Raw genomic sequence first — 72089 nt, forward strand, 5'->3', positions numbered from 1 at the left:
ATTTATATTCTCATTTTACCTGTGAGTAACATAAGATTCACAATAGTTTAATAAGGTTCCCAGCATCATGCATTTTCATAATGCTGTAATGTAAACCCTTGTCTATCTAAAATGAGATCTTATTTTTTTCTGAAAATCGAAAGACCTTCTAAGACATATGTGTTTTACACATATACAATCTGAAAATATTGTCTTCATGGTATGACTTCAGAGGATATGACTATACTTCTAAACACCTAGATTATTTATATTTCCCATTCCTAATAATGATCCATTAAAACCACAGGTAGCAAGTACATCTCATTTTAAGCAGTATTTCTGATTAGAGAGCAATCATTTCCTGAGGCACTGTGTTAATCAAGCTTCTGAGATAGGCATTTACAGCCTCAGAAGGAATGTACTCTGTGATCAGTCAGCAAAGACTGGTGGCATAAGTACCAAATTTCTGCCACCATGGAGCCAGACGCGCATTACTTTGAATTAAGCAAGGTTATTTGTCGGTGTCAGTAGCTCAGTTATCAGTGCAGGCATAATGGTACGGTACGGTGGGTTATGCTATTGGGATACTCACATCCATATCTGAGTGCTTGGGTAGAGTACCACTCCCACTTCTGATCTAGCTCCCAGCTCGTGCACATTCTTGGAGGCATTAAAATGGTGCCTCAAATACTTGGCCCCTGTGACCCATGTGGAAACCTGGATGGAATTCCTGGTTCTTGGCTTTGGCCTGCCTAGTCCTGGCTGTTGTGCACTTGTGGTCATTTGAGGAGTGAACAGGTAGATGAAAGATTTTCTCTCTCTCTTTGCCTTTCAAATTAAAAATAAACAATTAACCTTTTAAAAAAATAATTCATTTTTTGGAGGAATCCCACATTCAGCCCCATCATTTCTTATATCTCATTCCCAAAGGAAGTTAACAGGATATTATCTAAAGGGGAGTATTTGATAGTCAGAAGATAGAGGAGATTATGGGAAAAACCAGACATTTAATCGAGCTATGCTCATTTCATGAATGTGCATAGAGTAGCATTGTTTAAAATCACCAAAGTTTAATCACAAAACTATTTTGGATGGCTTCACTGTCTGTTCATTGCTTTTCTTAGTGTTATATAGCTAACCCAAAGTCTCATAAAAATGAAAATTGGTATATTTATTAGAATTTATTACTGTTTGAGTAATTAATTTGTTTTATAGTATTTGCTGGGTTGAACTGTGGTGGCTTACCATACAAATATTATAAAAGTATGTTTACATTTTCATACTCAGGAAATAAGGCAGAACAGTAAAAAATATTTCTTAAATAGAAAAAAATAGTTAAACCAAAATTAGTTAGTCCTTATCAGTGAGTATCTCGCAAACACAGTCCACATTCAGAAGAGATAAGATGGCTTAGGGTGAAAGCCAAAAATATCCATTAAGGGTAAATAAGTAAGACTCCATCGAAGATCAGGAATTGAACATAGGACATATTCTTTCCTTCACGCTTTCCCCCCCTCCCCGCCTACACACACACACATTGAATCTATACAAAGCAGATTTGCTCAGTTCAATCACCTTTGTACACTTACACGTTGCTTTGGTCAGCCCATTGGTTGTACTGATATTTTCCATAAGGTGATAGTTTTGATTGAATGTAGTATTTGTTTAAATTTAGTATGTTAATAGTATATTCCACTTTGTGTAACTCTCAATGTCCTGCCTGTCTTGATTTTTTCCAAATTATGCTTTCAATATAAGCATTCAAATAATTCATGCAAGCAAAATTAAACATGTTGTTGCCATGGGAAATAAGAATATGAAATGAGCTCCCTTATACTAATTTCATTTTGCCTTTAGCAACTACACAACTGAACTTGTAACATCGCTAATATCTTCACAGAATTTAACTTACCCAATACTAAAAACTTCATGACATTTATAGGATGCCTCATCAGGGCTGTGAGTATCCCTAGAGAAGTCAAGAAGTGAATGTGGACCTTGGAGAACTCCAGAAAAATGAACCAATAAGTTCTGATAAATCAATAATTAAATATAAAATTCAAGGCAAATAAAACCTATGCTTATTACAAAGCTTGAGGAATCAGAATGTTTTTGACAGATACCTTGTGTAGCAGGTTTATAGCTGATCTACTGAGATGGCCTAGGGCAAGAGAAAGTAACTCTTGAGTTCAGATGGCAGCAAACATATGATAATCAATGTCTTCAGATTATAATATGGAATGGTTATGTAGCATATTGCTCTTCCAGAACTCATTACTTCATATGAACAAGCAAGGATTTACCAAAAAATGTTAATTTTAATGAAATTTTAAAAATTTAAGGACAAAATGTTAATAAATTTGCTGAGACAAATACCCTGTTATTGACTTGGTGGATGAAGAAAGTAGTCTAAACTTTCTTGGGACAATTTGGCAGTGTACATCAACATTAAAATGTTCAAAATCTTTGTCCCAGGGATTGGTATTGTGGCACAGTGGATTAAGTTGCTGTTGTGACATTGGCATCCCAGATCAGTGTCAAATCGAGTCTTGTCTGCTCCCTTTCTGATGCGGCTCCCTGCTGATTCATCCTGGGAAAGCAATGAGGGATGACTCAAGTGCTTGGTTTCTTGCTACAAATGTGTCACGAGCGCCTACTGTCATGTGGCTCAACAGTAGCAAGTGCGACGTACGACTTGTTAGTCATGAGGAAGAAAGGAACACATGAACACAAGACTGTCTTTTCCAATTTTATTGTTCACACACCGGCGATACACCAGGGGTTTTATATCACACTACTCATCCACATGCTCATTGGGGTCAATACATTTATCAGTATCAATATACTTATCAATCTACACTATTTAATACACTTATCACTAAACTTAACACTACTATTTAATGTGACTTAACTATTTAACTACTTAACTACTTAACTTAACTACTTAACTTAACCACTTAACTACTTAACTTAACTTAATACATCTACCCAATCTTAAACAATATCACTTATCTGCCAGGCAATCAATATTATTATACCACAAGTCACAACAAACACTATTAAAATAATCTTAAGTACTATCACAATGAACAATACAAGCACAGCAAAAGATTCAATACATAACATTGGTTTGCTATGTTTCTAGGCTCGCATCACTGTCAGGAATGGGTTTCTCCTGTGGGGAGTGTCCAGTGTCTAGAGTTCAATGTCCCAGCAGAGACAAAACTTGGACCAGTTATTTACAAGCAGGAAGTCATGGGAAGGTTATCACTCTGGGCAGTAGGCTCAAGGTTCCCAGCTGGATGGCAGGCAAGAAGTTGGAGAGGTCCCCTGCTGAGAGGCCTGGTCTGGCTCTGCAGTCAACTCTGGCAGCAGGCTGAAAAGGACTCCAGGCAAGGCAGTGAGGTGGCAGCCCCGCTGAGCAGACACAGCAGCAGGGCAGCAACACAGGAGCTCCAGATGGCCTCTTGATCCCGTCATCGCCTTGTGCCGCGTAGCAAAAGCTAGTGGACTGGCTCTTCGACTCCAAATGTGAGGAGATCCAGAGGTTCACTTGCACTGGACGCCCCCCCCCCCCCCACACACACACAGACAGTGGGGTATTACAGCTCAGGGACAGCTCTGCAGGTCTGCTTGTGCCACTACCTGCTCCATACAGAGTAGTGGGCTGCCTCTTCAGCTCCAGATATGTGGAGATCCACAGGTTCCCACACAGCAGGCCCCTTACTCAGCTGCAAGGCCGAAAGTGTTACAGCAACTTTTATTAGACAGGAACAAGACCACAACAGGAGAGCTCATGCAGCTAAAGCCGCTCAGGAACAGCAGCGAAGGCTGCTCAGGAACAGGTGCAGCTCCGAGAGCTGTGGCTGGAACAGGTCAGGAACGGGTCAGGATCTCTTCAGTGACAGCTCAGTGACAGCTCAGTGACAGCTCAGTGACGGCTCAGTGACGGCTCAGTGACAGCTCGGCTCAGCTCCACTCTTCTTTCTTCTGCTCCCAGTGGTTTATACACACCAGGCCATGAACCTCCAAAGGATGGAGAGCAACTCCAGGGCTCCCCTTTTATCCTCATTTTTTGGCAGTCCTCCAATTTGCCATCATCCGACTTGTGCAATTTTATTGGTTCTTAATTATGTTTATTGGTTCTTACTTATGTTTGAATGGTACAGTCAATACTCTTCCTGCCTTCCTTATGTTTGAACAGTCCAGTCAGCTTGGGTAGGAGGGTATTGTCCACAGCACACAGTTATCTGACTGACCAGAGATGTCTGCTTGGTATGATTAGGAGTGTCTCCTTAACAGCCGTTAGGCATTGCCTCAGCTCCTGACTTACAACTCCACTGTACTTTTATTTTTGTGGCTAGTGGTAACTTCTTAACTCAGTGTTTTACTGTGTTTCCACAGTTCACCTCCTTTTCAGGTAAGCGGTGATCTGGGACTCTTTTTAGATTCCTGTGGGATTCTCCACACCATGATAGAAACCTGGAAGGAGTTCTGGGCTCCTGGCATCATTCTGGCCCAGCTCTAGTTGCTGTGGGCATTCATGGAATGAACCACTGGATAGAAAAACCTCTCTCTCTCTCTCTCTCTCTCTCTCTCTCTCTCTCTCCCTCCCTCCCTCCCTCCCTTTCTCTCTCTTTGTTCCTGTTTCTCTTTATCTTTCCCTCTTTCTATCACTATGTCTTTTGAATAAATGTATAAAAAACTTTTTGCCAATAATTCTGCCTCTGGAAATTGAACTAGAGAAATACACTGAAATGTAATGACACTTTCATGCACAAATATTTTCACTGAAAAATCACATATAATAGCAAAAATATGGACAGGATATAAATTACCAAATATTGCTTAAACATATTAATATCATAAATGTGGGGGCCGGCGCCATGGTGCAGTAGGTTGATCCTCCACCTGCAGCCCCGGCATCCCATATGGGCGCCAGTTCTAGTCCCAGCAGCTCCTCTTCTGATCCAGCTCTCTGCTATGGCCTGGGAAAGCAGTACAAGCAGTACAAGCTCCTGGCTCCTGGCTTCAGATCGGCACAGCTCCAGCAGTAGTGGCCATCTGGGGAGTGAACCAGCAGATGGAAGACCTTCCCTCTAACTGTCTGCAACTCTGTCTCTCAAATAAATAAATAAAATCTTAAAAAGAACCCATAAATGTGAATATTACAAAACATTTACAAAATCCTAAGGAAATTTTTATCATAAAACAGTATGTCAAAATGGAGAAATGTAGTTGTATAGTTGTTGTTTGAATGGCTTCAAATATGTAAAAACAATACATTAAACAGGGAAATGCATTAATATTAATAGCAAATAACTCAAAATATGATGCATACAGATGATTTTTAATTTTATGTTCATAGAGTTCCATTTTTACCCATATAAAGTAATAAGTATGTATTATTTCAATAATAACAGTTACAATGTATACTTTGGTGGACAGTATTATGTTTCAGTACAAAAAAAAGATTTAACAATGTTGTAGCTTAAATATTTGCTTCTTCCTCAATATTCATATGTTAAAATCAAATCTCTAGTGTGATTAAATTTGGAGATAGGGAGCTTTGAGAGGTGATTAGGTTTGGAGATGGCAGCCTGAGGAATGGACTTAGTGCCTTTATAAAAGAGAAATACTAAAGAAATCCAAAATTGCAGAAAATGGATGTTTAAATGCAATCATGCTTAGGGCACAGGAAAAAAAGAGAAAAACTGTAGAGAGAGCTTCTATGTTCTTAGAGAATACATAAGTAACCTTATGCAGAATGGTAGTAGAAATATAAAAGGTAAGTATGCTGTAATGAAGTTTCAGATGGAAATGAAGAAAAAATTATTGGAGACTGAGGAAAGGCCATTCTTCTTATGAAATGATGAAGAACGTGGTTGAATCATGCTGATTTTTTACTGTTAGAACATGATTTGCCTGCAAAACTCATGCAGGACTTTAAACCCAAAAGTTATAAGATAATGATTCTACAAGGTTGGAAACAATCCAATTATGGTGCTTGTTGGTGGGAAGTCCTTAGGTCATTTGGAGGCATGCCCTCTGAAAGTAGTTCTCACAAGCGGATTGGCTATAAAAGCCTGAGTCAGGCCTAGCCATCCTCTCTGCTTCTTGGCGCACCATGTAATTCCCCTCCAACACACTCATTGTGATTGTCATCTGCTACCCCGTTTGACACTAAATCAATGGACAGCACAATCTAGGCCTAGTACCTCCAAAACTGTGATTTAAATAACATTTTTCTCTTTATAAAGTTAGCGTCTCTCAGATATTTCATAGTAGTCATGAAAAGCTGACTACAGTGGGCTCGTGTTTCATGGAAGGGAACAATTACCCGTTATGAAATGCTATACTTAGCTGAAGTTATTTCTAGGCAAAATATCAACGATGCCATGTTGTGGTTAGGATATGGATTGAGTGTTTCCCAAAGCTTTATATGTTGATATTTAATCTCTATTATGAGCTATTACAAGAGTAGAAAATTATCATGACTATAATGTTTACAGGAAGAGCCTTTGAAAAATAATTGGGATTATACAAAGTCATTTAGATGGATCCCCATGATTGAATCCTCTGAGATTTTATTTATTTATTTATTTATTTATTTGAATGTTTGGACAGGCAGAGTGGACAGTGAGAGAGAGAGAGACAGAGAGAAAGGTCTTCCTTTGCCGTTGGCTCACCCTCCAATGGCCGCCGCGGTAGGCGCGCTGCGACAGGTCACCGCGCTGATACAATGGCAGGAGCCAGGTGCCTATCCTGGTCTCCCATGGGGTGCAGGGCCCAAGCACTTGAGCCATCCTCCACTGCACTCCCTGGCTACAGCAGAGAGCTGGCCTGGAAGAGGGGCAACCGGGACAGAATCCGGCGCCCCGACCGGGGCTAGAACCCGGTATGCCGGCGCCGCAAGGCGGAGGATTAGCCTAGTGAGCCACGGCGCCGGCCTGAATCCTCTGAGATTTTTAAGAAAGGAGGCACAGGCCATACATACACGGATACACATACACATTCCTTGTCTTTTTATGTGATGCAATTCAGGACTCTTCCAGCAAGGTCATCACTAGATGAAGTTCCTCATCATTGCATTGCCAAAATCATTTCTCTATAAAGCTTACCTGACCAGATATTTCATTACAGTAATACAAAACAGATTAATACTAAACGTTTGACTCCTCTGGATTATGAGTAAAATATAACAGAAGATAAATTGCTAAAAGATAGAATTGTTAAACCAAGGAGGCATGCACTGTGGCACAGCAGTTTGAGTCTCGCCTGCTTCACTTCCAGTCCAGCTCTCTGCTTATGGCCTGGGAAAGCACTGAAAGATGGTGCAAGTCCTTGTGCCATTGCACTTGCGTGGAAGACCTGGATGAAGCTTTAGGCTCCTGACTCCTGGCTTTGGATAAGCCCAGCTCCAGCATTCTGGCCATTTGGGGAGTGGACCAGTGGATGGAACACCTTTGTCTCTCTCTCTCTCTCTGCCTTTCAACTCTGCCTTTCAAATAAATCTTTAAAAAATGAGTTGCTAAGCCAAAAGAAAGCAGAATTAGAGGTTTGAAAAATTCTGACTGTCTATGTTTCAAAAGATTCCAACCTCAAGGGTGTGGAAAAGTGACCCTTTGGTTAAAAAATTAATGTAAATCCACCATTTGAAATAAAGCTACTAGGCATTTTCCAAGATGATGGAAGGGTGGCCCTGAAGGAAATTCAGAGATCATCAGAATTGCCACTCCCATCACAAGCGCAGAAACCAAGTGCCCAGAAACAGGACAACTTCAAATAAGAAGCTACTGGGGTGTCTGGAGGATTCATTGTGTACACCAAGTGCCAGCTCACATCATGGGCTGTGATCCACTACATTCCAGCATTGTTTTTTTGGGTGCCCAAAAATGTAAAATTGTAAAATGGAGGCCAATGGACTCTTTCTTCCACAGAATGCAGGCAGCAAATTGTGGCAACATCCATGTGTCCCAGAGGAAACAGCTATTTCTAACTAGGTTTCAAAATTCCTAGCTCTGGAGAAACATGGAGGCAGGTCATGGTCATAGAGACATTGAGAGCAACCTTGAAGCTTTGGTTGATGTTTTCACCGCAGTGGATCTAAAAAGCAAAGCATGAAGTCAAGGCGAACTAGTATTGTGATTTAAGATCTAATAGTATTTGCTCTATTAGTTTATCTTTTAAAATTTTATTGTTTATTTGTTTGAAAGGCAGAGTTGAGGTGGAGAGAGAGAGAGAAAGAGAGAGAGAGCATGAGAGATCAATCAATCTTCTATCTGCTAATGCAGATCATTGATTATCAAAAGGACACAATGGCCAGGACAGGGTCAGGCTGAAGCCAGGAGCTTCATCTGGGTCTCCAACATGGGTGACAGGGGCCCAAGCACTTGGGCCATCTCCACTGCTTTGCCCAGGCCACTAACAAGGGGCTGGGTTGGAAGTAGAGAAGCCGAGATATGAACTGCACAAATATAAGACGCCAGCATCACAGGTTACCTGCAACACCACAATGCTGGCCACTCTATTAGGTTTTGAAACTGTTATTTCATCTTTCCTTACCTATTTTATGCTTTTAGAATAGGAATGGTTGTTCTACCACTGAATTTTGGAAGCAAATTAATTGTTTGGTTTCTTCCATGTAAGGATACAGCAAGGAAACAACCATATATAAACTGAGAAGCTGGACATCAGCAGACACTTAATCTCCGAGGATTTTGATCTTGGATATTTCATCCTCCAAAACTTTGAGAAATACATTTATAAACCACACAGTCTATGGTACATTTGTTACAGCAGCCCAAACAGATTGAAGCAAAGAGTATTAACATTATTTCCACTTTATAAATAAGAGCATATAGATACAAATAACTAGAGCTATCCAAGGTCACAATGCCTGCAGTTTGTAGAGCTGGAATTAACGTTCCTGGTTTGTGATTCCTAATCCCATATCCCTTCCAATGTTCCACAGTGCTACTTTCAAATAGAGGATACAAGAGTGGCATGAGTAGTAACAGTATCATCTCCAGTTAACCATCAGAGAAATACTTTAAAAAAATGCTAGGGGAAAAAACTCCCAGCCAAAGCTCATCATTCACAACAAAATCTTTGTCTCAATGCTTTGGTTTTCATTTCACCTCCATGTCTAACAGTCTCATACAGTTTAAGCTATGTCTAGCTTATAAATTAAAATAAACAATCTAATTTTCCTGTAGTGTCCTTTTGTTCTCTTTAAATATCACAATTATCTTGATTACTTTCCTATGTTTGGAAAGTTTTTCATTGCATCAAAATACATAGAGATATCTGTTTGTAATTGTTCTATTTCTTCAAATCCTGGATATATACACTCAGTTTCCTTCCCTAATAATAAATGCTTTTTGTCACATTAACTGCCTTGCAGTATATTTTAAACCATTCTCCATAATATAAGGTTATTGAAATCGCTTTAAGAAACCACAATCTTTGAATTATTTTGAGATTCCAAACGAATGGTGTGAATGCTGATTTGTAAGCTATGGAATGGCCTTTACTTGTAAGACTCCTGGATACATGATTAGGGTTACAGAGCATAAACCTCAGAATTTGGCTCTAATTTTGATCTATTCTTTTTTTTCTGAAATTTATCAGTTCAGAGTTAATTTTAGGGTCTGAGTAAACTAAAACCACAAATCCTGCCATTCACACAGATTAGATCATTTGAGGCCATCTGCTGACTTCTAAAGACGCAACTGTGATGAGCACAGTGAACAGAGCTAATTGGTCTAAGCCAGCCTTCTCAGCCTGACCCCCTTGCCCTCTTTAGTCCCCGCCTATTGGCTGGTCCCAATTTATAAGCACCCACAAATGGAAAAGGAACATTTGAACCAAGTAACTACAGAAATTATGACCTAGAGGAGATAGATGATGTATCCCAAGAACTGAATGATTTAATCCTGGCATTGATTTGGAAACTTAAATCAGACTCATGTATCAGGTTCCTTATCAAATTAAGATAAATCTCTACCCGAATCAAGGTAGTGAAGTAATAAATCACACCTTTATTTCCTTGAACAAATAACACTTTGTGGACACAACTGGTGCAAAACTCCAGTTCCTTGGAGAGTTTAATGAGAAATACAGGAGGGAAATGTGCATGAATGTTTAGGTGTGGTAGGTGTGGTTCCAAGACAGTAAAGACCTATGGGTGTTTAAATTCACTCTTTCAATGTTCTTTCTTCCCTTTTCTTCATTTCAATATGTCCACTTACTTGTCATAAAACCTGCTATTATGTGTCCACTTCTGAATTATAACATCAACCAATTAAGATTCAAATGGTTCTAGATTTATAAACAAAAGGAGAAAACAAGTTGTTCTATGAAAAAGCTAGGAAGTAAGCACCTTCTCAATGGATTATCTAACACTTATATTCTAGATTTATGAAGTCAAATTTTCCATCATATGTACAGGAGAAATTTGCATCTATTATTTTATATTTATGGATAAAATAATTTTAGTGACTCTTAAGGGACATTTGAAATAGATTATTGGGATTTCTATAGAGCTGTGTGGTAGAAATTATGAAAGAGGATTCAGTTTGAAATAATAATGAATATGACTCACCTATTAAAACATTTCTTTTTGTTTTGACAGGCAGAGTTAGACACACTGAGAGAGAGAGAGAGACAGAGAGAGAGAGTTAGAGACAGAGAGAGAGAGACAGAGAGAAAGGTCTTCCTTTGCCGTTGGTTCACCCCCCCAGATGGATACTATGGCCAGCACACTGAGCCGATCTGAAGCCAGGAGCCAGGTGGTCTCCCATGCAGGTGCAGGGCCCAAGCACTTGGGCCATCCTCCACTGCCTTCCCGGACCACAGCAGAGAGCTGGACTGGAAGAGGAGCAACTGCGACAGAATCCGGTGCCCCAACTGGGACTAGAACCCAGGGTGCCTGTGCCGCAGGCGGAGGATTATCCAAGTGAGCCGCAGCGCCGGCCCTAAAACATTTCTAAAATCAGTAAAGATAATGCTCAAAGAATACATTTAAAAAATGTAGTAGTCAATTTTAGCCAATATATTTTGAAGTTGCATCTTCTTACATAAAACATAGGAATGTTTGTATACAATGTCCAGTGCATCAAATGGGAGTTCTGTGCATGAATTCTTCATTTCTTTTGGGCTGAGCGATATCCTAATGCTATGAAGGAACTGTTTCGGCAATGAAGCAGTCCGCATTACAATTAAGATGTGATGTGGTACCAAACTTTAAGTTTCTATAATGGAAAATGCTATTAATACAAATGTTTAAGAATTAAAAAATCTAACGATCTTGTGTTACTAGACATGATAGTTATCTTAATGAGAAAGCCCCAGAGGCCTAAAGGGTTAACTACTTGTAAAATCCTACAGGTGCTTTCAAAAATACTGTGAAGTAAGCAAGTGCCTCTTGTTGGTTGAGGAGTTTATAATTTTAAACATGGCGACTTAACGTCTTTTGTCATCCACAGTTATATATGATTTGCTGCTCATAAAACTAAAGCGTTGTTGGTTCTGTGTTTAGCTGTCCTCCTATAGGTTCCTATGGACTTTTCCAGCCACTTCTATTGTATTCAGTAGTTTGGGATGGCTCTGTAAACAGATGAAGCCAATAATGTATTAACAGTACCGACTGAGAGAAAGTATGGTTAACTGAGGTTACTAAAAACAAAAAGCAATTCAAGTCAATTGGCAATCTACAAAAAGAGTTAAAGATTTTAAAAGCTATTATTAAAATTGCTATATTGGTCTATTAGGCTATGTTATATGTGTGTACATATTGTATGTCCACATGGGGAAATTTTATTAAGAGTTTTATTTTAAATGGCTTATAGATAAGACTGTCCATAAATTTAAGCTGCTAAAATCAATCAAAGATACATTTTAATTTGTGTGACCTGAATCTGTGTATCATATGTTTTAAACTTGTTGGTAGAAAGAAACTAAAAACATTTTATATGGTTGTGCTTAAGTTTACTGGTTAAACAAACTACACCATGTTAAATATTTAAGAGGTGTTTCCAAATACATGATTCTTAAAATTTATAGAAGGCATTGGACCTTCTGGTAAATGTTTTCTTAAGTTGTTATCTAATGGTTGAAACGGTTTGCTAAGTATTCATGTGATATTGCTATTGTCAGCAAGCGATCTAGGACTTGCTCCCTCATTTCTCTATTCTAAGCCCAACTTGTTCTTTCATTTCTCTATTCTCTTCAAGGTAGGAAACTAATTCTATTATGAAGGAATCTGTAGGACGCACAATTTAATCTTTAGACCTTATAAAAGAGATGGCTAACATTTTTCTGTAATAGCATAGCCAAAATAAGAACCTAAATAATAATCTCACAATTACCATGTAAGCTTACTTTTAACATTAACCTGGAACCTCTCACTACTTTTTTCCTGCTCTTTCCTTCAGTAAGCATATTAGAAGAGAATTTATTTAGTGTCAATTCTAGACCAGATACTTAAACCTGCAGTGGGCATATAGAGACAGATGTGGTTAGATTGCTGCCATCAGAAATTTGTCAGAGAGGAGAGACAGCTCTTCCCACAAATGAATATGGTAGGTACACAGGATTGCAGAATCTCGTTGAAACTCATTGTTTTTTGAGGAGTCAGGAAAATTCCATCAGGGGTATTTATTTGAGCTGTGTCATAACAGACATATAAGAACTTGCCACATGAGACAAATTAGAAAAAGAAGGGAGGAAGTCAACTTAAAGGGTTCACATTGTAAAAGGATGTCTAACCACAAAAACTAAGGAAGATCCTTAGAAATTCCCTTGAGATACTGATACATCCTTATATTGCAGATGATGTATCTGCAGACTGGAAAGGAGACTTGACCTGCTCTACTTCACAATGTGAAGCAATTAAGTGTTCATATCAGTTCACTCTCTCCATTTGTGCTAATAGAAAATGTCAAGACATTTAGAACCTCTGGAACAGTCACCCCCTTTTTAGTTGCATGGATTCTTGTACTTCTAATCCAAATTGCACGAACAGTCCTATAATCTTATAAACAGTTTGTTTAACAACGCAGAGCATTGGAAACACTCAGAAACACACAGAAGGGGGTTTTCTTCTCCAGTCAGTGGATCCATTGTGTGCACTTCATTCTCATAGTATGCAGGAAAGCTGCCTACTTAAAGCTACTGACCCTTATATCTACTCAATACATAAAATTGCCTTTACAAGTTGTAACATTTAAAAGGTGGCAAGAGAGATGGCAGACAAGACCACGGTCACAGTGATACAACCAGATATGTACAACTATTGCCATTTTATTCCTCTAACAACACTAAGTTCAAGAATGCTGAAAAGTCAGTTAACTGAAAGAAGAATTTGACCTAAAACAGAATATTGGGTGTACATTTTGACCCAACACATATTTCTTGAATACATCAGTTATGATAATAAGTACATGGTTTAAGGTCTAAAAAAATTCCTTATTTTTAGTCCAGTTCTCTCATTTACTAGCAATGAAACTCAAGATAACATTTCAAAATCTCCACTTTCCCTTCAGTAAATAACTATTCAAGGTGGGTAAGAACTCAAATAGATCAAATTAAGTAGAAACATTTTAAAAATGTATGAAATGTTATGCTGATCATTGTATTGTTATTTAGACTCATTTACAAAAATGATTTATTTACAATTTTATGTGCAAATTTCTTTAGATGATCTATATTTCATTTCCACTTAACTATTGCTGTGTTAAATGCTTGTGATTCTTTCAAAATGCTTTGGTTATTATCAATAGATATATTTAAAAATATAATTATATTGGAGCCAACATTATAACCTAAGATAAGCAGCCTCCTGCCATGCAGGCATACCATACTGACGCTAGTTCAAGCCCCTCACCCCATGCTCCACTTCCCATTCAGCTCCTGGATAATGCACCTGGGAAAGCAGTGGAGGATGATCCAGTTCTTTGGGTCCTTACACCCATGTGGGAAACAAAGGAGAAGGTCCTGGCTTCTGGATTTAGCCTGGCCCAGTCCTGGCTATTGTGGCTATTTTGGAATGAACCGATACATGAAAGATCTCTCTCTCTCTCTCTCTCTCTCTCTGTAACTCTGCCTTTCAAATAAGTGAAATGGATCTTTAAAATGTAAATGATTATGTTAAATAGAAATGTGCAGTTTCATGGGAAAATAAATGCAATGTTACAATATTAACTAACAATACACTTTTATTGGTTTAATTTGAATGAATTCATAATGCAGCATGGTTGAATAGTTTTCATGTTGCCTGTTTCTTCTGAAAATAAGTTCAGTTATTAGAGAAAAATTGTGCCTTCATAAAATTGAAAGATATTATTACATACATGTAATTTTACAAATTTCAAAGCCCTTTCATATATATCACAATGATCCTTCAAATAACATTGTTTAGGGTGGGTATCTCAAAAAGACCATGGGAAAATTGACTTCAAATATAAAATTTCTGGGCAAGAAAATTTGAAATCCATACTTTTTTTCATAATACACATTTTAACGAACTCTTTGAAGACTCCTAACATGAATGGATTTCAAAATCGTTCCAGCAAAATAAAGTTATCTTTTGATTTCATTTTCTATAACTTTATGACATACCCTTGTGTTGGTAGAAAATGTACAGCACAAAGTATCTTTACACTATTAACCTATCTAGGTGTTCTGAAAGATGTAGTGCTTTGCTAAGATTATCACACTAATAAGAGGTGAAGTGGGGTGAGGGCCGCAGGCTTTTGGTTTCCTTGTTTGATAGCTCCTCTCCTACACTAAAATAATATGTTAATATTACAACTAGAGTTAATAGCCAGTATCATATCAAAATAAAGACTGTGTTCATTCCTCATTGTCTCGGCTTCCCTACTTCTTGGAATTTAGGTATTCCTCAATACCTTATAAAGATAGCTCAGCACTAGACATATAAAATTCATTTATGTGACTATATGTAAGGCAGGTTTAAAACACAGGATGTTATTTGGTTAATATTTCTCTTATTAGTTGAGACAAATATCTAAAGTGATACTTTAAAGCAACCTATTGTGCTTTTATTCTATTCAATATTAGTCCTTACAAATATGATATCAAGTGCATGGTATTAGTAGTTATTAAAGTATCCTTATAATGAGTCACACAAAGCTGATTAACCATCACCTAGTGACTCAATTGTTTATGTGACCTCTTTCCCCCTTAAGTCAAGTCAGTTTTTAACAACAGTTCCCTTGAGCATGCCTTCTGCTTTTAATGGAAAATAATAAATCTTAATCAATTCTCTCTTACCACAGAAGACCACAGAATCTCATATTACAAATATGTGAAACCTGTAACTCCCCCCAAAGCCTGCTCTTCTGTTATGATGTTTAAGCTTCAACAGTAGACTGCTGTAAAGAGGTTCTAATCTATACGGAATTCCTGCTGTTGGCATAATATCATGGGAAGTCTTACTATAAATGATACAAAATTATACATACAGGAGGGAATTGAGCAAGGTGCAATCTGTAAGAGAGCAGGTTTAGTAGCTTTTGTTAATTCTATAAATTTTACAAGCAAAAATACCTTTATTGATGGCCTAAAATAGTTCAACTCAATTGTATTAAAACTCATTTGAAGCAGCAAATACTGTCTAAATTTATTACTAGCATAACTGTTGCCATTATATAACTTTCAAGATAATATACCAAATGTATATACACACACATACACACACACATGCATTTATTTGCCAGTAAAAGGTTTATCCGTTTTCTAGGAATACTGCAACAAATTATCACAAACTGGGTGGGGTAAAGGCAGAAATTTATTGTCTCACAATTTGTAGTACTAGATGCTTCAAGTCCAAACACTGGGTGTTGATAGGCTCATATTCCATCTCAAGGTTCCAGGAAAACCATCCTTTGCCTTCTCCAAATTCTGGTAGTCCCAGTCTTTCATTGGTTTTGGGAAGCAAAACTCCAATCTCTGCTTCTATGTCTATGGTTACATGACATTCCCCATGTTTGTCTACATGTTTGTATCTTATAAAGGCACCAGTCATATTGGATTATATACCTACTCTGCTTCAGCATGACCTCATCTAAACTAATTATGTCCTCAATACCTCTGGTTACAAATAATTTCACATGCCCAGGTACTGGGGGTGAGAGTATTAACATATTTTTGAAAGGCCAAAATTCAACTCATAACAATGTTTCATTCATATGATTCAAAACTGAACTATTCTGTGAAAATACCTTTTCCACCTCTTTTCCTCATCTGCCAAATTCCCATGCTATCTCTAAATTTAATTACTTTTCTTCTGTAGAGATTAGTAATGTATTCAAATTTCTTAGAAATTATGTCTGAATTTTTTGATCTTTCATATAAATTTGAGTTCATTTATTTGTAAAGGAGATAATTTTTTTTCAAAAATAACAGCTCTTCATTTCATTAATATTTTGTAAATTTTTTATTTCAGATTTGTTTATTTCTTCTCTAATTTTAATTATTTCTTTCCTCCTATTAATTTGGGGTTTGCTTTCTTGTTTTTCTCCATTCTTAAGATGCATTGACAGCTCATTTATTTGGTACCATTCCAATTTCTTCATGTAGGAACCTATTGCTATAAACTTCCCTCTTAACACTGCTTTTGCTGTATCCCACAAGATTTGATGTGATGTATTATCATCTTAATTGGTTTTCAGAATTTTTTTACTTCTCTTTTGATTTCTTATATGACCCACTGTTCATTAAGGAACATATTGTTTAGTATCCATGTGTTTGTATATGATCTGGAGATTCTTGAGTTGTTGATTTCTGGCTTCATTCCATTGTAGTCAGAAAGGATGCATGGTATGATTTCAATATTTTTGAATTTGTTGAGCCTTGCTTTATGGCCTAGGCTGTGGACTATCCTAGAGAACGTTCCATGCACTGTTGAGAAGAATGTGTATTCTGCCACTGTGGGGTGAAAAGTTCTGGAGATATCAGTTAGGTCCATTTGATCCATAGTGTCAATTAACCCTGTTGTTTCTTTGTTGATTTTTCTGCCTTGATCTGACCATTGATGAAAGTAGAGTGTTGAAGTCCCCTGTTACTACTGCATTGGATATCTCCCTTTAGATCAATTAATATTTCTTTTAAATAGCCACATGTCCTGTAACTGGGTATGTGTACATTTATTAAAGTCATATCTTCTTGTTGAATTGATACTTTAATAATTAAATAGTGCCCTTATTCATATCTTTTAACAGTTTCCATGTTAAAGCCTATTTTGTCTGATATTAGGATGGCAACATCAGCTCGTTTTTATTTTCCATTATCATGGAATAACTTTGTCCATCATTTTATTTTCAGTTTACTTACATATTTGTTAGTGACATATGTTTCTTATAGGAAGCAAGTAGATGGAGCTTGATTTTCATCAATTTGGCCAGTCTGTGTCTTTTAACTGGAGAGTTGAGACCATTTACATTCAAAATGACTATTGATAAGTAACGACTTGGCCCTGACATTTTTCCAAAAATATTCCTGCTGTTTACTTTGGATTTCCTATGTGCTTTTAATGGGAGATTTTCTGCTTTCACCTTCTTTCATAGTGATGACTGTTTTTCTGTGTTTTGCATGTCTTTAAGCATCTTTTGTGAGGTTGGACAAGTGGTGATAAATTATTTCAATTTCTGTTTGTTATGGAGGATCTTTATTTGACCTTTATTCATAAATGAGAGCTTTGCAAAGTACAGTTTACTGGGTTGAAAGGTTTTTTTTTTCCCTTAAGACTTGGACTATATCTAGCCTTTTGATTCTAGCCTGTAGAATTTCTGATGAGAAGTCAGCTGTGAGTTTAATTGGAGATCCTCTGAGAGTAATCTGGAGTTTTTCTCATGGACGTTTTAGAAATTTTCTGTATATTTTACTGTGGAAAGTTTGACTACAATATGTCATGGTGAAGATCTTTTATGGTCTTGTCTGTTAGGCGTTCTATGGGCTTCCTGTACTTGGACACCCCTTTCTTTCTCCAAATTGAGAAGTTTCTGTAATTATTTCACTAAATAGGCCCTCTAGACCATTATCATACAACATTTGTCCAGCTAACCAAAACGAGAGAGAGAAGACTCAAATCAATAAAACCAGAGATAAAAAAGGAAATGTAACAAAATTTATAACATAAAAATGATCATCAATTATTACTATAAAGAATTGTATGGCAAAAATTAGGAAACCTAAAAGAAATGGATAGATTCCTAAACACATGCAACCTACCAAAGTTGAGTCATGAATAGAAAGCTTAAACATACCAATAAACAAGGCAGAAATTTAATCAGTAATAAAGAAAAACACAGGACAGGATGGCTTCACTGCTGAATTCTACCAAGCATTTAAAGAAGAATTAATTCCAATTCCTCTTTAGCTATTCGGAACAGCCTGCATCACCTTAATTCCTAAACCAGAAAAAGATACAACTGAGAAAGAGAACTATAGACTAATATCCATGATGAACAGAGATACAAAAGTCCTCAACAAAGTATTAGCTAATCGGATCCAACAACACATCAGAAAGATCATTCACCTGGACCAAATAGGATTTATCCCTGGTATACAGGAATGGTTCAACATTCACAATTCCATCAATGTGATACATCACATTAACAAACTGAGGAGCAAAAACTATATGGTTATCTACATAGATGCAGAGAAAGCATTCATCAACATAATCTTGGCAATTTATGACAGACCATCTGCCAGTATCTTACTGAATGGGGAAAAGCTGGATGCATTCCCCCTAATATCCAGAACAAGACAAGGATGCCCCCTCTCACCAATGTTATTTAATATAGTGCTGGATGTTTTAGAGCCATTAAGCAAGAAAAAAAATCAAAGGGATACAAACTGGAAAGAAAGAAATTTAACTAACTCTATTTGTACATGACATGATTCTATTTTCAAGGGATCCAAAAGACTCCAATGAGAAATTAATAGAATTCAAAAAAATTTGGTAAAATGGGAGGATATAAAATAAATACAGAAAAATTAATAGACTTTATATAAATACACAATGCCATGGCTGAGAAAGAATTTTAAGATCAGTTCCATTTACCATAGCTCCAAAAATAAATAAATATCTTGGAATACATTTAACCATGGACATCAAATATCTCTACCATGAAAATTACAAAATGATAAATATAGGAAAACATTAAAAAATGGAAAAATCTTTCATGTTCATGGATTGGAAGAATCAACATCATCAAAATGTCCATACTACCAAAAGCAATTTACTGATTCGATATGAAACCAATCAAAATACCAATTAAATCATTTATTAATAATTTTCTTTTAAAATAATTCATTTTCATGACAAAAAATAATCACTTCTCTATAGAGTACAAAGTGACATTTTAAACTATGTATAAATTGTTCAAAGATTACAAGTTAACATATCCAACATTTACCAATGTATGTGTATTGACCTAAAACCATTAAAAATATATAGCGACTTTGAAATATGTAATGTTATTATTAACTCTGATCATCATGCAGTGCAATAAGCAGACAAAATATATTCTAGCACTTTTACTAAATCTCATTTCTCTTAAAGTTTCCTGATTTTGAGTCACAGATTTAAAGACCTCCTCAAATCCAGATTTATGTAAAGTATCTATTGTTTACTTCAAGCTAGTGAATTCATTTTCACATTTAAATTGCTGCTGCTAATTTCCCTGATAAAGATAAATGCAAAAACCCTCAACAAAATACTAACCAATCAAACCCAATAACACATCAGAAAGATAATCTACCCAGACCAAGTGAGATTTATCCCTCATGTACAGGGAGGGTTCAACATTCATAAATCAATACATGTGATTCATCATAGTAACAAATTGGAGAACAAAAGCCATATGATTATCTCCATAGAATCAGAGAAGACATTTGATAAAATCCAACATCTTTTCATGACGAAGATAAATGCAAATACCCTCAACAAAATACTAACCAATCAAACCCAACAACACATCAGAAAGATAATCTACCCAGACCAAGTGAGATTTATCCCTCATGTACAGGGAGGGTTCAACATTCATAAATCAATACGTGTGATTCATCATAGTAACAAATTGGAGAACAAAAGCCATATGATTATCTCGATAGAATCAGAGAAGACATTTGATAAAATCCAACATCTTTTCATGATGAAGATAAATGCAAATACCCTCAACAAAATACTAACCAATCAAACCCAACAATGCATCAGAAAGATAATCTACCCAGACCAAGTGAGATTTATCCCTCATGTACAGGGAAGGTTCAACATTCATAAATCAATACGTGTGATTCACCATAGCAACAAATTGGAGAACAAAAGCCATGTGATTATCTCAATAGAATCAGAGAAGACATTTGATAAAATCCAACATCTTTTCATGATGAAAACATTGAGTGATTTGGGTACCGAAGGAGCATTCTCTAACATTATCAAGGCAATCTACCACAAAACCGAGTCAGCAATTTATTGAATGGGAAAAAATTGGAGGCATCCCCACTAAGATCCATAACCAGACAAGGATGTTTACTATCACCATTGTTATTCAATATTGTCCTGGAAGTTCTAACCAGAGCTATTAAACAAGAAAAAGAAATCAAAGGGATACAAATTGGGAACTAGGAAGTCAAACTATCCCTATTTGGAGATGACATGATTCTATATATAGGGGATACAAAAGACCCTACTAAGAGACTATTGGGGTGCTGGTGGCATAGCAGGTAAAGCTGCTACATGCAGTGCTGGAATCCCATATGGACACCCAGCTGCTCTACTTCTGATCCATCTCTCTGCTATGCCCTGAGGAATCAGTGAAAGATGGTCCAAATCCTTAGACCCCTGCTCTCATATGGGAGAAACCCTGAACCCATGTGGGAAACAAGGAAGTTCCTGGCTCCTGGCTTTGGATTAGTCCAGCTCTGGCCATTGTATCCATTTGGGGAATGAACTAGTATTTGGAAAACTCTCTCTCTCTCTCTCTCTCTCCTCCTGCCTCTGCTTCTCTATAACTTTGCCTTTCAAATAAATAAATAAATCTTACAAAAGAGATTATTAGAACTCACAAAAGAGTTTAGTAAAGCAGCAGGATATAAAATCAACACACAAAAATCATTAGCCTTTGTATATGTTATAGCTGAGAAATCACTTCTAAGACCAATCACATTCACAATAGCTACAAAAAAAGAATTAAATTCCTTAGAATAAATTTAAGCAAGGACCCAAATATCTCTACCATGAGAATGACAAAACTTTAAAGAAAGAAACAGAAGAAGACATAAAAATTGGAAAAATTTTCCATGTTCATGGATTTGAAAAAATCAATATCATCAAAATATCCATATACTGGAAGCAGTTTACAGATGCAAAGTAATCTCTACAAAAATACCTACAACATTCTTCTCAGATCTAGAAAAAATGATGCTAAAATTTATATGGAAACACCAGACCCTCCCAATAGTTAAGGCAATCTTTAAAAAAAAAGATGGAGGCATCACAATGTAAGATTTCAAGACATCCTGCAAGGCAGTTATAATCAAAACAACCTGGCACTTGCAAAAAAAAATGTGTAGACCAGTAGAACAGAAAAGAAAACTTGAGAAATCAATCTATGCATCTACAACCAACATATCTTTGATGAAAGAGCTTAAATCAATAATTGAAACAAAGACAGTCTCTTCAACAAATGATGCTAGGAAAACTGGATCTCCACATGCAGAAATATGAAACAAGATCCCTATTTCATACCTTACACAAAAATTCACTCCAAATGGTTCAAAGACCTAAATCTAGGACCTGACACTATCAAATTACTAGAGAGCATTGGGAAAAACCTACAGGAGATCGGCATAGGGAAAAACTTATTGGAAAAGACCTCAGAAGCACAGGCAAACAAAGCCAAAATTGACAAATGGGGTTACATCAAATGGAGAAGCTTCTGCACTTCAAAAAACACACTCAGCAAACTATAGAGGCAACCAACAAGATGGGATGAAATATTTGCAAACTATGAAACTGATAAAGGATTAATATCAGGAAGCTAAAAGAGCTAAAGAAACTCAACAACAACAAAACAAACAACCAAGTTAAGAAATGGGCAAAGGACATGAACAGGCATTTTTCAAGAGAGGAAATTCATATGGCCAACAGACATATGAAAAATTGCCCAGGATTTGTAGCCATCAAGGAAATGCAAATAAGAACCACATGAGGTTTCAACACACCCAAGATAGAATGACTTTCATGCAGAAATCAACAAAGAACAAATGCTGGCAGGGATGTGGGGAAAAGGGTACCCTAATCCACTGTTGGTGCTACTAGAAGATAGTACGGAGATACCTCTGACTTCTAAATATAGACCTGCCATATGACCCAACCATTCCACTCCTGGGAATTTACCCAAAGGAAATTAAATTAGCATATGAAAGAGCTATCTGTACTCCAATGTTTATCCCAGCTCAATTCACAATAGCTAAGCTATAGAATCAACACAGATTTCCATCTATGGAAAACTGGATAAAGAAATTATGGTATATATGCACTACAGAATACTATGCAGCAGTAAAAAAATGAAATCCTGTGATTTGCAACAAAATGGATGCAATTGGAAACCATTATGCTTAGTGAGATAAGCCAGTTCCAAAAAGAAAAATACCATATGTTCTCTCTGATCTGTGGTAACTAATACAGAACATAAAAAGTAATCTGCATAAGTGAAATTGACACTTTGTGATGTAATGCTATTGAACAGCCCTTGACTTGACTGTTGAGGAACAGTGTTTATGTTTGTTTGTTTGGCAGGGGTATTGTTTGTTTTTTCTTCATACATATTGTTGAACTCTGTACTCAGTGTAGGGTTAATCTTATGACTATAAAGTTAACTGAAACTATATCTTTGAAAAAATAAGAATGGAAATGGGAGAGTGATGAGGAAGAAGGGTGGGGGTATAGCAGGAGGGAGGTAGGGTGAAAAGAATCATTATGTTTCTAAGTTTGCTTGAATTTCATGGCATTATGTGAAAATAAATATACATTCATATTAAATAATAAAAAATTGCTGCAGCTTCATTTGAGATGCATGCTGATGTATTATTTAAGATATGGATCCAACTTCAGGGTTTTTTTTAAGCAAATAGTTATTTGAGTTTTTATAATACCATTTATAAAACAAATCTGTTTTCTTATACTGATGTGAAATGATGCCACCTTTATTGTACATAAAATAAAGTGTTATATGTATTTGGGTCTATTCCTCAATGTCAGATTTATTCATCTTTTAGATATCCATGTACTAGCAGCAAACATTTTATTTGCTAGTCCATTTTAATTAGAATATATTAATTGTATATATCATATATTTATGGAACACAATGTGATTTTTTTAAAAATGTTCACATTGTAGAATGATGAAATTGAGCTTTTTAACAAGTTCATCACCATATATACTTATCATTTTTGTAGTGAAAATATTAAAATCTACTCAGCAATTTTGAAATATACATCATTTTTATTATATTTACCATTCTGTGAAATAAATCACTAAAACCTATTTCTCTTACAAATAACTCTGTGCTCTTTGATTAACTCTTTTCCTTAACCCAAATATGTCAGCCTTCAACTCCCACTTACGCATCATCCTACTCTGCTTATATAAGTTCAACATTTTATATATTTCAAATATAAATATAATCACATAGTACTTATATTTCTGTTCCTGGCTTATTTGCTTATGTCTCTGAGAATAACAATTTCTACCACTTTCATTCAGGTTGTCACAAATGATTGAAGGTCATTTCTTTTAAAAGGTTTATTTTTTAATTTGAAAGTGAGAATTACACAGAGAAGGAGAGGCAGAGAGAGAGGTCTTCCACCCACTGGTTCACTCCTCAACTGGCCGCAATGGCCAAAGCTGTGCCAATCAGAAGCCAGGAGCCTCCTCTGAGTCTCCCATTCGAATAAGAGGCCCAAGGACTTGAGCCATCCCCCACTGCTTTCCCAGGTCACAGCAGAGAACTAGATCAGAAGTGGAGCAGCCAGGACTTGAACCGGTGCAGACACAGGATGCCAGCACCGCAGGCTGGGGGTTCAACCCGCTGTGCAACAGTATCGACCCAGAAGGTCATTTTTTAAGGATGAGCATTATTGTCCATATAAATACCCCATCAGTTTTATTCATCCATTGACAAACATTTTGGTTGTATCCATATACTAAAAATTTGTGAATAAAAGCTATAATAAATGTGGTAGTACAGAGATCTCTTACCATATTGATTTTAATTCCTTTGTACACATACCCAGAAATAAGATCATTGGATCATATTGTGATCTTATTTTTAGTTTTTTAAGGAACGACCATTCTGTTTTATTAACAGTCCTTAATTATTATAGTTTATATTGTATTTCCATATCCTAACCTAATTAATGTCCTTTCTGTACTCTTCCAGAATGTTCTGTTTATTTTTCATCTTCCTCCATGAACATTATAATACGCATTTCTAGTTTCATATGAAAAAAGTTGTTGTTTTTAAAGAGCATGTATAAAATGTATAGATCAATTGAGAGTTCTATATATTGACTATCTACTGTTGTTTTCATCAAAATTTCTTTATACAGAACTTATATATTAGCTTAATCATTTATTTTATATGTATACATGTTATATATTTTATATATGCAAAATCTTTTTTGCTAATATTGTGTGTGATTTCTTCCATTGTGTTATTTATTCCATTATAACAACTTCACTAGGGGTTGTTTGTAAGTGTGGAACTTATTCGTTTCTATGTATCTTTTTTCATTGCCACCAACTTACATATTTTTGGTACTTATTCCTGTGCTTTTCACGTCTCTTCTATAAATAAAATAATACTTGCAAATAATGATATCTTACTTTTTCTCCCTTTCCTATTTATATTTAATTTATTTTACTTGTTTAATTGCATAAGATAGTATTCCAATAAAACATTAAATAATATCAGTAAAGCTGAATATTCTTTTCTTTTTTTAAAAACTTTTATTTAAAGAATATAAATTTCCAAAGTACAGCTTATGGATTACAATGGCTTCCCCCCCCACCCCCATAACTTTCCCCCCACACGCAACCCTCCCCTTTCCCGCTCTCTCTCCCTTTCCATTCACATCAAGATTCATTTTTTTTTTTTTGACAGGCAGAGTGGATAGTGAGAGAGAGAGAGAGACAGAAAGGTCTTCCTTTTGCCGTTGGTTCACCCTCCAATGGCTGCCGCGGCCGGCACACCGCGCTGATCCGAAGCCAGGAGCCAGGTGCTTCTCTTGGTCTCCCATGAGGGTGCAGGGCCCAAGGACTTGGGCCATCCTCCACTGCCTTCCCGGGCCATAGCAGAGAGCTGGCCTGGAAGAGGGGCAACCGGGATAGAATCAGGCACCATGACCGGGACTAGAACCCGGTGTACCGGCGCCGCAAGGTGGAGGATTAGCCTGTTAAGCCACGGCGCCGGCCAAGATTCATTTTCAATTCTCTTTATACACAGAAGATCAGTTTAGTATATATTAAGTAAAGATTTCAACAGTTTTCCCCCACATAGTAACAAAAAGTGAAAAATACTGTTGGAGTACTAGTTATATCATTAAATCACAATGTGCAGCACATTAAGGACAGAAATCCTGCATGATATTTTTAAAAATTGATTAATTTTTCTATGCAATGTCCAATTTAACACCAAGTTATTTTTTTCATTTTCAATTATCTTTATATACAGAAAATCAATTCAGTATATACTAAGTAAAGATTTCATCAGTTTGCACCAACACAGAAACACAAAGTGTAAAAATACTGTTTCATTTCCAATTCTCTTTATGTACAGAAGATCAATTCGATATATAATTAGTAAAGACCTCATCAGTTTGTGCCCACACAGAAACACATAGTATAAAAATACTGTTTCAGTACTAGTTATAGCATCACTTCGCTTTAGACGACACATTAGGGACAGATCCCACATGGGGTGTAAGTACACAGTGACTCCTGTTGCTGATTTAACAATTTGACACTCCTGTTCATGGCGTCAGTAATCTCCCTAGGCTCTAGTCATGAGTTGCCAGGGCTATGGAAGCCTTTAGGGTTCGCTGACTTTGATCTTATTCCGATAGGGTCATAGTCAAAGTGGAGGTTCTCTCCTCCCTTCGGAGAAGGGTACCTCCTTCTTTGATGGCCCCGTTCTTTCCACTGGGATCTCACTCACAGAGATCTTTCATTTAGGTCTTTTTTTTTTTCCTTGATATCTTGGCTTTCCATGCCTGCTATACTCTCATGGGTTCTTCCGCCAGATCCGAATGCCTTGAGGGCTGATTCTGAGGCCAGAATGAAAAAAAAAAAAAAAACAACCTGGTGTTAAAATGGAAATGGCATAGAAAATTAATTAATTTGAAAAAAAAATTATGTAGGATCTCTGTCTTTAATGTGCTGTACATTGCTATTTAATGCTATAATTAGTAATCCAATGGTAGTTTATTCACTTTACATTGCTATGGGGACAAAATGTTGAAATCTTTACCTAATATATACTAAACTGATCTTCTGTATATAAAGAGAATTGAAAATGAATCTTTACATGAATGGAAGGGGAGAGGGAGCGGGAAAGGGGAGGGTTGCGGGCGGGAGGGAAGTTATGGGAGGGGGGAAGCCATTGTAACCCACAAGCTATACTTTGGAAATTTATATTCATTAAATAAAAGTTTAATAAAAAAATACTGTTTCAGTACTAGTTATAGCATCACCTCACATTGGACAACGCATTAAGGACAGATCCCACATGAGATGTAAGTACACAGTGACTCCTGTTGCTGACTTAACAATTTAACACTCTTGTTTATGGTGTCAGTAATCTCCCTAGGCTCTAGTCATGAGTTGCCAAGGCTATGGAAGCCTTTAGGGTTTGCCGAATTCGATCTTATTCTGACAGGATCATAGTCAAAGTGGGAGTTCTTTGCTCCCTTCAGAGAAAGGTACTTCCTTCTTTGATGGCCCCGTTCTTTCCACTGGGATCTCACTCGCAGAGATCTTTCATTTAGGTTTTGTTTTTGTTTTTTGTTTTTTTGTTTGTTTGTTTGTTTATTTGTTTGTTTGTTTTTGCCAGAGTGTCTTGGCTTTCCATTCCTAAAATACTCTCATGGGCTCTTCAGCCAGATCTGAATGCCTTAAGGGCTGATTCTGAGGCCAGAGTGCTGTTTAGGACATCTGCCATTCTATGAGTCTGCTTTGTATCCTGCTTCCCATGTTGGATCGTTCTCTCCCTTTTTGATTCTATCAGTTAGTATTCGCAGACACTAGTCTTGTTTGTGAGATCCCTTTGACTCTTAGACCTATCAGTGTGATCAATTGTGAACTGCAGTTGATCACTTGGACTAGTGAGTTGGCATTGCTACATGCCACCTTGATGGGATTGTATTGGAATCCCCTAGCACGTTTCTAACCCCACCATTTGGGGCAAGTCAGCTTGAGCATGTCCCAAATTGCACATCTCCTCCCTCTCTTTTTCCTACTCTTATTTTTAACAGGGATCACTTTTCAGTTAAAATTTAAACACCTAAGAATAACTGTGTGTTAATTACAAAGTTCAAACAATAGTATTAGAACAAAAAAATATTATAAAGGATAAGGTATTGCATTGTACATCAACAGTCAGGACAAGAGCTGATCAAGTCACTGTTTCTCATAGTGTCCAATTCACTTCAACAGGTTTCCCCTTTGGTGCTCAGTTAGTTGTCGCAGATCAGAGAGAAAAGACCCAAATCAATAAAATCAGAGATGAAAAAGGAAACGTAGCAACAGACACCACAGAAATAAAAAGAATCATCAGAAATTACTACAAGGACTTGTATGCCAGCAAACAGGGAATTCTATCAGAAATGGACAGATTCTTGGACACATACAACCTCCCTAAATTGAGCCAGGAAGACATAGAAAACCTAAACAGACCCATAACTGACACAGAAATTAAAACAATACTAAAGGCCCTCCCAACAAAGAAAAGCCCAGGACCAGATGGATTCACTGCTGAGTTCTACCAGACATTTAAAGAAGAACTAACTCCAATTCTTCTCAAACTATTCAAAACAATCGAAAAAGAGGGAATCCTCCTAAATTCTTTCTATCAAGCCAAAATCCCCTTAATTCCTAAGCCGGAAAAAAAAAGATGCACCATTGAAAGAGAATTACAGATCAATATCCCTGATGAACATAGATGCAACAACACATCAGAAAGATCATCCACCCAGACCAAGTGGGATTTATCCCTGGTAAGCAGGGATGGTTCAACGTTCGCAAAACAATCAACATAATACACTACATTAACAGACTGCAGAAGGAAAACCATATGATTCTCTCAATAGACGCAGAGAAAGCATTTGATAAAGTACAACACCCTTTCATGATGAAAACTCTAAGCAAGCTGGGTATGGAAGGAACATTCCTCAATACAATCAAAGCAATATATGAAAAACCCACGGCCAACATCCTATTGAATGGGGAAAAGTTGGAAGCAGTTAGGCTGAGATCTGGTACCAGACAGGGATGCCCACTCTCACCACTGCTATTCATTATAATTCTGGAAGTTTTAGCCAGAGCTATTAGGCAAGAAAAAGAAATTAAAGGGATACAAATTGGGAAGGAAGAACTCAAACTATCCCTCTTTGCAGATGATATGATTCTTTATTTAGGGGACCCAAAGAACTCGACTAAGAGACTACTGGAACTCATCGAAGAGTTTGGCAAAGTAGCAGGATATAAAATCAATGCACAAAAGTCAACAGCCTTTGTATACACAGGCAAAGCCAAGGCTGAGGAAGAACTTCTAAGATCAATCCCATTCACAATAGCTACAAAAACAATGAAATACCTTGGAATAAACTTAACCAAGGATGTTAAAGATCTCTACGATGAAAACTACAAAACCTTAAAGAAAGAAATAGAAGAGGATACCAAAAAATGGAAATATCTTCCATGCTCATGGATTGGAAGAATCAACATCATCAAAATGTCTGTTCTCCCAACAGCAATTTATACATTCAATGCAATACCCATCAAGATACCGAAGACCTTCTTCTCAGATCTGGAAAAAATGATGCTGAAATTCAAATGGAGACACAGGAGACCTCGAATAGTTAAGCAATCTTGTACAACAAAAACAAAGCCAGAGGCATCACAATACCAGATTACAGGACACACTGCAGGGCAGTTGTTATCAAAACAGCATGGTACTGGTACAGAAACAGATGGATAGACCAATGGAACAGAATAGAAACACCAGAAATCAATCCAAACATCTACAGCCAACTTATATTTGATCAAAGATCCAAAACCAATCCCTGGTGTAAGGACAGTCTATTCAATAAGTGGTGCTGGGAAAATTGGATTTCCACGTGCAGAATCATGAAGCAAGACCCCTACCTTTCACCTTACACAAAAATTCACTCAACATGGATTAAAGACTTAAATCTACGACCCAACACCATCAAATTATTAGAGAGCATTGGAGAAACCCTGCAAGATACAGGAACAGGCAAGACTGCTTGGAAAATACCCCAGAAGCACAGGCAGTCAAAGCAAAAATTAACAATTGGGATTGCATCAAATTGAGAAGTTTCTGCAACCGACAGAATGGTAAAAAAATGTTTGCAAACTATGCAACAGATAAAGGATTGATAACCAGAATCTACAAAGACATCAAGAAACTCCACAACATCAAAACAAACAACCCACTTAAGAGATGGGCCAAGGACCTCAATAGACATTTTTCAAAATCGGAAATCCAAATGGCCAACAGGCACATGAAAAAATGTTCCAGATAATTAGCCATCAGGGAAATGCAAATCAAAACCACAATGAGGTTTCACCTCACCCAGGTTAGAATGGCTCACATTCAGAAATCTACCAACAATAGATCCTGGAGAGCATGTGGGGAAAAAGGGACACTAACCCACTGTTGGTGGGAATGCAAACTGGTGAAGCCACTAAGGAAGCCAGTCTGGAGATTCCTCAGAAACCTGAATATAACCCTACCATACAACCCAGCCATCCCACTCCTTGGAATTTACCCAAAGGAAATTAAATTAGCAAACACAATAGCTGTCTGCACATTAATATTTATTGCAGCTCAATTCACAACAGCTAAGACCTGGAACCAACCCAAATGCCCATCAACAGTAGACTGGATAAGGAAATTATGGGGCATGTACTCTATAGAATACTATACAGCAGTAAGAAACAACGAAACCCGGTCATTTGCAACAAGATGGAGGAATCTGGAAAACATTATGCTGAGTGAAATAAGCCAGTCCTAAGGTGAATATTCTTTTCAAGTCCCTTGTCTTAGTGGGAATGCATCAACTTGAATCAAATGTACTCAATTTTTCTAAAATCAAGAGATGGTTATATTTTGTGACATGCTTTTCAGAATTTATGAAGTCAACAAGAGTTTTCTTCTATAATGTACAATGATGATGAATTAAGCAGATGTCCTATTATTGTATCATTCTTGCATTCATAAAATGAAGCTCAGTCATTCCCTTTGGATTTGCTCCTTTAATGTCCTGTTGCATCTGTGATATGCATATTGACTTTTTGCATCAATTTCTTAAATGATAATGGTTTATAGTTTTCTGTTTTTTTTCCATTGTTTGGTGTTTTGTTAAAATAGCTTCATGGAAAACAAGCAACATTTGTCTCTCCTCATTTTACACCCTTTGAAATGATTTGTTTAAATTGGTAATTATTTTCCTTTTATAAAATTTTATTTAAGACATAGAAGTTTCATGTATTTCATATATACAGAATTAGGAATATAGTGCTACTTCCCACCACTCCCTCTTACTCTCCCTCCCATGCTCCCAAACATCTTCTTCCTCCTTCTCCTATTCTTTCTTTTTACAAAGATGTATTTTCAATATACTTTATATGTATAATGTTTACCCTACACTAAGTCAAGAGTTCAACAAATAGTATGAAGAAAAAAAAAAAAACACTGTTCCTTAACAGTAGAGAAAAGGGCTGTAAACAATCATGTAATCTCAAAATGTCCATTTCACTCCACAGATTGGTCATTAAAAAGTTAGTTTTTGTCTTCCAGTGAAATCAGCTGCCTTGGATTGTTTTTCTTTTTGTAGGATGAGACAATCTCTTTGATAATTTTCTCAAATTCTTCTGTTAAAATAGCTATTGAAATACACTATCTATTTTATGGTCTTTTTGGTAAAGTACTTTTTCATAGAAAATTAGTTATTTCATCCGTATTTCCACATGTATTACCATGGAGTTGAACAAAATCAGTTTCTTACTATAGTTTTACTTTCACCTGCTCCAATGATAATTTCGCTATTATCTCTTTGCTTCACACTGATTATACTGTGAAAGATTTGATTATTTTATTTTTTAAATCTATTAATCTTAATTTAAACTGATCTATTGGCTCCATTTTCATTTTTTCTAATTCAATCATTGTTTCAGATATCTCTATTAATCTGACAGTCTTTTTTTAAAGTTTGTGGGAAATGAAATAAAAAAATGTTCATTTTGGTTCAAAAAATCTTTTTAAATCTCTGCATAATCTATTTTTTTAATATTTGTTTATTTATTTGAAAGACAAATTTAAAGAGAAGAAGAGAGAGAGAGGTCTTCCATCTGCTCCTTCACTCCCCAGATGGCCACAATAGCTGGAGCTGGGTCAAGCCAACGCCAAGAGCCAGGAGTTTCTTTCGGGTCTCCCGCATGGGTGCAGGGGCCCAGGGACTTGAGCCATCTTCTACTGCTTTCCCAGGCCATAGCAGAGAGCTGGATTGGAAATGGAGTAACCAGGACTCAATCAGTGCCCATTTGGGATGCCGGCACTGCAAGCAGTGGCTTTACCCACTACACCACAGTGTTGGCTGCTGCATAATCTTTTCATATCTAACAATTTCACAAACTTTTCATGACTCCTACAATATACAGATTTCAAAATTTATTGAACCAAAATAATCTTATTTTTTAATTCCACTTACCACCAACCTTTGGAAGTAAATTTGTAAATTTTCCTTTCCTTTTGTTTATTTAATTTATTGTTCTCTATCTCATAAGATAGTTATTTCTCCTTTACTGTCATTTCTATTTTATTGATTCCCATATTTAAAATTATTGATTTTTCTCTGAACATTGCTGAAGTTTTAATTTACTGGTTCTGATTTTTACTGATTTTACGACTATTGATATTTATAAATTATAAAATTTCTCTGTTTAGTGACTGCTTTCTCTAACAGTAGCATAATTTGTTATTGGTTTTCCAAATTGGGATATAAGATTTATTTTGTAGTTTCAATGAGAGAGTTTTATCTATATTTTTTATATTTTTTAAATTAGAAGGAGTTAATTTCCATGGATACTCTTAAGGGATACATAACTAGATAAACATGCAGAGAGCCTGTGTTTGGAATTATGCCTTGGGCCTGAAAATGGGGAGGCGGGGATGCTGTCTCTATTTTCACTAACATTTATACCTATTTTGTAGACTTTCCTTAACTTTATAATCACATTGTCTAATGAAATATTAGTTCCATTTGGCAAATATCATGTTTGTCTTATTTAAAACTGTTTTCTTGGTGTATAGTAGGACTATGATACATATCTGTTAAATTAATGCATATTCCTAGAAGTGGAATTTCTGAGTCACAGGCAATTCATTCTGGAATCTTGGAGGACCACAACGGCCAGAGAAGGGAAACTTCATTAAGTAGTCCACAAATAAATTTAAGACTATGCTATTAACTTTTGAACGTATATTCACAGTGAGTTCTATGTAACAATTAATGTTTTTAATTTTCCTAGTATCAGTGAGTTTATTTAAGCACAAGATTAAATTCCTCATCCTCATTCTTTTTTAAAAAGACAATATATTTTTCATCTACTTGAAAGGGGAAACAAGGGGGAGAGAGGAGAGAGAAGACAGAATAGAGAAAGAGAGAGAGTGAGAGAGAGAAAGAGAGAATCTTTCTACAAATGTCCACCACATTCAGGAGACTGGATCATGCTGTGCCACAATGCCTGCCCTCCTCACTCTCTCTCTTGTTTACATGTAGCCAGGTAACTAAATTATCACCCAAGAATGATAAGTGAAAGCAATTAGTGTAACTTCTTACTCACTTATTTGAAAGGAATTTGGTTGCCCTGGGATTTGTCTTTCCATAAACTGGATTAAAATTATGACTATGAACAACCAGTGATCTAGCAGAATTGTCTTCTTTTTTCTCATACACCTTGTAAAAGTGTTTGCATATTTCCATAACTGACACCTAAGATCTTTTGTGTTTTTAAATAATTAAAAGATATTTAAGTTCTGACACATTTTATATATTGACTTTTTTTTTAAAAAAAAAAAGCTACTTAATCAGTCTTGAAATCCTGTCCATTGGAATCTAAAGATCTTAAGCCAATTATGTTTTACTGACCCTGAAAAATTCAGAGAATCTGGAGTCACCTTTCCCTATTGTTGAAGCAGCCAGAGCCAGTGTTCACTAACACTGCACTCCTAGTACTTTGGGACATGAGTGGCTAAAAAGACACCTGGAATTTCACTGTCAAGTGGAAATCTGAAGACCACATTGTCTATGCTTCCTGAGAAGAAAGTCAGGGAATTAATTTTCAACAACATATACTCTACAAGGAGAAAGATGAAGAGGAAAAATGAAGCAAATAGAAATGTCCAGCATCCAGCACAGTCTACCCAACTCCTGTCCCAGCTCCCCTGCCAGGGGATACTATCGTGTCTGGAAGAGGTAAGCATAAAGTGCCATGACACACACCACTGCTGCAGACATCTCTGACTACAGGAGAAATTCCAAAGTCCTAGCTCACACTAAATAAATCTAGAAAGCTGACTGTAATCCAAATAATTATTTTGCTTCACAAAAGGAACCTAGGCTACTTCTCTCTGTCCCCAAAGTGCCAGAGCTGAACCATTTCCCAGAAGCTGCTAAACTCCACCTGTTTTGGGGGGAGCAATCAGCCTCTTTGACACCAGAAGACCAAATAGATATCACTGTGATTGACAGCTAACATTCTGGGAACAAAGACACACATTTTGGACACTCACAACCACTTTAAGTCATACTACTATCTTAACAAACCACTGCAGACTAGATGACCATGGCTTTTGTAGACACCAATAACACTGAATACCACTGAAGAAATCATTCAGATACTACATTTCCACACCCACCTATAACAAAAGCCAAAGCAATAGGCCAAGTGTTAATTCTACATTCTTTCTAAATAAATCTTTTCCAATGAAACTTATTCCATAAAAATAGAAACTATTATACCAGATGCACAGACATTGTTGTAGAGGCATAGGAAACATGAAGAAGAAATGAAATATGACAGTTCCAAAAAAAGACAATAATTCTCCAGGAATAGATCTTGATCTATAGTATATCTATGAAATGTAAGAAAAATACTGATCCTTTAAGGAAACTCAGTGAGATGAAAGAGAATATAGCTAGACAGCTTAAAGAAATAAAGAAAATAACAGATGACATGAATCGGAAATCTTATAAATATGAATCATTAAAAGAACAGAAATTTTGGTGCTGAAAACTTCATTCAATGAAAAAAAGTACAATTGAGAGATTCAACAACAGAATAGAACAAGTTGGAGAAAGTATTTTTGATCTGAAAGAGAAGACTTTTGCAATAATACAATCAAAAATAAAGATAAAAGAATTGAAAGGAATGAAGAAAGCCTACACAATATTTGGAATACAATTAAATTAACAGATATTTATATTATAAGATTATTATATTTATGTTATAATATTTATATTATATGAAGGGTAAGAGGAGGAAAAAGGCATTAAGAACCTGCTAAATGAAATAATAGTTGAAAACTTCCCAGTGTGGAAAGAGACATTGGCATCAGATACAGGAGGATCAAAGGATCCCAATCAAAATCAACCAAAAAAGATTTTATCCAAGGCATATTATAGGCAAGCTATCAAAAGTTAAGGACAAGGAGAGAATCCTAAAGACAGTAAGAGAAAAACGTGAAGTTACATATAAAAGAAAACCTGTGAGACTAACAGACTTCTCAGCAGGACCCCTAAAGACCAGAGAGAGTAGGATGATATATTCAAAGTCTTGAAAAAAAATAAATAAAAACTTTGAACCAAGAATAGCAAATCCAAGAAAGTTATCACTTAGAAGTGAAAGAGAAATAAAATATTTCCTAGAGAAGCAGAAATTGAAAGAATTAGTCAGCAACTAACCAGCCTTAGAAGAAATCCTGAAGGAAGTCCTGCAGTAAATTAAGCATGAAAGTCACTATCAGAGCAGACAGAATCAGTAACCAGTCAGCAAAATGATTTTCTATCAGTATTAACCTTAAATATAAGTGGATTACACTTCCCAACCAAAAGACAAAAGTTGGCTGAATGTATTCAATCAAAGCAAAAAACAACAGCAACAAAAAATAAGACACAACTGTATGTTGCCTCCAAGAAACACACTTCATAGGCAAAGGTACAAATGAACCGAAAATGAAGGGCTGGAAAAAAATATACAGTGTAAATGGAAAACAAAACAAAACAAAAGGAATAGAGGTAGAAATACTTATCGGATAAAGCAGAATTCAAATTAAGAGTCGTAAAAAAAGAGACAAGGAAGGATATCATATAGTGATTATTAAAGTATTGATTCAGCAAGAAGATATGACAATCACAAATACACATGCACCCAACACAAGACCACTCAGATATATACAACAAAGATTATTATACCAAAAGAGAGAGAGACTCCAATGCAAATAATAGTGGGTGACTTCAACACCCCACTGTCATCAATAGATAGACCATCCAAACAGAAAATCAACAATGATGTATCAGATTTGAACTGTACCACTGAACAAATTAATTGAGAATGTAGGCCACATACATACAAACAACTCCTTTTCGACAAAAGTGCCAAGAAGATACATTGGAGAAAGGATGGTATTTTCAATAAATGGTGCTGCCAAAACTGGGCATATATATGTTGAAGACGCACTAGTCCAAGTGATCAATTTCAGCTCACAATTGATAGCTCTGATAGGTCTAAGAGTCAAAGAGATCACACAAACAAGACAAGTATCTGCTAATACTAACTGATAGAATCAAAAAGGGAGAGAAAGATCCAACATGGGAAGTGGGATACACAGCAGACTCATAGGATGGCAGATGTCCTAAACAACACTCTGGCCTCAGAATCAGCCCTCAAGGCATTCAGATCTGGCTGAAGAGCCCATGAGAGTATAGCAGGCATGGAAAGCCAAGATATCATGGAAAAAAAAAAAAGACCTAAATGAATGATCTCTGTGAGTGAGATCCCAGTGGAAAGAACGGGGCCATCAAAGAAGGAGGTACCCTTCTCCGAAGGGAGGAGAGAACTTCCACTTTGACTATGACCCTATCGGAATAAGATCAAAGTCAGCGAACTCTAAAGGCTTCCATAGCCCTGGCAACTCATGACTAGAGCCTAGGGAGATTACTGACGCCATGAACAGGAGTGTCAAATTGTTAAGTCAGCAACAGGAGTCACTGTGTACTTATATCCCATGTGGGATCTGTCCCTAATGTGTCGTCTAAAGCGAAGTGATGCTATAACTAGTACTGAAACAGTATTTTTATACTTTGCGTTTCTGTGTGGGCACAAACTGATGAGGTCTTTACTAATTATATACTGAAGTGATCTTCTGTATATAAAGAGAATTGGAAATGAAAAAAAAAAAAAACCTGGTGTTAAAATGGAAAAGGCATAGAAAATTAATTAATTTGTAGGATCTCTGTCTTTAATGTGCTGTACATTGCTATTTAATGCTATAATTAGTAATCCAATGGTAGTTTTTTCACTTTATGTTGCTATATGGGCAAAATGTTGAAATCTTTACCTAATATATACTAAACTGATCTTCTGTATACAAAGAGAATTGAAAATGAATCTTTACATGAATGGAAGGGGAAAGGGAGCGGGAAAGGGGAGGGTTGCGGGCGGGAGGGAAGTTATGGGAGGGGGGAAGCCATTGTAACCCATAAGCTATACTTTGGAAATTTATATTCATTAAATAAAAGTTTAATAAAAAAATATTAATGGGCATGGTAGATAGTACCTCTGTTACGTAATATCCGGTGTCTCTCTCTACTAGAGAGCTAGACCTCCCGCCTTTTCTGATTAGGGTTACGTGAACTGCTTTGGCAAAAGAGATAGGAGCAGAAGTAACAGGTGCCTTGCAGAGGAAAGCTTTAAGGATCAGCTGATATTTTGCCCCGCTTTCTGTTTCCTTTGACATGACTACCAATAACATTCTAGGCAGTTTCTTAACTGACAGAGTGGCCAAAAGGGGAATGTGATGACATTGGGCAAAATATCCAGGTTATCCACATGGATACAAATGAATGACAGAGAAGATAAAACAAACTTTACAGCGAAAGTCACTAGGATTTGAGGATAGGCTGGAATGTCGCAGTATAACTTAGTCCAGTGAGGTCATGGTTATTCTCTTACTAATCTGAAGATATTACTTCTCCTTTTGTTCTCATTCTCTCCACAAATGTCAAAGGCATTTGGTGTGGGATAATGCAAATGCCTGAATGCAGAAGCTGATGTTAGGATCCAGCAGTGACATGGAGTGAATGTTTGTGTCCCCACCCTAATTCCCAAGTGATGGTGTCTTGAGGTGGGGCTACAGGGAGGTCATGAAAATAAAGTCCCCACGATGAGATCGGTGTCCCCAAAGAGAGATGGAGAGATGAATCTGTGCTGTCTCCTCCCCGAGAGGACATAGTAGGAAGGCAGTGATTTCTAGACAAGGAAGACAGCCCTCACCGAGGACCTAACCAAGCCGGCACCCTGGTCTCCAGCTTCCATCCTCCACAGCCGTGATAATAAATGTTGTTCAGGCCACCAAATCCAGAGTGGTTTATTGTAGCAGCCAGAACAAAGACAAGTGCAAATATGTGTGACAATGTCACTCTCCTCACTGAATGCTATTTTTGTTCCGGAAAATTTAGCTATAAATTTACATTAAAATGTGTTGTTTGTGTTAACATAAAAAAAAAGAAGAAATTAGCTCCTTAACTTTCACCACATGGAAAAATCAACTTGGGGCTGATGCTATAGTGCAGTAGTTAAGCCACTGTCTGTAGTGTCAGCATCCCGTATGGGTGCTGGTTCATGTCCTGACTGCTCCATTTCCCATCTAGCTCCCTGCTAAGGTACCTGAGAAAGCAGAAGAGAATTGGAGACAAGAATGAAGCTCCTGGCTCCTGGCTTTGGCCTAGTCTAGCCCTGCCATTTTGGTCATTTGGAGAGTGAAGCAGAATATGATCTCTCTCTCTCTCTCTCTCTCTCTCCTCTGTAACTCTGCCTTTCAAATAAATAAATAAATCATTAAAAAAAGTCAACTCAAGATGGACTAAAGATCTAAATATAAGACCCAAAACTATGAATTTACTGGAAGAAAACATAGGAGAAACTCTTCAATGGCTTTAATATAGGTGATGACTTCTCAGATAAGATCCCCAAAGCACAGATAACAAAAGCAAAACTAAACAAGTGGGATTATATCAAACTCAGAAACATGTGCACAGCAAAGGAACGATAACACAGTGAAGAAACATCCAGCGGCATGAGAGAAAATATTTTCAAGTTCCTTAACTGAAAAAGGATTGATATATAGAATATATTAGCAACCCCAATAATTTGACAACAAAAATTAACCAATCCAGTTAAGAAATGGGCAAACGACCTGAATAAACACTTCACAAAAGAAGACAAGCAAATGGCCAAAAACTATATGACAACTATGTGATAACATCACTTTCCAATCGAGTGAAAATGTTGTTGGGGAAACATTCATATCGTAGAAGATAAGAGGACCTCCAAAGCAGTAGAGTTTGACGTTTCTAAAACATGCAGCAATGATCTGTTCTCAGACTGTTAACTACCTTGATGACAGGAGGCACAACTGCTTTCAACCATCATTAACAAAGTTCCACTATTCCTTCAAATGCAGTCAAAAAATTGTGGACTCCACATTGATTTGATGCCAAGTATCAGCCATTTAAACATAAATGAATAAAGTTTGGTTTACAAACAAGATGTGTATATCTTTACTTTTCTTCTATGAATGTGTATTACCATTCAGCTTCTGTCACAGGGTTTTATTCCAATCACCTCTATTTTACATTTAAAAGTAACATTCTTCAAACCCATTTTTAGTATGCTGTAACTCTGAACTGTTAGGTTGAAAAATTACACATGCGGGGCTGGTGCTGTGGCGTAGCAGGTAAAGCCACCACCTGCAGTGCCGGCATCTCATATGGGCACTGGTTCGAGTCCCAGCTGCTCCAATTCTGATCCAGCTCTCTGTTATTGCCTAGGAAAGCAGTGGAAGATGGTCCAAGTCCTTGAGCCCCTGCACTCACATGCGAGACCCGGAGGAGGCTCCTGCCTCCTGGCTTTGGATCAGCACAGCTCTGGCCATTGTGGCCATTCAGAGAATGAACCAGTGGATGGAAGACCTCTCTGTCTCTCTGCTTTTGCCTCTCTGTAACTCTGCCTTTCAAGTAAATAAATAAATCTTAAAAAAAATACAAACCTGTTAAAGTATAATCCAACATGAAAAGGAAAATCTTATTGAAAATGCATGTTAACAAGATGAATAGAGCCTTTTTTAAGTGATTCATTTATTTGTGAGATAAAGAAGCATATTGATTGACTTTGGGCCTTTTTTAGAGCCATAATGGAATGGGGGTTCAGAATCCATTCATTTGGTACTTATCTGTTATTTTTTATGGGTACATGTCCCTAGAAAACTTATTTACCCAGTTATTGGAACTTTTTGAGTAATATAAAAATAATTTGTCAGCTGAAAACTGTTTCTTCTCATTTCAAGGGAAATGAAAAGAAGTGAAAACCACCTACATTATCTAGTCTTCATTTAATTTTCAACACTGACACCAATATTTCAAATGGACTCTTAATTTGCTACTCTGGTGGATTTTACCACCTCTTGAATAATGCTATATAGTAAAAAGTGTCAATGGTAGTATCCAAGTTCACTACTGGTTAATTCATTTGGGTAAGTCATTTTAGAAGTTAAAGAATGGAAGTCACCAGAACACAAAGTTTCATTGATGAAATTAAATACATCAAATCACGTGAATTATCACATCAAGTTAAAATACACAGGAGGATAAAAAGTACAAAGATAAAAGATTATCACACAGGAGAAAATGCCATAGGATGCAAATACCATGATACTTTACACTGGAGTTCACATAATTCCCTCTCTGTCTTCACTCTTTCCTCCCTCCCTGCCTCAATTTTTGTACATCACCTTTGCCACTGTCCCTGCTGATGGTATGAATAAGAATATCATAGATTTAGTGTTATTACAGAAGACCAGTTGGCAAAAGTTAACATGTTACCATCACAAATGTATTCTACACAGTGGGGTAGTAGTGTGTATGCCTGAATGCTGCTGTAAGTTCCCATGTAGCATGCTGATCAGCTGTGTATTTCATATAAAAGTCATATATGGAACTGTGATGTAATCAAAATGAGTGACATCATGGGAGGTCTTTTTAAAGAGGATATAGGTGTTGTCTCCAAAGTGGCATAATTATAAAATATGACTTAATCTTTCAATCCTTTTCTATTCATAAGTAGCTTTCTTCTTTGTTCCATATACCCCATTCACTTGATCTTTAACACATACTATATGTAACTTATTTACAAATATTCTTTGCAAACATGAATTCTGAGTATCTCACAAACTTTTTGCTTATTCACTGCTCATCTAGTATTACCAATACTAATTTATGCATATGAGTTTTTCCTGGAAATAAACCACTGTCTTAAAATAAATCCTTAACACTTTTCATAAATTTTACTCATTATATTGTTAAACTCTTATTTACCCCTTTGGGGAAGAAGGAACTCTTACCTAAGGTTTATGAGGATGACTAAACACACAGTATTTGACAATAAGCAAATAATGCCAGTGGCAGTGTATTAGTCACAAATACCCAGAAGAGGACACTGTATGACACATAGTGATACAAGTGGGCTGCTCTTGAGAACAGAGTAAACAACCAGGGACTGTGGGAAGGAGACTATGTTGGACTGAGACAGTAGGGTGCTCTTTGGTTTCAGCAGGAGACTATGATTGGCTTTTTTGAATAATTCCAAGAGAACGTAAGCAACTCAAGGATAAGCTGGAATTGTACCTGATTACTTTGAGAGGAAAGTTGTTTGGCTAACGGACCTCATCTGAAACAAACTGGTTAGTTTCAGTTGAAAATATGTAAATTAAATCCATAGTGACCGAAACATGGCTTCAATGTCCGGAAATTTATGGATCACCAATATCAAGAGTTACAGAATTAAAAGCACAATAGCAATAGTTATAGATAGACATTTTTAGCATATCATCGCTCTAGATTTGTCTAAACTTACTTAGGAAGTTTATAGCCATGTAAAATAAAGCATGACCTTTAACCACAACAAAATGTATTTCGAGCCCTTCTTCTAAGAATTTGATATTTTGTTCAAAAATTTATGGGTAATGAATGATAATAAATAGAAGAACCACCACATATCTGTATATAGAAATGTCATTAAGCAAATCTAATTCTCATTTATTTCAATGTGGCAAATTTACTGTCAGTATGAACTTACAAATTTTTCATTCTCATTTTCTTTCTTCCAGGAGTTAAAAGTTTAGAAGAATGTGATTTTTTGACAGAAGTGGGATGGATTTATTTATCTGTTTCAAACAGAGAATAAAATGTCAAAAGCAAGGCTTTCCAAGAATTGTCATCTAGCAATTGATATTATACAAGCATTCAAAAATGAAGATAAATGCTAATAATGTTTTCTTAACACTTTCAATGCTGACCTGCATTACTTGAAGGGACTAGAAACAAAAGTGATTTCTTACATAATTGTGGTTTTTTATTTTATTAAAACTGTAAGTTCAGGGGTAAGCATTTGACTTTGTGCTTAAGACACCTCTTGAGGGCACACATGTCTGGCATAAGAGTGCCTGATTCATGGCCCAAATCTTGATTGGAGTATTTTGCTAACTCACAGCCTGTGAGGCAGCAAGTGATGGTTCAAATAGTTGGCTCACTGTAACTCACGTGGGACACCTGGATTGAGTTTCCAGCTTCTGGTTTCAGCAAGGTTCAGTTCCGTGGTTGTGGACATTTAATGAGTGAAAAAGTAGATAGAAGATCTCTCTCCATGTCTGTCTGACTCTCTCCTTCTCTCTGCCTCTAAATTAGCATAGCAAATCAGAAGCTTAAACATTTATGACAAGATGAAGTAAGTCTCAAGGTGGAAATCCTTCTGAGATATTATGTATGGATATATTGTAGGTTTCTATTTTTGATTGATAACCCTCTCAACAGCTGGAAAAATAAACTGTTACGCATAGGATGAATGGTTCTAAAATGTCCTTTCTTTGGAATTTAGTATCTCTCAGATCCTTTATACAGTTATTTTTTTTAAATATATATGTATAACATCAAGGGCTGTAACAGGAGGTATTTCTGCCAAAGGGTCTGCAATATTTCAAACTTCAACTAGATATGGAGGTTCAAAATTTATGGGAAAATGAATGAAAAGACAAATTTATATTGCTGCAAAATTTTTGAAATGCATCTATAGTCTCTTCATAATATGCATTTTCCATGAACTTTGTGAGCTGTTAAATTTCCTAGATCAGTGTTGACAAAAGCCTATTTCCTCCATCCTTCATCAACACCCTATTTATTCTTTACAACTGTTTTTGTCTATTTTCCCACTGAAAAAGCACAGCTTATATTTTTAAATGTCATCCTTTTATTACTATTGAATGATGGTACATTTAATGCATATTCTTGTTGTTTCCTCTCTATTCCTAGATGAATACAGCTGTATTCTAATATTGAAATTTCCTTATTTCAATATCTTGAATGGCAAGTTATATTTTGTTGATTCTTGACTATGGATAAGAATTATTTAATCATTTTTCCAGATAATCTTAGAACAGTTTTGTTATTTCTGAAATGGTTTTAAGGTTTTTATTGTGATTTCTTTACTTATAGATTATTTGGAGAAGAATTGAAAGCTTTAAAGTCTTCTGTTTCTCCATGCCAGGAACTCACCTTAAGTCAATATTCAAATAAAGTTATGCATAAAGATTATTCACTCTTTAAAAAGATTACTTATTATTTGAAAGGCCATATGACAGGGAGAGAGGAAGAGAAAGAGAGAAAGAGGTCTTCCATTCACTGGTTCACTCCCCAAATGGCTGCAACAGCTAAAGATGGGCCAGGCCAAACCCGGGAGCCCAGAACTTCATTCTGGTCTCCTATGTGAGTGGCAGGTGTCCACTGACTCCAGGGAATTTTCCAAATGGTTTCCTATGTGCACCAGCAGGAACCTGGATCACCAACTAATTAGCCAACTCCAGGATGCAGGCATTGCAAGTTGATGCTGAACCTGCTGTGGCACAACATGCCAGCTCCATGATTCATTTTTTAAACATATTACTAAACATTTTACATTTTGTTACTACTTCTACACTGATTTAAATGAATTTTATGTATACAATCAGAATATACATTTTAGTAGTAGTTCTAAGATTTTTTTCTTAATTTCATTTTTTTAAAGATTCTATTCATTTATTTGAGAGAGAGAGTTACAGAGAGTGAGAGCAGGAGACCGAGAGAAAGGTCTTCCATCTGCTGGTTCACTCCCCAGATGGCTGCAATGGCCTGATCTGAAGTCACGGGCCAGGAACTTCTTCCAGGTCTCCCATGCGGCCCAAGCATCCAGGGGCCCAAGCATCTAGGCCCACGGACTTGAACCATCTTCTACTGCTTTCTCAGACCGTAGCAGAGAGCTGGATTGGAAGAAGAGCAGCCAGGACTAGAACTGGTGCCAATAGGGGATACTGGTGTAGCAGGTGGAGGCTTAACCTACTAAGCTACAGCGTTGGCCCCTCTTAATTTCTTGAAACATCTAGGTAGAAAATATTATATAATGTATGCAGGTAAATATAATGCCTTTTTCTTTCAAATAGTTTATTTCTTCATAATTGGATTACATTGATCAGAACTTCCCTGACAGTGTAATTTATATAGATGATTAGCCGAATCTTCATCTTGTCTTTGATATGCAACAGAAAATTTCTATAGTTCCTTTGATACAAATGCTATTCATCATAGTTTTAAGAAATCCTTGATTGTGTTTAAACAAAACCATCAGTTAGTTTATGAGAACATTTTTTTCAAGAAGTGGCATAGGTTTTTATTAAATATCTTTCCATCTACTGATTTATTCACAATAACTTAAACTTTTAACCCACTGATATGGCTTTTGGTACTGAAATAACTCAATAAAGTATAATTTTTAGAACAAACTATTTGGACATAGTGAATTACTTTTATTTTGTTTCTTTATTCTTCTTATGTTTTTGGGAATTTTGCTTCTATACATCTGAATGACATTACCCATATTCTTATTTGTTCCTCTTAGGTGGGAGACTTGAGTTGAGTACCTGGTTTTTGTCTTTGGCCTAACTCAGTTCTACTTGTTGTGGGCATTTTGGAGTGAAACAGAAGGTATAAGATCTTTGTCTCTACTTCTCTCTGTCTCTCTTTGAAATAAATAAAAATAAATAAGTAGAACCCAAAGTATCCTCTAAGTATATCAAAATAAGATGTGAGTGAATATCAAGAAATGGTTGATCTTGAAAGAAATCTTTTTCATTCTGTTAGATACTTCTTTCACTCATCAGAGACTTTAGGTTGATGCAGTTCCACTTGTTTATTTTTGTTTTTTTTTTCCTGCATTGTTGGTGTCATATCCAAAAAAGAATAAGATGAATCCTCACGAAATCAATGCCTAGAAGCATTTATCTCGTGCTTTTCTTCTATTGGTTTTGTAGCATTAGGTGTAAAATTAAATCTTTACTTCATTGTTTAAAAATATCTAAGTTGTATGATTTGTTGGCAAACAGTGTTTATAGCATTGTATTCTTTCTTTCTTTTTCTATAAGGCTTTTAGTAATAGTTTCTCCTTTACTTCTCATTTTAGTAATTTGGTTCTCCTCTATTTTTTTCTTGATCATGCTAGATATTTTTTTCACTTTTATTGTTCTTTTTAAGGAAAATACTTTTAGTTTTATTGATATTCTCATAGTTTCCTATTCTCTACTTAATTATGTTCCAATCTAATCTTTATTTCCTTACTTATTTTTGCATTAAAATTAATATTCTCTTCCTTTTACAATGTCTTAAGGTGAGAGATTAGTTTTTTTCTTAATATTTATTTATTTGTTTGAAAGGCTGAGTTACAGAGAAAGAAAGAAAGATTTCCTAGTCACTGGTTCAATCTCCAAATGGCCACAGCAGTCAAGGCTGGGCCAAGCCAAAGCCAGAATTTGGGAGCTTTTTCTGTGTCTGCCATGTGGGTACAGAGGTTCAAGCACTTGGATCATTTTCTGCTGCTTTCCCAGTCACATTAGTAGGGGGCTGGATTGGAAGTGGAGCAGCCTGGACTTGATCCAACACCAGGATAGAGTGCAGGCACTGCAGGCAGCATCTTACTGCACTGTGTCACAGTGCTGGTTCCAAGATTAGATTTTTTATTTAAAATACTTATTCTAATTAATAGTTTTTTTTTTACAGGCAATCCTACCTGGATTTGTGCTTTTCTAACATGGAACTTGAGGGAATAAGAAATGTTAACATTTTCTCACAGCAGAGACTTATCTCACACCTAGATGGAGAGTGGACTGGGGAGAAGCAACCCTTTATTCTTGCCTGCACCTGGCAACAGTAAAGATTTTGTTACATGAGCTAACAGTGTGTATGTATCTGAAATACTACAGTATCTCCTGCTTTTATTTCCCAAGACTGAGTAGATTTTCTCAAGTAAATATTTCTCAATTTATTATATACTCTTAGAAAAATTTCTAGAACCTTTCAGTAACACTATTTTTTTTCTTCAATTTATTCTTCTTTTATTGGGGAGAGGATCTGTGGAAATTCTCATGCTACCACTCTGGAAGTGCTTCTGATTTTGAGGAAATAATTCCCAGATTACAATAAACTTCCATCAAACCTCAAAGCACTTTGATTTTAAAGGACTCTAGTTGTCTAAAACTTTGTAGAAATCTGGTTGAGGAAATAATTCTGTGGCTTCACAAACAAGACCTTGTAGAATAAAGTGACACCTATCCAGTTTTCAGAATAGAATACTTTATGAATGACAGATAGTGTGGAATAATAACAAACTTTTCAGCCATTTTAAAATCAGGCTATATTTCATACAGAAAAGTACAGGTAGATGATAATGTGAATTCAAAATAATTTTTTCAATAGATCCCTATCAGCTTTATACTAACTGGAAACTGCTCTCATATTTGTCACATTTCTTGTCAGCAAAAATTACTTTTCAATGAAATTGTCAGTTTTCACTGTTTTAATTTTTATTGATTTATTTTGTGTCAAGAACTGTTAATCCCATGTCATTTCTAAATGTGAATGTCAATCATCTATTGTTAAATATAAAGGAAACATTTAAACTAGGTCAAAAGGCACCAAGGAATCCGTAAATGAATCCCTGGACATGCTTCATGTTACTAAAATGATGCTTATGCATTCACTCAGTAATTTTTATTAAAAATATCAATACTTCATGCAACTGTGTTTAGGAATGAGAGAAAAAAATTAACCAGTAGGTCATGACCATTAATATGACTCTCATAAAAATACTTAAGCTGTGACTTCTAAGCCACCATATTATTATTTTATCATTAATAATATTTTGAAATTTCCTTCAGTGTTTCATACTCACTGATTTTTCTTTCATCATGCACTTTACTGAGTCTGCTGGTTTTTCTTTAATTCTGCATCCATACATAAAATAACTAGGAATTGTAATATTTTTGTTATCAAGAATTGTGATTTGGGATGTATTTCTTAAAAAGTAGACTTAATCTCTGCAAAATTCAAGAGTAGCAAGCAGAGAAAAATGAGAAAATTGTGCATTTACTAAAAATCTATCCTTTGAATTCAGAGGTATAATTCACAAGCAGAAGGGAGGATAGAGTTAGCAAGAAGACATTCACAAGTGCAATTGTTTGTTTTTGTTGAGGATATTAGGTCAAAAAGCAAGTTACTGTTTTTACAGAGATCAATGTTAAACATAGAAGCTATAACCAGGAGTGATTTCTGGTAGCATCTAGCAGTACTATTGAACTGTTGATGGTGTTGGTTCATCCACAGTTTTAGGGGGAAACCAAGGTGTTTTATTCCTGCTGCCTATAGAATGCTTTTTTTTTTTTTTGACAGGCAGAGTGGATAGTGAGAGAGAGACATAGAGAAAGGTCTTCCTTTTCTGTTGGTTCACCCTCCAATGGCCTCTGTGGCCGGTGCGCTGTGGCTGGCGCACTGCGCTGATCCGAAGCCAGGAGCCAGGTGCTTCTCCTGGTCTCCCATGCGGGTGCAGGGCCCAAGGACTTGGGCCATCCTCCACTGCCTTCCGGGCCATAGCAGAGAGCTGGCCTGGAAGAGGGGCAACCGGGATAGAATCCAGCACCCCGCCCGGGACTAGAACCCGGTGTGCTGGCGCCGCAAGGCGGAGGATTAGCCTGTTAAGCCACGGCGCTGGCCCCTATAGCATGCTTTCATCTCAAGATGTAAGCCACATGAGATAAGAGAGGTCAATTTCATTTCTAGGTATGCTAACTTTTATTGGTTGCAGATCAAACCAACCCCTTATCTTCATTTAAATAAATAACAACAACACTAAAAAACAGTGGAAATTAACATTTACTCTTCACTAATCTAGCAATAATTCAGATTTTCTTTCACTCATCTATGCCTTTAATATTTGTATTAGTTACTATAGCTACTTTCATATTGCCACAAAATGGAAGGCAAACACAACACATATTTATTGTTGTACACTTGTGAACATCAAGTGTGAAACTGAAGTAGGCAGGCATACAGGTTAAAATCAACTAGGTTTGTGAGCTGGAAGACCACTCCTTCGCCAAGTCCCTGGGTGACCTCATGCCCCTACCTGGCCACACCTGGGTGCCCACCAGCCAATCAGATTAATTAACCACTCCCCTTTGGAAGTGGGTTAAAAGCCTAAGACATGGTGTGTCCCACTTTCTCTTCTTTGCCCTGGCCTCTTGCCAGGAGGGGGCTTGCTGTAGCTCTGCACCTCCAGGGTGCATGGCCTTCGGGCCACCTGCCCTAGGCTTCCTGGTCTAGATGCTCCTCCACGTGGCTGGTTCCTGGTGCTCGGTATAACCCAGATTTACCTCTCTCTCTTAAATAAAGTTCTCACTCTCCTATGATTTCTCTCACTGAATAAAAGCCTAAAATGTACCATGCTGCCTCGTTTATCCATGCTGGTATTTAGAATTCTCTTGGGCTTATTAACATTGGGGATTTATTAATAAGCATATGGTGAAATAATATGGCACCCCAAAATCTGGTAACATATGTGGCATCCCAGATGGTACTTCTGGGGAACTTTAAGGGGCCACAGTTTTGTATAGATTTTAGGGGGTCATCCCCGATATCAGTCCCAGCTCTTCCCCCAAGGAAAGCTCCCAGGAGGATTCTCTCCTCAGGATCAAATGGGTTACCTGAGCTAATAACATGGGAAAATAAAACCTTCACAGATGTTCAAGGGAAGCACCACTGCTCTGTCCAACTGCCCTGAACCAGCAAATCTGGGAGGAATTTGCTAATTTTCACCCAACAAACCCTTCCAGTCAGGACTCTCCATCCTTTGTCCTGGAGGAGAGGAGGAGGTGGGTAAACAGACTCCCTTAAAAACCCAAGGAATCCAAACGGTCTGCAGGCTCAGCTCTGCCTTTTTGTTGAGCCACCTGCCTGGATTACCCAGGTGTATTGTCTCTACTCAACCACGTAACCTTGCTCACCCCCAATCCGAGCAACTGGGCACTCTTTCTCTGTCCCTTCCAGGCTGATGGATCCCCTATCCCCAGTAAAGCCTTATCACTTCGCTCTGTGCCAAGCCTGAATGCTTTGTTATGTGAAGACAAGAACTTCATGGCTTCCACAGCCTTTCCTCCAGTGACAGATGAGAAGCAAGAATTGCATTCTAAAAGTGCAGGGAGAGGAGAGCAAGTGGGGAGGTATCATGGAGACCTGGAACCCCTCCTCCCCAAGACTATGAAAGTGATGACTACTCTTAGGAAGTGCTGGATTTAACTAGGTATGCAAGAAGACACCAGTGGCAGAATGGAGTGTTTGGCCACAACTCAGGACCTATAGCAGAAAGATAATCAGAAGCTACCCAGATTGTGATGGGTAGAGTAACTAACTGGTGTACAGGAGCTTTGCTCCAGAAAGTTGGAAAATTTGCAAGAACTGCAGTAGATGGTAGTTTTCATATCCTTCAGATTGCCACTCACAGTGGCTGTGTGAAGGTTGACTGGAAGAAAGTTGAAAAGAATGCAAAAAAATTAAAAGGCAGATTAAGAAATGAGCAAATAAAGTAGCACCTGAAATCAACATTATAAATCAAAGAAGTAACAAAATTTATCACACAGCACATTGTGATATCCAGTACTTTTGTGGGTTGTTTTTTGCTAGTCCTTGCATCTTAAGGACGTAAAGATTCTACCACAGTGGATTCAAATTTGAGCAAGGAAGGACAGGTGATGGGGTGCTCTCTAAACAGTAGGTGCTGTCAGAGTCTCCAGGGCAAGGAGAAACAGCTAGCTGGACAAAACTGAACTTAGTATTTTGCAATCTAAAGTTAGTTGCAAACTAATATCTACTGTCAAACAACCTATGTAGTATATGAATAACAGCATTCCTGAGCAAAATGTGGCTTCCATCATTTTTTATAAATGTGTCTGTTTAGAAATTAACCTATAAAATATCACTATTAGATGCAGATTGGAAGAGAAAAAAAATCCGTTGCACTTCTTGCCCAATGAAATGTTAGCCTCTGTTTCAATAAGATGTTATTTTTTGTGCTTTACAGTGTAGTAGTGAACATTAAAAATTTGTATTTGCTGATACTTGCTTTATGGCCTGTGGTGGAATGAGAAAGTTAAAAGGTCAAGCCAAGATGGCCGCTGAGGTGAAAAGGTCATGCCAAGATGGCCACTGACAACAGAAACTGCCTGGCAACAGGCTGTGATTGGATGGCTTTGGAAACTTCCTGTGATTGGTTAGGGCATAGACTGCCCCTTGACCAGATTGACTGGCCTTGGCTATATAAGCAGCTGTAGCAAATGAAATAAACGAGTCTGCAGGCTGCTTGCCTCAGGACCGATTTCACCCAACTCCCAGGGTCTGTGTGGTGACTCCGCGCCTCTTGCCCCCACCACGCTCCTCCTCTTAGAATGAATCCTCTCAGAAAAAATCAACAGCAACAATGGTTTAGTATGTGGTCAATCCTAGAGAAGGTTCCATGTACTGCTAAGAGGAATGTAAATTCTTTAAGTGTAGGATGAAAAGTTGTGTAGATATCTGTTAGATCCATTTGGGCTATAGTGTCGTTTAAATCTACTGTTTCCTTGTTGATCTTCTGTCCGGTTGATCTGTCTATTTCTGAGAGTGGAGTATTGAAGTCCCCCAGTACTATTGTATTGGAGTCTAAGTCTCCCTTTAAGTCCCTTAACATATCTTCTAAATAAACCAGTGCGCCGTAATTAGGTGCATATACATTGATAATCATTATATCTTCCTGTTGAATTGATCCCTTAATCATTATATAGTGCCCCTCTTTGTCTCTCTTTGTGTCCTGTGTGGGTGCAAACTGTTGAAATCTTTACTTAATATATACTAAATCGATCTTCTGTATATAAAGATAATTGAAAATGAATCTTGATGTGAATGGAAGGGGAGAGGGAGTGGGAGTTGGGAGGGTTGCGGGTGGGAGGGAAGTTATGGGGGGAAGCCATTGTAATCCATAAGCTGTACTTTAGAGATTTCAATTTACTAAATAAAAGTTAAATAAAATTTGTATTATAGCTTCTATATTATGACTGACTTGTTTTGTTTTAATATTCATTTATTTGTTTGAGACGCAGAGATATAGACAGAGAGAGAGAGGTCTTCATCTACTGGTTCACTCCTCAGATGTCTGCAATGGCCAGAATTAGGCCCATCTGAAGCCAGGAGCCAGGAGATTCTTCTGGGTCTCCGAGAAGGATACAGGGACCCACGCACTTGGGTCATCTTGCACTGCTTTCCCAGATGATTAGCAGGAGCTGGATCAGAAGTGGAGAAGCCAATATTTGATGCCTGCAATGTCGGTGAATGATTAACATACTATGCCACAGCAGCAGCCCCCAGATTTTTTGCTTTTAAAGATATATTTGCAACAACCTGAAGAACCACAATGCCCTTGTGTGAAAGGCTTTAGAAATTACAAAATTATTAAAGATATTAAATGGATTCTGATGGAATAGAAAACCCATTTTTATACTGTTTTTCCTGTAATTCTTACTTTACTTACATAATGATTGTACATTTCAAAGAAAGCTTTTCTAAGGAAAGGAAAAACATAGTGGAAAGCTCTTTTTCCTTTTTGATGTGTGTAGTTATGAAAAAATCTTCTTGTGTATAAGCTTCTAATTTGTTTGTTTCATTTGTCTGCAGACTGAGATGAACTCATTATTTTGAGGATATGTATAGTTGGGTCTTTATATTATTAACTTTGAATACACCTCCATTTTTATTCTAAAAATTCTAATTATTAGTTTGGCCCCTTCTTCACCAAGAGGCAAAATTCATTTGAAAAGATTTAGTAGTGTAGTATGAATTTACTTTCTTTAGAACATTGATTTTCTGTGTAACCATGATGTTGTAACTTAAAGGGAATTGTCTCCATCTAGTCCGAGATGTAACTACCAAGACTTTCAGACTTTTGCTAACATTATGTTGCTTGAAAGCTAGACCAGTTTATTTGTTTTTCAGGGCTGATGTCACACTCACTCAGAGGCTCCTTTGCTCAAAAAAGCTTTCTGGATTTTGGTTTTTTTTCCACAGAATTCTAGGTTGGAATTAAGGAAAAATTGGAGTCTTTGGACTGAAAATAGTGGGAAGATACTCAGACTGTGTACTTTTCATAGGAATTTCCTGTACTTTATTTTGTGTATTATAAACATATAGCACTTAATTGTATGTAAATGTAAACATAGGGGCCGGCACTGTGACATAGTAGATTAAGCCTCCACCTGCAGCACCAGCATCCCATATGGACACCAATTCAAGTCCCAGGTGCTCCTTTTCTGATCCAGCTCTCTGCTATGGCCTGGGAAAGCAGTAGAAGATGGCCCAGGTTCTTGGGCCCCTGTACCTGCATCGGATACCCGGAAGAAGCTCCTGGCTCTCGGCTCCTGGCTCCCGGTTTCAGATCAGCCTAGCTCTAGCTATTTTGTCCATTTTGGGAGTGAAAGAGAGGATGCAAGAAACTCTCTGTGTCTCTCTCTCACTTCTGTCTGTAACTCTACCTCAAATAAATAGTAAAATCTTGATAAAAAGATTTGTTACAGGGTATGTGTTTTCATTATCATGAGACTCCTCAAAAATTAAATGTGAACTTGAATTTATTCCTTTATTCTCATTTGTTCCTCAGATGCAATGCTGAATAAATCTCAGACTTTCTTAATTTAAAAGAAAGAACTTGATTCTAATACTAAAATTGACTACTTTCTTAAAAGTTCACATAAAGTTATTGTCTATTATGATTTTTATTTTGCAAATATTTATTTAAACTTACTATATATTGGGAACCATTCTGAGATCTTTTAAGTGTTAATTCATTTGGCTATCACAATGATCTCATTTTCATAAGGGAAAAATTCAATAAAGGCTGTACAATTTGCAATTGTAGGAGACAGGATTTGAACTCAATTATTCTAGTTCCACATACATTTTTTTTTTTATATTTCTTTGGGCTTTTGGAAGGCAGAGGGTTTTGTATGCTATGTAGTGATCTTAACTATAAGTACTTTTAAATCTTATTTTAAAATTTCTTTGGCCTTGGACTAACAAAGCAATATAATGTAAGAGAATGGAAAAGAAAAACATATATAAGTATATTTGTTTTGGAAAAATAATGTCATCGGTGAAGCATTGGGGGAATAGCATTTCTCTCAGTTTTGATCTCTTTATATATAAAACAGAACAACTGAATCTAGCCTACCTGGTTTCCTGAAAGACTGAAACAAAATAATATCCATCGCTTACCAAGGACAGTGCTTGGAATATAGAAGGTGCTATTTAAGATTTATTTCATTTCATTCTTATGACCATGTTGTTTATTTACACCTATGTGGGTGTATTATAAATAAATAAATTGAATTTACATACGTTTTAGAATTGTCTTCTATCATTCTGTAAATATTTTAACATTGTACAATTTTCCAGGCCCAGATTCTTATTCACTTTGGTTATCAGCCTATGGCTATTTACCAAGTCAAGCTTCCAAGCTTAGAAACTCCACGGAAGGTACTCTTGGTCCTCTTCCCTATGCTTAAGTACTAAAGCTTTCCTCCAATCTATGATGCTTCCAATTCACCAGTGAGTGGTTCATTTTACTAATGCTTCACCTAAATGAATTCATGATAAACAGTGTTGAGGAAAGATAGGAGAATTAGACAAAAACTCATATATAGCCACCAAACTGCAAGGGCTCTTATCAATAGCAATATTCTTTTTAATTTATGCATTTTTGCAACTAGGTGATGCTATAAATATGGAAAAGCACTCACACTCTTTCCAGACAGTTCATGTTAAATGATTTTGTTTTGCCAATACTTATAGTTAAATAATATTTCAGGTCGAGAACACTTTACAAGTCTGGGCTACTAACATCTTTCTCAGGGAGTTCATACAAACTACAGTTCACGTTTTAGAGTATATATACAGTGGCAGTGGCCAGAACGGTCAGTCCTCCCTCCAAAATGTATCAGATCTACCTGCTCTTACATAAATAAGGTTCTTTTAAGTTGTTTTGTTTTTATGATAACATATTTTGAGAAACAATTTTTTTTTCTTCTTTTGTTCTTTATTGTTTTAGTGCTGTATCCAAAAATTTCAGTCTTGAAGAGTTATAGCTCTCATTAGCCTAGGAAAGTTTGAACCCCATCTTGCTTGATTTCAGAAAATCCATTGAATTTATCTTTTTGTCACCCAATACTTTAGGGATAGAATATAAATGGCATCTATGTCCTGTACATCACCTCAATCAACAGCCTTGCTAAGACCTTTGGCAACATACCCTGCATTGTGCCTCCTATCACCCATTGATTGCCTTCCCCAAGTCCTTCTTCAGAGATGGTCATGGACCTTTCTTTCATTTTTCCTAAGCACAGCTATTACTAGAGTGTAAAAATTTGCAAAGCTTTGCTGTACATTAAGCAAAAGCAGAAGGGAATTCCAATGTGAATTAAACAAGCTTTAACACTAACTGCTGGATACTACTACCCCTATGCTCAATGGCTCATGGAACACCACAAGGAACATCTCAAAGTGCTCTAGTCAACTAACATGAAACAAAGGCCAGCTCACCTCCTACTAATTAATATAAATACCTTTGACCATATTTCCCCTGGCTGACCATAGCACTCCCCCAACTTCTTTATAGTTCAATGATTAGCAAAACAAATTCTCCTTTTTTGCCATTATTAGTATTGTTTTCCTTATAAAAAAAGCTTCTGATATTCAATTTCATCCAATATTGGAAGATTGCTGGATATGTAAAAATGATAGAAAATATACCTTATATTCATCTTTCATTTTTTCTTAATGAGCAACTATTGAACATTGCTCCATGGTGTAATTTTTCATACTTTCTCTCTTTCCATTGTATTGATGTTAATAATTCATATAATAAATCGTTATTAATAGATATTTATCTCATTTCAAATTCTCTACTAATATAAAAATACTGCTGTGCACGCATCTTTGATCTTCATTTAATTTCCTGTGAATGATTATCCTGAAGTATTCTTACTGTTTCGGAGGCATATACACATGATAATAGAAAATCCACATTGCCTTCAAGATAGGGTGCACAAATGCGTATTTACACATACCCATATAAAACTAAATATTTTCATCGTCTTAAATCTGGGCAAACTTCAGATTACCCATGCTGATCAATCATCAGGAGGAATATACTTTGAGCTTCACTGATAGGAGGGGATTATTTGGTGACAGGTAAAGTGTAATAAGGATAGGAAGGATGATATTGAAGAAGAAATATTGTGAGGGCAAATATGATAGACAATGAAGGACTTTTGGCAAAGATAAGGAACTATAGAAAAAACACAAAGTAGGATGAGAAGTCATTTGTATCAATTAGCCATTGCTGCAGCAAAAAAACATTCCAATGACATATTGTTTCTCTTGATTCTGTGATTTAGCTGGTCATTTCCCCTGCTGTTTTTTTCAGAGCAAATTCAAAGTGGAAGTATTCATCTGTAGGAGCTTATGGGCTGAGACGTCCAGTATGGCTTTGTATACAAGTCTAGCAGTGTCTCATGGTTATTGGCTGTGAAGGTTCTGCCACACTCAACTTGGCCTCTCATCCTGCAAAGGACCAGACTACCTTCCTTACATGACAAACTCAAGGCAGCATTCCAAGAGGCTGAAAAGGGAAGTTGCAAAGTAACTTTAAAGGAAAAACCCCTGAAGTTTTATAATGGCATTTTCCTTTATAGTCTTTAGCACAAAGCAAGACAAAAAGCTATCTCAGATTCAAGGGGAAAAGAAACAGATTTTACCTTTTAATGGAAGGAATGTCAAAGTCATGCAGAGGCTTATGCATACTGGGATGGTAGAAATTGGTGGGCATCAACTTACCACACACAGTATATGTGAAATACATGAAATTTGTCTACCTAATATAAATAAAAAATATAAATAAAGATTACTTCAGGCTATTTTGAGGTAAGTAGGTTGTATGGGGACATAAGAAACAGAAACATCAAGTATAAAGTGAATTCCAACGGAAACATCACTGTCTTTAAGATGTTTTGTACATATTGCTAGACATATATGAGTCAACAATGTCATAGATTTTGTTACAACTTTAAATGTGATGCCTTGGTGTAGTTTAGGCTGATTATCTTTCTGAATTGAATTCACCACAGCTAAAGAAGAATGAATGAAGATAAATCTCTTTTGGAAAAAGACTTTAGAAAAAATGTTCAGATAGCTTCAAAAATGTAATAATGAAGATCACACAATGAATATATGACATATGTATAGTGAGAAAAATCAAATGTGTTTTATTCTTTGCTCAGAAAGTAGCCTAACTAAAACAGTGTTTTAAAATACAACTTATCATTCATCTTTCCTCTTCTTATTTTGAAAAAGTTCGATAACTATTTTGCAAAGAAACTTTGAGTGTATATGCCTTGATGGTCAAAAGATATTCCTGTTATCTAATTACAATTTAAAATTTAGGAACTGTATGAATCAATTTACAGTCATAGAGAACCGATAATGACAATGCTGATTCTAAAAATGATTGCATTAGAAAGAAAACAGTGGTTGATACTTTATGTAATGATATGAATTGGTATTCTGCTCTGCTGAAAGAAAAACTGGTGAAAGGATTAGCCAAGAAAATGAAAGTATCCATTAATCATAAATTAAAAAGCATAGAGTTGATCTAAATAAAGATTTTTGAAAAGCAACTAAAAAGTGCCAGATATATCAATCATGTGGTTATCAAAGAGCACATGCTTTTAATCCCAGTTCTCAATACGGGTAATGGGATAGGATGGGAAACACTCTCTTGCTCAGAAACAGAAGCAAATTGTTGCAGTCTTTTTTAAATATTTGGAAACATGAATCTAAAAGTATTAAAAGATATTTTGATGCAATAATTCTAATTATGTAAATAGGATTAAGAAGGGTATAGTTTCATATACAAACATTCATGGCAATTCATGAATATAAGAAATTTAAACTGAATTATCAGTAGAACATGCTTGAATTAATGATGTCTTAACACAAAAAACCTTCATGTGCTTATGAAAAATCATTTTTCAATACCTTTATAATTATAAGAAAAATCCTAAGTTCACTAGAAAAATCTGGATATACAATCATATTGGTAATATGACCTCAATTATTTAGGAAATACATACACTCATGAGCATAGTGTGGCAATGGGGTAATGAATGGGTTAAAAACATCCTATCCACCCCCCAAAATTAATTAACTGGACAAGTGTTTGATATCAACTATTTAAAGTTTATGGAAATTGAACGAAGACAAATCACAAATTTAATACACAGAATCCTCCCAAAAATCAAGTAACAATATTGGAGTTTATGGTATTGTGACCCTAGGCTGTCCTTATCCCTTGTGAGTTCAGTCAGAACAGTAATGATATTAGGACAAGTTGATGGTGAGAAATAGCAGCATTTTTGCTAATGGACACAGACTTGATTTGGTGCAGAAGGTATAAAGTCTATACCCAGTGTCAAATAAGGAGTCTTCAGCTTTGCTGCCAGAGATTGTGATCCCATTTGGTCTGGACAGCAGATTGTAGAACCAGACATAAAATTACAAGGTGGTCCTGGGAATGAGCAAAGCATAGAAAGGATTAATAAGCCCTGCAAATATGCCTGGGCAATTCATTCAAATACACAAGAAAGACAAAAAAAAAAAAAAAAAACTACAAGAATTTCTTTGAGTTTAAAGGAAGGGAACCCAAATGGAAATTCAAATCCACATCCCAAAAACAAAGAGCATTATTGAAAGTAATTATGTGGCTGGCACAGCGGCTCAATAGGCTAATCCTATGCCTGTAGCGCTGGCACCCTGGGGTTCTAGTCCCAGTCGGGGTGCCAGATTCTGTCCCGGTTGCTCCTCTTCCAGTCCAGCTCTTTGCTGTGGCCTGGGAAGGCAGTGGAGTATGGCCCAGGTCCTTGGGCCCTGCACCCACATGGGAGACCAGGAGAAGCACTTGGCTCCTGGCTTCGGATCAGCGCGGTGTGCTGGCTGCAGCAGCCATTGCGGGGTGAACCAACGGAAAAAGGAAGACCTTTCTCTCTGTCTCTCTCACTGTCCACTCTGCCTGTCAAAAAAACAAAAAATCAATAAAAATAAATAAATGTAATTATATAACTAATTACAAAACATATATATATGCATATTTTTTTATCTTAAGTGTTTTAAAAATAAATGGAATAACTCATTATAAATGTAATAGTATTGATAAGTTTATAGCACAGAACAAATGTGGTATATTTGGCAATAATGGAATAAAGGCAATGCGTGAGAATAAATCTGCTTTATAATAGGCAAATGATAACTGATCATAACTTTAATCCACCATTGGAAATGAACAGAACCAGAAACATAAATAAGAAGGGTAATATAACAAAAATCTTTTCTTTCTTTTCAATTTAATTTGTGTTTATTTTATTTTTTTGAAGGAGAGAAGCAGAGACAGAGTATAGAGAGAGAAAACTCCCAGGTACTGGTTCATCCTCCATTGCCCCAAATACACCCCATATGTGGGCTTGGGCCAGGCTGAACACGGGTCTTGGCCAAGAGATGGGAACATGATCTAGATCCCTCCTGAGGGCGGCAGGACCTAAGTTCTTGAGCCATCCCTGCTGCCTCCCTTGGTTTGTATTAGCAAGAAGACCAAACAAGGAGCAGAGCTGGAACTCAAACCTAGGCACTCTGATGTGAGATACAGCTACCCCACGTGGCAGTTTTTTTTTGTTTGTTTTTTAAGATTTATTTGAAAAGAATGTTACAGAGAGAGAGAGAGAGAGAGAGAGAGAGAGAGAGAGAGAGATCTTCCATCTGTTGGTTCACTATCCAAATGACCACAATAGCTGGAGCTGGGCTGGTCTGAAGCCAGGAGACAGTAGCTTCTTCTTGGTCTCCCACATGGGTGCAGGAGCCCCAGCACTTGGGCCATCCTCTGCTACTTTCGAAAGCACATTAGCAGTGAACTGGATCAGAAGTGGAGCATCTGAAACTCGAACAGGCACTCATATTGCAGGTGGTGACTTTACCTGCTGCGCCACAATGCTGGGAGTTGCATCTTAATCACTAGACCAAATGTTTGATCTACAAATGCTTTCTTCTCTGTTACTTTTAAAGACAAAATCATGTAACATAACAATTATAAGAATTTATTATAGGGGCCTGCACTGTGGCATAGCGAGTAAAGCACCGCATGCAGTGCTGGCATCCCATATGGGCGCCAGTTCGAGTCCCGGCCGCTCCACTTCTGATTCAGCTCTGCTATGGCCTGGGAAAGCAGTAGAAGATGGCCCAAGTGCTTGGGCCCCTGCACCTGCATGGGAGACCTGGGAGAAGCTCCTGGCTCCTGGCTTGGGATTGGTGGAGCTCCAGCTGTTGAGGCCATCTGGGGAGTGAACCAGTAGATAGAAGAACTAACTCTCTCTCTCTGCCTCTCTTTCTCTCTCTGTGTAACTCTGACTTTCAAGTAAATAAATAAATCTTTTAAAAAAGAATTTATTATGGTGTTTTAACATATGCATACATACATGCATTTTCAATGTAACAGTAATGAATCAGAGCAAGAATGAAACAGAATGAAAGAAGAATGAAACAGAATTCAACTACTCTAAGTATGAGATAGATTCTGATATAACTGGTACTTCCTAAAAAAAAAAAAAGTTTGCTAAGGAAAACTCAAAACGATATTGTGAAAAACCATTAAGTTAAAATGTTATCCTAGTTTATTACTCAGTGTTCTCCAGAGAGACAGAGCCAATAGGTTTTATACACACACATACACACACACATATGAGAGGGGGTTTACTAGGGAATTGGCTCAGAAAACTATGAAGACTTAGAAGTCTCACCTCAGGTTGTCGACAGGCTATAGACCATGGGAAACCAGTAGCATGATTCAGTTGGTGTCTGAAGGCTTTGGAACCAGGGAGTTGATGACGTAACTTTCAGCTGGCGGCTGAAACCCTGAGATCTGGGGAAGAAGGCCACTGTTTTAAATTTTAAAGTCCAAAGGCTGGGTAGCTTTTTTTTTTTTTTTTAAGAAAAAGAGTCTTTATTTATTTATTTGAAAGACAGAGAGAAGGATAAAAACAGAGTACACCCATCCATTAACTGATTCATTTCCCAAACATCCACTACAGCTAATTTGAAGATTGGGGTTAGGAACTCTTTCTGGATCTTCATGACTGGCAGGGACCTAACCACTCGATCTATAAACTTCTGTCTCCCTGAATACATTAGCAGGAAGCTGGAATCAGCGGCAGATTTGGGACTCAAACTCAGGCATTCCAGATGTCCCAAATAGTATCCTAACCACCATGCCAATGCCTGCCTCAGTCCTGGAGTTCTGGTATTCCAGGCAGGAGACAAGCATGTCCCAACTCCCAGGCAAAGAAGTCAACTTGTCTTCTGTATTTGTTCTCTCTGGAACACTAGTTGATCAAGTGTTGCCCACACACTGAGGCGGAATCTTTCCCACCTAGTCACTGTGACTTAATGCTAACTTCCTCTGCAGACACCTTCACAAACACTCCCAAAATATAGTTTTTCCATGATTCTGAGTATTACTTAACACAGTTAACACTTAAATAAACCATCACTCCTAAGAATATTCATATAATGCAAATAAAAAATATACTAGCCATATAGAAAACAAAAATCAACATGCCTAGTGTTAAATTAAAAGGTATAAATTTTAAAAGTGAATTGGTTAACCATCAAAATCAAAATTCAAAGAGTGTAGGAATGGGTTAAAACCAGGATGCAGCTATTTTCTGAATATTTGAGATGCATTTTAGAAACAGATAGAAATATTTTAACAAAAACTTGGAGAAAATATATAACTAACAATGTTAAGACAGTAGGGGTGGTTATGCTAATGACATTTTTTTAAAAAATTATTAAATGTAAACATATTCAGAAAAACATAAATATATGCATACTCAAATCAACTATTGTAAAAACTGACAGAAGAGATGAGATAGACGAATCAACAGTTATAAAAGTTTCAAATCTCCACTCAACAAGAGATCAATAAAGCTGAATACACATTCTTCTGAAGCACAAATGAAGTACTATCCAAGACAGAGCATACGTTTCAATAAATTTAAAACATTTGAAGTCATACAAAATATTTTCTCTAATCAATGGAGTGAAATTGGTAAAAAAAGAAACTTGTTCGATTATTCTGTATGTCCATTAAATGGTGTGCTCTTAAACAACAGTCAAGCAAAAATCAAAAAAGGAAATTAGATGAAAATAAATGAAGGCACAGCATAAAGAACTTGTTGGATAGTCATCTATCAATAAAAAAATCACAAAGTGGTTTATAAAAAAATCTGGTTGGAAGAGTGCTTTGAGGGACATGTATAGCTATAAACATCTACATTAAAAAAGGAAACAGATCTTAAACAAAAATAATCTCAGAGTTCTATCTTAAGAGATAGAGCAGGAACTTGCATTGTGGCATAGCAGGTAAAGACACAACCTGCGATGTCAGTATCCCATATGGGCTCCAGTCCAAATCCCAGCAGCTCCAACTCTGATCCAGCTCTCTACTAATGGCCTGGGAAAGCAGAAAAGAATGTCCCAAGTACTGGGCTCCTGCCCCTACGTGGGAGACCCAGAAGAATCTCCTGGCTCCTGGCTTCAGCCTGGCCCAGCTCAAACCATTGAGGTCATTTGGGAAGTGAACCAGCAGATGGAAGTCATTCTCTCTCTGTCTCTGTCTCTGTCTCTCTCTCTCTCTCTCTCTCTCTCTCTCTCTCTCATTTTCCTTTCTTTCTCTTTGCACTGTGCCTTGCAAATAAAAATAAATCTTTAAAAAGAGAAATGTGACAAAGAAGATGAGAAATTAATTGGATAGAAAGTAAAAAAAAAAGAAAATAAGGAAAAATCATCAAAACCAACAACTGTTTCTTTGAGGAAATCAACAATACTCATAAATCTTTAGCTGTACTGACAATAATATGAGAAAGGAAACATATCCAGCTGTGAAATTTTTATATTAATCATGTGATTTCAATTTTTATATTCTCTAACATTTCTAAATTTCTTACACTGATTATATAAATATACAACAATAAGATCATTTTTATAACCAAATAAAAACACTATTGCAAAAACATCAGAGAGAGATTATCCATGAATAAAACAGCCACAGTTGTCAAAATAAATATTTATTTCATACATATATAAAACAGCTATTTTGGAAGAAGCTCTACCATCACTATGGAAAAACAAAAAGAATAGAAATCACAACAGCAACATTACTCTTGCCCTTGAGCAAACAATATGGCTTTTCCTTCTGTGCTATTGGGAATGTGAGGGTACCATCTAAATTCACAAGTACTGTCTCAAGTAGTACTGTAATAAGTACCGTAGTAGGTCATTCTCCGTTCCAAAAACACACCTTACCTGAAGCTTATAATTTGAAAACCAAAGGGTAGGAGACTGGATGGAATGGGAATGTTCTGAAAGCAATCACAGGGGAAGTCTTACTGGAGCTTGGTCTTCTATAATGAGCAGAAGCTCACTATTCACAGAAGGAATAGAATAAGAAGACACGCAGAAGCATAACAGGACACAGATAATTGCTCCTTTGTGTAGTTGAAAGGTGGCATGAGGAAATAAATGGAGGTACCAAGAGAAGCTGTAGGGTAGGATCGGGCTAGTATAAGGAGGGCTCTGTTGCCATGCTATGCATTGCAGCCTTTATTCAGAAACATATTGATAGGCATTTGTTTTAGAAAGAGCTGTGACACATTGTGATTTGCATTTTGGAAAGACTTTTTTGGGGAGCTACCTACTCCTGGAAAGAATCAGCATTGTTATTCTTTTTTTTTCTGCTTACTTATGATTTTTTAAAGCCCAATAAAAACAACACTGTGATAATGAACTCCATGTGTTGTATTTCTTGAAGAAACTTCTTGTAAATGAGTACGTTAAATCCCCAAGAATATGACTAAAGTGACATTACAAATTAGGATTACCATATGCCACAAAGGAAAGAAATAACTTACAAATCGTTTAAGAGTCTTCAGGGAGAGAGGAAACAGTTTGAGACAGCACAGAGGCTTCAAACAATTATGCTAGAGAATCAGTGCTTTAACCACTACTGTGCTGTCTTGTATATTTGCAAAGCGTGCAGAAGCTGAATGATTTATCTGAATACTGGTGATAATGTGAATTATAGTTTTATTTAGCAGTGATAACAGCTCAAAGTTCTTAAAAGATAACAAGCAAAGAATCAAGCATTACTTGGGATAATATCAATAATAATAATAAAGATAATAATTAATGAAGTCATGTAGGATCAGATCAAGATGGTTGAACAGAGAGGAACTGCACCCCTTCCAGCAACAGCAAAATGCCAGAAAAACAAAGGAAGGAGAGAATTTCCAAGATAGTGACTGGGGGAAAATTTCAATAAAGAATTGAGAAGAGCTGAAAACAGAACTGAAAATCTGCAGAGGAGCCAGCATTGTGGTCCAGCAGTTAAGCCACTACTTGTGATGCAAGCATCTGCTATTAGAGTGACTGGGTTGAGTCCCAGCTGCTCTGCTTGAAATCCAGCATCCTATTAAAGTGCCAGGAAAGGCACCAGAAGATGGTTCAAATGTTTGGGCCCCTGTCACCCATGTGAGAGTATAGTACGTAGTTCCTGACCCAGAGCTGACTGTTGTGGCCCTCTGGGGAGTAAACCCGTGGATGGAAGATCTCTTTCTCTTTCTTTCCCCCTCTCCCCTTCCCTCTCTCACTCTACCTTTCAAATAAATACACACATTTTCTTTAAAAAAGAAAGCCATCAGAGAGAGAAGATCAAAGTATGCCACTATAGTTCCTATGCAGGTGCCCTTGTAGGGTTGGGGGAAGGGATGCTGTCTTGGCAGGGAAAGGTAAGCAGAAAGTGCCATGACCCCACCATTGCATGACAGCCCTAAGTAGAGGAAAATTTCACTGTCCTCACTGACTTTTCATTCACTCTAGAAAGCTGAAGGAGGTCCAAGTGACTGCTTTGCTGCAAAAAAGGAACCCACATTGCCTCCTTTCACCCGCAAAGTGCCAGACTGGATCTGGACAGGATAACCACTTTTAAACTCTATTCTGATGTAGAAGAAGACAAGCAGCTCCCTCACCCTCCAAAGGCCCCAGAACTGGTGACATGTCCCTTTGCAGGGCAGACAGTAAGTCCTTGCATTTTGTAGCTGTGGTATCTCTGTACTAAGCCCCAGAGCCCGTCTCAGTTGCTCTGCATGATCTAGGGAAGCAGCCCTTAGGATCTTAGAGCTCACCACTAGCAACAGCCCATACAAACTCCGAGAAGACTAGACCTAAGGAATTTTCTCCCTACATCTCTTAGCACATGGTGTTGGTGCCCAGAACACAAGCCCCACAATCACCCTCGCATACCCTGTGGGAACTGGGGAGCAGTTTCCTCTGTGCTCTGCAGCTCTGGGACTCTCACTGTTGCTATAACCCATTGAGTAATTCTCTCACCTGTGATGTCTGGAGGGCCCTATCTGCACTCGTGTCTTTCAGGCTGGTGACTTCTAGTCCACAATCCCTGGAATTTCTGGTACTCACCCACCCTTTAAGACTTGGGTAAAGATCCCTCTACATCCTGCAGTTCCAGAATTGTATCTATCAGTACTAAATTCCTCAGATTCACTGCTATCTACCCTCTATTGTCCAGAGAAGGGTCTATCTGGGTTCCACCAATCCACACTCACACATTTCATAGCAAAATCCCCAAAATAACCTGTATTTATCCTGTATGACTGGGACAAGCTTCCCTTCAAGTCCTCCAGTGCTGGGACTAGAGCCTTTAGTGCTATGAGCCCCAGCATCATTCACACCCACCCAACAGGACCTGGGGATGTTTCCAGCCACATCACACAGACTCAGAGTCTTAGACCTTGGTACCTCAAGCCCCAACATCAATAAAGTTCACCTAGCTGGCAAGAGTACAGTCCCTTCTGGGTCCTACAGTGCTAGGAACATGGCTATAGCCATCACAGATCTCACTGTGATTGACACCCAGTTTTCTGCAGACTGAAGATACATACCCCATGAAGACTAGATCTGCTTCAAGGTCATACTACTACTACTTCCAAGAACTACTGCAGCCTACGCAACTGTGACATTCATGGACATTGCTGACATTGATTATAGCTGAAGTAATCACCCAGAGGTTCTACTGCTGCATTGACCTAAGCACAAACCACAAAGTAACAGCCAAAGTTATACACTACATTCCATGTAAACAAAAAATTACTTTTCAACAAAATCTATTCCATGAAGAATAAGGAACTATTTTACCATAGGTACAGACATCAACCTGGGACATAGGAAATATGAAGAAGCAAAGAAACATGACATTTGCAAATGAACAAAATAATTCTCTAAATAAATCCCGATTTGAAGAAAATCTATGAAATTAATAAAAAGAATTAAAAACATAATCCTTGGAAACTCAATGAGATGCAAGAGACTATAGACAGCTTAAAGTAATTATGAAAGCAATATGTGATATAAATGAAAAATTCAATAAATGTTAGAAAAAAAATTAAAGAAAGCTTTCACCCACTGGTTCACTCTCCAAATATCCACAACAGCCAGGCTGGAGCCAGACTGAAATCAAGAGCCAGTAATTCCATATAGGTCTCCCATGTATGTGGCAGTGGTAGATAGAATCCTGATCACAAAGATAGATACCAGGGCGGGGGGCTCACCCCACAATCTGGAGATGAGTTTCAGAGGTCCTGAGAAAAATCATGCAACTGACTTCTTTGGAGGACTTCTGTGACTGGAGACTTAACTTTCAACCAATTAACCGATGAAAACTGTCCCTTTTCAATGCTGCTCCTGGATCATTCTCCAGGACCTTCCTCTTTTACAGCCTATAAAATTCTCTACACAATCAGACCTTAATGACTCCTTCCCTGCATCCTGGCTGAAGAGAGCTTACTCTGCTTCTTTCAATAGACTACTTCTGCTTTCTACACTCTTCCTTGTCCTTGATCATAATTCTTCATGGTCACAAGACATGAACCCAAGTGATTAGAAACATGGATTCTTACATTTCTTGGGGTCTTGTTCAGGATCATTGGAAGGGTGAGCAAAGACAGACTGTCTCTGCTTCTTTGTTCAGAGATCCTTGTACTCTACCATTTCCCACTATCAAGTAAGAGACCAGAACTCTTGTCAGTGGATTAAAAGTGATTAGCATGGTTTCCAGTACATGGTTGCTGGTCTTAAAAGACTCAGAGCACAGGCTCGCTAGGGCAGACCTGATTCATCCCCTTCTGCATTTTGGTGCTGGAAATATTGGTCTTGTGGTGCCTCAGTTTACTTTCAGGGAAATTCATCCAATGCATTTGAGGCTGCAGGAAGGTCTTGAAGTAATTGAAAGATTCTGTCCAGGGCAGCTCCTGAGTGTTGCCTGTAGGCCCCTGATCAGATCTAGACTCTCTTTCTGTCTCTCTCCCCCTCCTTCCTGTTCACTACTCCTCCTCACTCAGCCTGAAATATTAGGATTGGTGGAGGATGCCTCTTGCCACAAGTAGCCTGACAGGTTTCCCCACCTAAGCCAGCAAGAGAGAGACCTTAAACCATTAACCTTTTTCATCCTTATAGTTGTTTTTCTTCCCTGTCTGCCGTTCACACTTCGTTCATCATGTTTTTCAGCTCTTGAAAACAGGATTATGATTCTCTACCTCTGTTTCATGATGTATTTAACTGTATTAAATAACGGGATCATATGTCGATTGCATGTGCTAGTCCTTTTTTAAATTTTTTATACACTAGTCTTTTTTTTAAAGTATTTATTTTATTTATTTGGAAGACAGTTACAGAAAGAGGTAGAGCCAGGGAGAGAAAGAGAGTTCTTCTATCTGTTGATTCACTTCCCAAATGGCCACAATGTCTGGAGCTTAGCTAATCTGAAGCCAGGAGCCAGGAACTTCTTTCAGGTCTCTCACATGGGTGCAGAGGCCCAAGGACTTGGACCATCTGCTGCTGCTTTCCCAAGTGCATTAAAAGGGAGCTGGATCAAAAGTGAAGCAGCCAGGACTTGAACTGGAACCACTATGGGATGCTGATGTTGTGGGCAGTGGCTTTAACCCACAGCAGCACAGCGCTGGCCCCATGCTAGTTCTTTTAATCAAGGTTTTTCTGTATTGCTGTAACTGGCCTAGGTAAGGAGAATTTTATGCATCTTGGGGAAAAGTCTCACATGTTTTCTATTGCCTTTATTGAGTCTCGATTGCTTGGGAGAACCAAGGCTTAAAGTAGTTTGCTTTATCTACCTATTTTTAAATGTTTGAGTGATTACTATAACTCTGTTTAGACCTCGCCCACATCTGTGGTTAAAATGCTTAGGTTAAATGGATTAAAAATACATTGCACATTATAAAAATGATGCCAAATTTATGTTGTGCTTACATAAAGTTCTGATGTTTTATACTCTAGGAACAATGAGACACAGTTACAGAGTAGACCCATCCCCACATTCTCCCTATGAGGCCATGGGTATCAACATCCATCCCACTCTTACAGACCCTAGTTTTCAAAAGGTTAGTATAGACTGTGATTAGGGAGTCTATGCTCCAGATATAGGCATACCAGACATGGGAAAAACTTAGAGGTCAAACATATGAGGTCAGGATCCAAGGGTTTCAAGGGCAGGAGTGAAGGCATAGGTAAGAGTGTTTATTCGTATTCTCTGACCTCTCCCTGCTGTATACTCCATGCTGCTACAGTTCCACAACAAAAGAATTTGAAGGATGTGGTAAGTGAACGGAAATAGAAACTTAGGGACACCTTTGTTTCTTTTCCTCTCATTTTAGATGAGTAACAAACCCATCTTTGGCATGTACCCTTTTTGGAGTGCATCATCAGGTAATAGGATTCTTTTGATCCTCAAACCTTGAAGAAAGAAAGCCTGGTGGTTTACTTTACCGTGGAGTGGCCAGGATACAAACTGCAGGACAGAGAGACTTGGCCCCCGAAGGGAAGACTTAATTATAACACCATCCTCCAACTAGATCCCTGATTTCATAGAGCAGGAAAATGATCTGAGATACCTTATGCCCGAGCATTTGTTTGCTTTGTGAGATAAAGCAGATCTTTGTAAATTCTGTAAGGTAGATCTAGCACTTTTAGCAACAGTCACCCTCAAGACTGCAGCTTCCCCACCCTCCACAGAGTCCACCATACAAGCTACACTGTTCCCACCACCTACCACTCTTGTTCCTTCATGCTCTCCCCCCAATTCAGGACTATTTGATGGCAAGCAGGACACACCTGATCACTGATTTCTATTTTACCCTTCCATATGGTTCCTGCAGGGTTTGGTGCCATTTATCATTTCCAGGTCCCATTTTCCTTGCAGGGTCTTAAATAGATAAAGGGAGAGTTGGGAAGACTTTCAAAAGACCCTGACAGATATATTGAAGTCTTCTGGAATTTGTTTCAGGGCTATAATCTCACCTGGAACACTGTAATTTTCCTCCTTAATCATACATTAATAGGGAATGAAAAACAAGCTCTCTCTAAGCTGAAAAAAACTTTTGGGGATGAGCTTCATATGATATTTACATCACTTCCTCATCATAGAGGCCAAGAATAGTTATATCCTGGAGGAAAACAGGCTTTTTCTCATAAATAGCCTCACCCTAAATGGACACCAGAGAATACTGTAGATGAATGGAAATGAAAACATGTCATTGCTTGTGTCCTGGAGGGATTGAGGAGGACCAGGACCAAGCCTCTAAACCATGCCCAGGATACACCAAGATCCAAAGGAGAACCCATCTGGTTTACTAGAGAGATTGGGGGAGGCATTAGTTAAGCATACTTCCCTATCTCCTAATTCAATAGGATAGACAATCTTAAAGAATAATTTTATTACTCAATCAGCCTTATATATATTAAAATCAATCCTCAAGAAACAGGCAATTGACCTGAGAGTACTTTAGAAATCCTCCTGAAGGTCTCCACTTTGGTCTTTTACAATCAGGACCAGGAGGAGACCCAACAACAAGATAGAAGGGATACAGAAATGTTGCAGGTCTGCTAGAAACCTTATGGTCACATCAACCTGAAGGTCCCCACAGTTCTTCAAAGCACTATGGGTATGGCTTAGTAGGGCACATCAAGAACAAATGTCCACATTCCTGTCTCCAGAGAAAACCTCAATGGACCTGTCCTATTTGTGATGGGGATCATTGAAATGTTGACTGCTCTTGGAGACCAAGGCCTCTGGAATTAGACCCCATTCCTTGATTGACCAAACAAGACTGAAGTGGCCTTGGGCTTCTCCTACATGCTCCTATCACCCAGACAGCCATGGGTTGTCCTAATTGCTGAAGGGAAGGAAATTGACCTCTTTTGAGATACTGGAACTACCCTTTCTTTCAAATTTATTCACCTCTCTTCCCTTTGATTGTGAGAGTCATCCCAGGAAAGTCCTTAGATACTTTACCCAACCCCCATGCTGCATGAAAAACTTGAATATTTTGTGACATCCTTTGTTTCATATGCCCTACATTATCATAGAAACTTAAAAATTTGAGGTACTGAAGTTCTGAGAAATATTACACAGCTTCAGAGATTTTGCAAGGCCTTGGCTTGGTAATGTAAGCCCTAGAACCACAGTGTAATATCACTAAAAGCAAATTCCCTAGTTCTTTTTTTTTTTAATAAAATTGACTCCACATTATTTTGTAGTGTACATGTTCAGAAAGTGTAACTTTCTTCTAGGTGACTATGAAACTATAAAGTCAGACCACTCCCACATCACTAAAGTGCATGAACACACTATTGTCCCTTTCATGGATTTAAAAAGAGATAATGAAATACAATTCACATACTATAAAATTTGATATTCTTAAGTGTGTGATTCAGTGGTTTTCATTATATTTATAGTTGTATATTGGCAATAGTGTACAAGTTCTGGTTATTATCAGAGCATTTCCATCACCTCAAAAAGAAACCCTATACATTGATTCATAGATTGTTACATACAACAGGATCTCTTAGGTAACAAGAATATAAAAGTATAGCACTGTCAGTCCCAGAAATTTGCTCCTAAGCCGCCTTCTTGTTTGTTCATGTACTCATTGGTTCCATTTATATATTAATACATCTATTCACTCTTCAAAAATTTATTGTACTTTTCTATTTGCCAAAGACTGTGCTAAGTGTTGAGTATATAACAGTGAACTATATGTATATAATTTCTTTATACTACTAGATGACCTTAAAATTTAGTGAATGAAAAACCATTAAAGTTTTAAAGAAATAGAAATGAATATTATTATAATTTCTAGGAGAAATAAAATGCAGAATGAGTATTGATTAGCTTAGAATTGGGACTCAGGAGGAGGTTTTCCTCACATAGGAGGCATAGGAGGCTTACATATAAATGAAAATTACACGCTGGCCAGATGAAAAGTTAGCCATGAAGCTGCAAATATTTTGGTTTATTAAATAAACTGAAATAATAGTAATTGCAAAAATAATATCCTTGGGGCTGGCACTGTGGCATAGCAGGTAAAGCCAGCATCCCATATGGGTGCCGGTTCGAGTCCTGGCTGCTCCACTTCCAATCCAGCTCTCTGCTATGGCCTGGGAAAGCAGTAGAAGATGGTCCAAGTCCTTGGGACCCTGCACCCGCGTCGGAGACCCTGGAAGAAACTCCCAGCTCCTGGCTTTGGATCAGCTTAGCTCCAGCCATTGCAACCAATTGGGGAGTGAACCAGCGAATGGAAGCCTCTCTCTCTCTTTCTCTCTCTGCCTCTCCTTCTCTCCGTAACTCTTTCAAATAAATAAATAAATCTTTAAAAAATTAATGATATCCTAATTTATCTGATTGATAACTGTGTCGCATTTCCCAATGCACCTATTCCTGTTTCTTGACATCAGTCTCTGTATTCCTTTGCTTGCTCAACCCATTAGACAATATGTTCTTGGTTATTGACTTTAGCTTTCTATAAGATAAGGTGTCTTTGAACAATATTCATTAGTCTCTTTTAGTTCAAAAAGAAGAGTGCTACAAAATAGTGACCTCTCCTAAACTGCTACTCAGGAAGTACTGATAGGGGTCGGTATGGTGGCACACTGGTTTAAGTTGCTGCTTGCAGTACTGGCATCGTTCCATATCAGAGTTCCAATTTGAGTCCCAGATACCCCTCTTTTGATCTTGCTCCATGCTAATATGCCTGGGAAAGCAATGGAAGATGGCTCAAGTACTTGGACCACTGCCACTCACATGCAAGACCTGATTGGGGATCCAAGATCCTAGATTTAGACAGATGGAGACCTGATTGTTGGTGGCCATTTAGGGGAGTGAATTAGCGGACAGAAGATCTCTCTGTCTCTCTCTCTCTGCCACTTTGCCTTTCAAATAAATAAATCTTTTAAACAGAAGAATTAGTGATAGATTTAAAAATCTTCATGTTTTTAGTGCCCTTGGAACATTTTTTAATGTCATCTCTGAGTTTCCTAAGCAATTCAAAGATTTTAGCTATTTTTCTTTCTATAGGTCTGGATTCCAGTCTTGCATTGATTGGAAGGGGCTTAAATATAATTGCAAGTGGCTCCTATTTAAAAGTCTATTTTCAAAATAATGGGTCTGGGAAATGTAAAATATCTGTCCATGTGCTCACTGAAAATGAGTAAAAATGAGAAGCATGCATGACTGAATGCACGTTCACACACATCAAAATAACCCAAATCTACTGACACTTTGATATTGGACACTGAGCCTCTAGAAATGTGAAAAATAAGTTTATGTTGTTTTACATTATCCAGTCTGAAGTATTTTGTTATGGCAGCTTTAACATAGTAAGAAGCTTTCCTGATCTCCTAGCCTACATAAAGTCTCCCTGCTTAATACATTTACAGTTGCCCCAAATTTCCCTGTCATTATATTCATCATTCTACTGCATTACAATGCTTCTTCAATGTCTGTCTTCTCTGCCAGACTGTTAAGTCACTTTAAGTAAAAGGATGAATA

General features: G+C 37.2%; 1 pseudogene; it reads left to right on the plus strand.

Moving 5' to 3' along the window:
• Positions 1-3666: 3666 nt before the first annotated feature.
• LOC133752475 (FUN14 domain-containing protein 1-like) lies at positions 3667-49695 on the plus strand (annotated as a pseudogene).
• Positions 49696-72089: the final 22394 nt, after the last annotated feature.

This window comes from Lepus europaeus, chromosome X (genome assembly GCF_033115175.1).
Source record: "Lepus europaeus isolate LE1 chromosome X, mLepTim1.pri, whole genome shotgun sequence".
Classification (NCBI taxonomy): Eukaryota; Metazoa; Chordata; class Mammalia; order Lagomorpha; family Leporidae; genus Lepus; species Lepus europaeus.